We start from the raw sequence: 71,233 nt of genomic DNA, 5'->3' as shown, positions 1-71,233 counted from the left end.
ACCAAAATACAATAAATTAGTACCATATTCGATATGGAAACATTTATTCAACATAATTGTATTTATGCAATAATTTACTATGTAAGAAATTACATTTTATATTATACATATTGTATATAAACAATTATTACTATCTTTTAGGGAATTAAACTTTATAGAGTTATTTTTAAGGTTTAACCAACAATAACTGTCTTAACATCCTATGTTAAATCGTTTGAATGATATTTTACTATCAAGAATGAGTAACCGGATATGTTTTGTGGAATTTAATTTTAATAAACTTTAAAGGCATTTTATAAGCAATTTAAATATTTTTTTATTATAATGTAATTTATCAATTAATTAAATTCAAATGACATTGAATCTACCTACATTTCGAACTCAAGTCAAATTTACGAGTTACTCAAACAAAGGGAAAAAAATATTATAGTATATATGCTTCATTAGTTCATTTATTGAATGGTTCATTATTGGAAAATTGGAATTATTATTTGTTGACCAATTCAATGTACTAAATTTCAAATTTGACCCTACAAAATTAGAAGGGTCAAAATACAAATTAACTTGTCCCCCGATCACTCTTTAAATGCACATACCCGAAAGCCGATCTCTTTATTAACACCCGTTCATGTTATTTTCATTAATAAATTTTTTTCCCCGATTTCTTTACCCAAATCGGGAAAAAAGGCATTGTTTTTAGTTAGGTAATTGGTGAAGCCCAGATTGAGATTGGAATATTTTTCGTACAATTTTTTTGAGTGGTTGATGTTGATTTGGATTGGATTTGAAAGGTAATCCAAATGGTTTAAAATCGTCATTATCGTAAAAGTACCGATCTTTTGTTGGAGGATCGTATCTTTTCCATTTTCTTCATCTGTAAGCTCCTTTTCTCGCTACATATTTTCTGTTTTCCGCAGATCTGTTGAGTTTGTGCGTGTTTTTTTTTTTGTTTTTTGGTCGCATTTTTCGATTTATTGTTTGGATGCGTTTCTGCTATGATGTTTGCATTGAATTATTTGGGTTTGAAATTTTTATGCTGTACTTGATGCTAGCGATTGAAAGGTAGTGGGGGATTGCAATTTCTTGGCTTGAATTTGCATAAATTTCGGGTCTTGGATTTAGAATTTGTTGATGAGAATGATCTGTTATAATGGTTTGGGTACCCGATGTTTGGATCAGATCTTGGCATTTCGGTTCGAGAAATATTTCATCGGATGATCCCTAGGAAATATTGAATTTGCGTTAATTTTAGGTAGCGGTAAGATCTTGTCAAAGCCGATTGACTTGTGATCTTGAAATGTTTGATTTTGATATGTCAAATGTTGGATTTCTGCTAGCTAAGGGTTTCATTTTTCACATATTACCTGCCAATGTTCTTCTCAATTTTGGTTTCTTGTAACTGCTAATTTTACCTAAGCAGGTGGACTGTTGTCTCATTGCAATTCCCTTAATAATGTGACCTCTTTAGAATGACTTGTGAACTGATGATTATTGTATGATTGTTGTGTTTGTTCTTTGTGGATTTGAAGGGAAAAAAAAAACCAACGTAGTGGTAACACGACATTTAGTTGTTTGGCATGTTACTTGCCTTGCATTCTCCTTCGGGCTCAAATCCCATTGTTTTTAATAAGCGAGGGAATATAGGTTGATTTTTGGCTCTGGCAAGATTTATGCTGTTGCCTCCTGGAGATTGATATTATTCATGTTGTCTGTGCCGCCAATGCATATCTTTTCATATTATTTTCGGTTCGTTGAATGAAGATCTTAAGCTTCATATACTTGTGTGCTGCAGGGGCTTTCTTGTGTCGTTCACATAAACATGGGTCTTGACAATGTAATAACTTCTCCCCATCGGAGGACACAAGCACAGACGGCTTTTTCTCCACCGATATTGAAGAGACAATACTCCCGAGTCGAGGAGTTGGGAGGCTGTTCAACCCTTGTTCAACGACATCGATTTCTTCTAACAGCACTTATCCTCCTTACATTTCTGTGCACTGTTTATCTATACTTTGCCGTCACTCTCGGGGCTGGCGATTGTTCTGGATTGACGGGAGCTCAAAAGGCCTCGTGCCATGTGCAGCAGGCAAAAGCATCTGTGGCAAAGGGGAAACTGAAATTCCTTTAGTGTATCAAAATTCGTTCATTGGAGTTCTTGCTTTTGTTTTGTTTTGTTTTGGTTTGGTTTGGTTTGGGATTTAGAGTAGAATATTTATTAGGAAAACACATTATTTTATGCGAGTGAAGAATATTTGGAATTAATCATCAATTTTATCCCTTTTACTTTCATTTTTCCTCTCAACTACAAATATTTTTGTACCGAATCAATACTAGGTCCATAAATGAATGTATTTTGTTTTATCTTTGATCGTGCAGTGCAATTGAGAATTTTAGATAGCTTTTATCCTATTCTCAAATAAAATTTTTAAATTGTATACCATATTTTAAACAAATTTGAAGCCAACTATTTTATATCAAATGACATTCTCATTCAACCGCAACACAAATTCTTGGCCTACTCGGCTACAAAGCAAGTCTAATCAAGCTTAAATTTATAAAAGTAATATCTATTTGACTAAAATCATGTCTTGCTACAAGTAGAACTACTTTGGGTTGATAATTTAGTGAATCGACCTGCCTCATCGACTCGTTTGGACATTTTTTACGGAAATGTCGATGCCAAGGAATGACCCGTCATCCATGAGCACTATCCCATGGATTACATCGACATATCCATTTTTTTACATATGTACACGGAGCTATGTCATTTTTTTAACGAATTGAGATTTGATCATATCTATTCTCCTCAAGTAAAATATGTCATTAGTGTCAAGTAAAATTAACTCGAGTCAGGGAATCAAGACAAATAATTTTATGAGCCCCATATTTTGAAATAGACACGATCCTCGAATTCATCAAGGTAATTGGGATTGATAAATACTCTCGGTCAAACATGATAGTTTTTTGTATGGGCAGAAGCATAATACTATGGTAATCTATATATATGCCGGGGACTTCAGTTGAATCGGAAGCTGCCAAATTTCAGACAGAAGAAAGCGGGAAGCCAAGTTTTCTTTTTATCAGCATGACTAGATCTGGGTCTGCCACCAACCCACAAGAGGCTCATTTCTGCATCTAAACCATCCTCCTCTACAGTTCGAACAAAAATCGTTTTCATCCTATGATTTCAGTTCCAACCTTTTCTTTCAAACGATTTTCGCTCAGAAAGTCCACAGATTGGTTTAAAGTCGTCTGCTTTCAGTTTCATTCATTCACGTTTCCATCGCCAACCTTTCTTTGCTTGCCAAATATTCGGTCCATCCCAGCTGAAAATCTCACCAAAAACGTAAGCCAGCTCAAGAACCACGAAATCTTTTTCCAGACATCAGTTGATCCACTTTATTTATAATTTTATTGCATTCATTTAACTAAAACTTTCCAGAATCGTCGCCTGTACGGTTAAATGAAGAGTTTTTGACAATAATGGATCTGGAAGAAGAAGTCCCATTTCAAGAAAAACAGCCCCAAGTGGAGAGGGCCCGAAAAAATGGAATCTTGGGACTGATTGTTGGCCCCTTTTATTGGTTGAGAAAGCTGAGTGATGAACTGCACTGGAGCTTTGTGTTGGGGGTGGTTATTGTGTACGGAATCAACCAGGGGCTTTGTATGGGACTGAGCAAAGTGAGTACACAATATTACATGAAAGATGAGCAGAAATTGCAGCCCTCTGAAGCTCAGGTTTACTTTGGATTCATTCAAATCCCTTGGATTATTAAGCCCTTGTGGGGTCTTTTCACAGATACCGTTCCTATTGCTGGAAACAGAAGGAGGCCATACTTCATCATTGCCGGTAAATTGGAAGTCGATTGTCACAATAGTATTTTTTGTTAGAATTGATCTTCATTTAGTGGCAAAAATGCTTGTTTCTTCTTCATAGTGCACGACTTCATTTATGATTCATTTCAATGATATTGATTATGTATGCCTCCAACAATATTATTGGCAATTACTTAGAATGTCTAAGTGAAATTTTATTTTTCGAGGCAAATATATGGTCAGAAAGTGTTAAGAGAAACAAAACTTGATTGTGATTACTTGGGAGGACTTGTGGACTTATGAAAGAAGGATCAGTTAATTTGTTAACGGAAAATTTTCCGGAAGGATCTATAATTCTATAAAGTTACATGAATGATCTGAATTTGAAGCTAGTCGCTAGATTGTGGTTTTGACATGAGTTATCCATACGTTAAGAAAGTATTTCATTGCAAATATAGAGGTGATCGGAGGCCCATGGAATCTAGATAGATACGATTAAACATCTAAAAGTGTCCATTGAACTGGGAAGCAGGCTCTCTGTTAAGTGGAATACACTATTTATGCAAAGATACTCATAGAGGTAGGGATGCATAAGACTAATCAAAGCAGTTAATCAGAATACCAAATTTCACAATGATGTCATTACAAGCAAAATGTGTATCAATGAAAGACAGATCAGGAACTTTGGTGATAGAAATTTGTTCAGGAACGCACCTTTAGATTATTGAATTTTTACGAACCATCTGAATTTGATGCTTGAGTTTGGTTTTGACGTGAGTTATAATATGTTAAATAAGAAGCGTTTCTTTACATACGGAGGTGATCTGCTCTCCATGGAACCTCTATAAATATGAATAAAATCTTAAAATGTACTAGGAACTCTGAAGCTAGCTCTCTGTTAACTGGAATATACTGCTTTTGCAAAAGACAGTCATAGAGGTAGGTCGATGTATAAGAGGACTAATAAAAAAAAAGTTCATGAAAATTTCTGATGGATTTCTCAAACTTTTCAGGCTTACCATGTTAAAAACCGTTATACGTTTTGTAATTCTGGTCGATGTCTCCAATAAATCCACTGGCTACTTAAGAGAGTGGAATGAAATTTGTGTTGTATTATAGCTAATCCATGGAAGGAATAAGCAGCGGAAACACATTGTTGTTCAATTGGAGAACTTACATACTGCACTTCATTAGAAAAATTATCCTATAAGATTGATAATCTTGCCTGTGTGTAACAGCGAACAAGAAAGTGAGAATAGTACCGAGAAGGAACAACTTTTCTATAAAGTCTGCTTCGCAACTATCACTCAGTTTGTTACTACTTACTATGTATATTGAGCAGTGAGAGACAAGTGAATAAGTTGAAAACTTACACTTGAGTTGTTTTGTAGCCACTGAAAGAAGAATGAGACTGATTACTATTAGTCTTGAGTTGTTTTATCACTTTTATAGCCACTGAAAGAAGAATGAGACTGATTACTATTAGTCATTATTATTGTGTTCTTACGCCAAATTCCTCTGTAATTTTCTATCAATGAAAACATTTTGAAGTTGCGTGGAGCTTTGTTTTCGAAATAAAAGATTTAACAAGCTCCAGTCCACAACAAAATCAAAGCACAAAGTTTATCATTTTAAGAATACCGATGTTAATTGACCTATTTCATTCCAGGTGTTATCGGTGCCATGTCCATGATAATTCTATCAATTCAAACAAACCTGTACCTTGTATATGCATTGTTACTCCTAATAGGTGGGAGCCTTGGAGTGGCTGTTGCAGATGTGACCATTGATGCCTGTGTGACAGAGAATAGTATAAGTCATCCTTCTCTTGCTGGAGACATGCAGAGCTTGTGTGGATTCAGCTCCTCTGTAGGGCAACTAATTGGATTCACAATTAGTGGTTTTCTAGTTCATATTATCGGATCAAAGGTTTGTTACTATCTTATTTTCTGTAGCTACCATATTTTCTTTTGGACTAATTTTGTTGGGTTTTGACGTGAAGTGTACTAAGTACAACACGTTGATACGGAAATGGTATAAGATTCATAACTTTTAGATACTCTGTGAAATGATAGTATATCTATCTAAATTATTTGTTTTTAAATAAACTAATTCTTTGGGTAATAATCTGAATCTCTCTCGTGCAATGTGAACTCCATCATGATCCAGGTGAGGATGCCTTCTTGCTTAAAATTAATCGTGACAATTTCCTTGCAGGGGGTTTTTGGACTTCTTAGTATTCCAGCTGGATTAGTCATCTTGGTGGGAATGATAATACAAGAGCCCTTTATCCGAAGCATTTCGTATAAGCGAGTAAGAAACTATTTTCTGAGGAACGTTTTAGTCTTTTGCTCTAATGGACATGAGTTTATGAAATTTGTTTGTGAACAGGTGAATAAAAAATTTGTGGATGCTGGTAGGGTTATGTGGGCAGCACTTAAATGCCCGGTTGTTTGGCGGCCATGTTTGTACATGTACTTGTCACTGGCAGTGAGTTTGCACATACACGAGGGAATGTTTTATTGGTATACAGATGCTAAGACCGGCCCCTCGTTTTCACAAGTACTCCCTCTTTCTTTAATTATTTAACTCTCACTTGTTGACAGCTAAATGATCTAATTGGTTCGTGCAAAATTATGTATTCAAAACTTTGCATACATCCAAGGTATTCGACTGAGGTGAAACGGGTGATTCTCATTTTCTTTTTGCAGGAAGTGGTGGGATCCATATCAGCTGTTGGTGCTGTTGGCTCTCTTCTAGGCGTTTTCCTCTATCAAAATGCCTTCAGAACTCACCCTTTTCGCCGCATACTTTTCTGGGCACAGTTACTCTATGGTGCTTCAGGAATGCTAGATTTAATATTAGTTTCGCGTATAAACTTGCGATTTGGGTTGCCAGATTATACAGTAGTTGTAATCGACTCGGCAGTTTCTCACATGATTGGTCGTCTGAAGTGGATGCCTCTTCTTGTACTGAGTTCAAAGCTTTGTCCATCTGGTATCGAAGGCACATTTTTCGCCTTGCTCATGGCAATAGACCATGTAGGTTCTTTTACAGCATCTTGGGCTGGAGGCCTCCTGCTCCACTCTTTGAACGTAACAAGAACGACATTTGACAACCTTTGGCTGGCCATATTAATAAGGAGCGTTCTCCGAGTTCTTCCAATCGCAATTTTATTTTTGATACCTAGTGGTGATCCTAATGCAGCAATTCTTCCAGCTGAAATATTGAGAACAAAGAAGGGTGATGGGCCTGATGGCACATCAGATCCTAATAATACAGAAATGGACTCTCTTATCCACTCCGTCCACCAATGAGGGCAAGTCCAAGAAAATGGTTCGATACGAAAGAGAGGTTCGTTCCTCAAGTTTTCCTGGATTTTTTTTACTTTCCTGCTTTATAATCATTAATGTAATAGTGCAGATACAACAGGAGAATGATTCTTACTCTGAAAAATAGGATGGCCCTCCTATAAAATAGTGTAATTTTAGGTGAAAGAATTGATAAATGCTTCAAATTCTAAAGTTACTCCGAGCCAATAACATCAGATTTGTTCTGAATATACATAACTAATATATTTGTCCCCGTTATTTTACTCAATTTCACAGGCAAGTATAAGAATTGCTAATGGTCTCTGCTCAAGTTGATCCTAAGAGCTAAAATTTATCTGCATCCTACTATTTTAACGTAATCGTCTGTTTCTTGGTGCAGTGAAAGATAAAGCTTACATTAGAGGTGAAACTGAAATCTTCAAGCCTTTCAATAGATCTACATAATCTAATGTCCTATCTCAATTGTTGAATCCTACAAACCACTGAAGAGTTATGAATGCTCCATAAAACTTCTGTCATTGGTTGGACATTCAAAACTCCTATATATTGAAACGACCCTAACTCTCTAAATAATAAATAAATATGCGGAATTTTTTTTTTTTTTTTATATATTTACTAATTAAAAATATGTACATACATGCCCATACATATATGCACAGAATAAATAGATTTAAAAATAATAAACTAAATAAAAATGCAACCTTTAATAAATTGAATATCTGAGTCAAACATTTAATAAAATATTGACATAAGCAAAAACAAATAAAAATTTCATGCACTGAAAATATTTAAGTAAAATGTCCCATACTGTCAACCACTGAAAATAAATAAATAAATAAATGTATAACATGCTAAAATATTCAAAACATGCATAAAGACTCAGACAACTATCACGGTCACGGGGTCACTGCATGTCCGCTCATATGTCCTCGCCGACGGTGGGTACCACATCCTCCTCTACGTACTCACCTGCACCATACCAGTGTAGTGAGCCTAGAGGCCCAACATGCTAACATAACAAGGGTTTAAAATAATTTAAATCACTTTAATACTAATACATACATATACATGAATGAGCATGCTTAAAAATATCATGACATAACATAACCTAAATTAACTTAAATATCATAATCATACATAATACATAGACATTTTTGAGCAAATTATTTTCTAACATCGCATGGTTGTATCCATAGTGTAACCTTAAATCATACATTAAATACTGATCAGCGTGAAAACCAACGTACGTGGCGGTGACGAATCACCTCTTAAATTGGCAGTAAACTGCCCTTCAATAGTTCACATATGGGGACGAATCCCCCTCAAATTGTCATACTACTTCAACTTCCAACATAAAAATTATTTTTCTTTTGCTCAACTTTAAACATTATATCATGCATAAAAATTATTTCATGAATGCATGCACTTAAATAAAATGTGTGTCTTTCATATATATTTAATTTAATTTTTATACTAACATATAAATACTAAAATAACATTCATGCATAAAATAATTAAATATATATTTAGGACACATGCAATTTCTCATGGTTTGTGCTGAACTGCTGGCCCTAACACTCAAGCCCATTTTCTTAAATCTGGCCCATTAATCCTGAGACTGGCCCATTAACATACTTAAGCCCAATAATTAATTATTCTAAGCCCAAATAATTAATTAAAGCCCATTAAAACAATTCTGACCCAATAACATTCTATTCCGGCCCAATGGGCCCAAAGGCCCAAAGCCTGGCCCAATAACTTCCATGGGCCCCCAAGCCCATAAAAATTATTGGACTAACTTAATTAAATTTAAATAAGCCCAATAACAAATAAATTCAACCCAAAAGAATTTAAATGGAACCCAATTAAATTTTGGGATTTAATTAGGCCCATTAAACACCTAAACTTAATAATTAACTTAAAAATAAAATACCCGAGCCCGACTAACTTAACCCGGACCCGGACCCAATAGACTTGACCCATGACTTATTGAACCCGACCCGGATCCCCCAAACCCTCACAACCCGACGCCCCTTTCCCCTAATCTGCTCGGCCGCGAGCAGCAGCCCTTCTAGGGCTGCTGCCGCCCTGCTCCGGCCGCCCCTGGCCGGAGCTCTGCCGCCCAGACGTAGCCCACGTTTGGGCGGTCCTAACCTGACCCAGGCCCTGACCCCATGCAGCCCCACGCATAGAGGCCGAACCACTTTTCCCCAAACCCTAGACTGCGCATCCATGGGAGCCGAACGTCCATGGCTGATTTTTGGGCTCGTTTGGCTCGAGCCACTCGAGCCTAGACCCACCTTAGACCTCATACCAACCATAACCAGCAGCTAGAACAAGCCATGTCAAGGAAAAATCGTGAGATGAATGAACAACCGCATACACAAGCTTCAAACAACAAAACCGATCCTTAGTCTGAAAATTTGAAGAAAAATCGATGCTACACCCAACAGACATGATATAAAATGATTTGCGTGAAAAAGTAGAAGAAAAACCATGCCTTTCACTGATGTTTGAAGAGAAAAAGGCGAAGGGGACGATTTCGGGACGACGGGACGATGAACAACTCGAAGCTTCGAAGAAATCTCGGCTATGGAACCCTTGGAGATTGCTATCTGATGAAGAAGATGAAGAACAAGGAATGGGGGTGGCGGCTGATGCTTGGAGACGTGAGGTTTGGGGGTAGAATTAGGGTAATTTGAATAAAATAAGGTTTAGGATAATTAAAATATTAATAAGGGTTATAAATATACAATATATATAACTTAAAAAACTCTAAATAATATTTAAAATCTGATAACTTTAATAAAATCCCGAAATATATAATTAAGGGAATTTTAAAGATAGTAAAAAGTCATTATTTTGGCTAAATTTGGATAAAAATGGACTCCTAAAATTATATAAAATTAAATACTGATAATTTTGAGGAAATAAAACTCAAAATAATATTTTTGGGCTCTAAAAAAACTCATAAAATAATTTGGGTAGAAAGTTATCATCTCGTCCGTCCACGGTCTCGTCTACGCGATAAAATAATTCAAATACCAATAATTCATAAAAATCACTAATTATGGGTTAAATGCTTAAAAATAACTTAAATCATGCACAAATAATTCACATAATTATTTAACCCATAAATCTAAAATTTTAAATAAATAAATTTCCTAATTATGCATGCAGATTTACGTATTAAAAATATCGGGTGTTACAATTCTCCCCCCCTTAAATTGGATTTCGTCCTCGAAATTAAAGTACTTACCCGAACAACTCCGGGTAGCGAGTCCTCATATCTGCCTCGGTCTCCCAAGTAGCTTCCTCCTCCGAGTGATTCAGCCACTGGACTCTGACCATCGGTATGACACGCGTCCTAAGCCTCCGCTCCTCCCTAGCCAAGATCCGTATAGGCCTCTCCTCAAATGCTAACTCCGGTGTCAACTGAAGAGGCTCAAAATCCAACACATGTGACGGGTTCGAGATGTATCTCCGAAGCATGGATACATGGAATACATTGTGCACTGCCGCTAGCCCTGGTGGTAGAGCTAGACGGTAGGCCAACGTGCCAACTCTCTTCAAGATCTCGAATGACCCTATATATCTCGGATTAAGCTTGCCTCTCCGGCCAAATCGCACTACTCCCTTCATAGGTGACACCTTCAGGAATACGTGGTCACCTACAGCAAACTCCAAATCTCGTCGTCGAGTATCTGCATAACTCTTCTGACGACTCTGAGCAGTCCTCATGCGATCCCGAATCTGTGTCACAATATCAGCTGTCTGCTGCACAATCTCAGGACCAAGTAAAATCCTCTCACCGACCTCATCCCAATGCACAGGAGATCTGCACCTCCTCCCGTACAATGCTGCATAAGGAGCCATACCTATAGACGACTGAAAACTGTTGTTATAGGTAAACTCCACTAATGACAGTCTAGTCTCTCACGAGCCCTGAAAGTCGATGACACAAGCTCTCAGTAGATCCTCGAGAACCCGGATCACTCTCTCAGACTGACCATCTGTCTGGGGATGGAACGCTGTACTGAACAAAAGTCTAGTCCCCAATGCAGTGTGCAAACTCTTCCAAAACGCAGACGTAAATCTCGGATCTCTGTCTGATACTATCGACACTGGTATGCCATGCAGTCTAACAATCTCCTTGATGTAAAGCTCTGCATACTGTGTCAACGAGTAAGTAGTCCTCACCGGTAAGAAATGAGCTAATTTGGTGAGTCTATCCACAATCACCCAAATCGTTGTGCAACCTCTGGCATTCCTCGGTAAGCCAACCACGAAGTTCATCGTAATATTCTCCCATTTCCATTTCGGAATAGGAAGAGGTCTAAGAAGTCCTGCTGGACGCTGATGCTCTGCCTTGACCTGCTGACAAGTCAAGCACTCTGACACAACTCTCCCGATGTCTCTCTTCATCCCGGGCCACCAATACAATAGCTGTAAATCTCGGTACATCTTCGTACTTCCGGGGTGAATGGAGTACGGAGATGTGTGAGCCTCTGCTAAGATCTCAGCTCTCAACTGATCTACGTTCGGTACCCACATCCTACCGCGGTACTGAACAATGCCATCCACAACTGTATAAAGAAGACCACCCTTGGCCTCATCTCTCTGTCTCCAACGCTGCAACTCCTCATCAGTAGGCTGTCCCTCTCTGATCCGATCCCGTAGAATCGGCTGAACCGTCAATACTGACAAGCTCGGTGCATGACCACTCGAGTAAATCTCCAAATCAAACCTCTGAATCTCACTCTGCAGTGGTAACTGCACTGACAAACACGATACCACTGACGACTTCCGACTCAAAGCATCGGCCACTACATTAGCTTTACCCGGATGGTAGCTAATGTCACAGTCGTAATCCTTCACCAACTCCAACCATCTCCGTTGCCTCATGTTCAACTCCTTCTGAGTGAAGAAGTACTTGAGGCTCTTATGATCAGTGAAAATCTTGCACTTCTCGCCATACAGATAGTGCCTCCAGATTTTCAAAGCGAAACCACTGCCGCTAACTCCAAGTCATGTGTTGGGTAGTTCTGCTCACGAATCTTCAACTGCCTCGACACATAAGCAATAACCTTACCACACTGCATAAGTACTGCGCCTAAACCTAGCTTAGACGCATCGGTGTACACCACTAACTCCTCGTGTGGTACTGTAACCGCTAACACCGATGCAGTAGTGAGTGCTTCATTCAGCTGATCGAAGCTCCTCTGACAGTCTGAACTCCAAATAAACTTCGCGTTCTTCTTGGTTAAGGAAGACAAGGGTACTGCAATAGAGGAAAAACCCTTGATGAACTTCCTATAGTATCCTGCCAAACCCAAAAAACTGCGAATCTCCGAAGCATTCTTCGGAATACCCCATTTCTGCACTGCCTCAACCTTCGACTGATCCACTGCAATCCCATCTCTCGAAATAATGTGGCCCAGAAATGCCACCTGCTCGAGCCAAAACTCGCACTTGCTGAACTTGGCGTACAAACGATGCTCCCTCAAAGTCTGCAAGGCTGTTTGTAGATGCTGCCTATGCTCCTCAATGCTCCTAGAGTAGATCAAGATATCATCAATGAAGACTATGATGAACTGATCAAGATACGGCTGAAAGACTCGATTCATGAGATACATGAAAACCGCTGGAGCATTGGTCATCCCAAATGGCATCACTAAGAACTCGTAATGCCCATAACGTGTCCGGAAAGCAGTCTTGGACACATCTGCCTCTCTAACTCGCAGCTGATGGTAACCAGATCGCAGGTCGATCTTGGAGAACACCGAAGCTCCTTGCAACTGATCAAATAAGTCCTCTATCCTCGGCAGTGGGTACTTATTCTTCACTGTGACCCTATTGAGCTCTCGATAATCGATGCACAGTCTCATACTGCCATCCTTCTTCTTCACAAATAACACTGGAGCTCCCCATGGAGAAAAGCTAGGACGAACAAAGCCTTTCTCTAATAATTCCTATATCTGCTCCTTCAACTCTTTCATCTCGGTAGGAGCAAGTCTGTATGGTGCCTTAGAGATAGGCACGGTGTCTGGCACTAAGTCGATGCTGAACTCCACATCTCTCACTGGTGGAATTCCTGCAACATCCTCCGGAAAGACATCCGGAAAGTCACGAACCACCTCTATCTCTGATAATGATCTGCTAGATGGTTCTGAGGCCGTGACAATACTTGCTAAAAAACCCTGGCAACCCCGTCTCAACAATTTCCTCGCCTGAATAAGAGATATCACCTGAGGAATATCACTGCTCTGAGATGCATGAAAAGTAAACGGGTCGCCTCCCGACGGTTTCACTGACACTGTCCTCCGACGAAAATCAATCGAAGCTCCATTGACTGTCAACCAGTCCATACCCAAAATCAAATCAAAACCACTCAACGGCAAAACCACCACATCTGCTCGAATGGAGTGTCCCTGAAGCTCCAACTCCAGTCCTCGAATGACACTAGAGGTAGTAATAATCTGTCCTGACGGCATACTGACATCATAACCACTGTCAACAATCTCGGGTGTGATGCCTATCCGTCTGATAAACTTCAGGGAGATAAACGAATGCGTAGCCCCTGAATCTAGCAACGCAAACGTGGAGTTGCCTCCAACTAGAATTCTCCCTGCACGCAGAAGAATCCCAACAATTTCATACCACTACTAAACTTTCCCCCAACGAGTCACTAATAACCCTTAATTTTAATCACAAGTAAAACATGCTTCTTATTCTAATATGCAGATAGATAACCTAAATAACAACAATTCCACAAGAAACACGAAATTCTTAACCAAAGGAAAAATTATAAAATACTAGAGGTAAGATATACCAGTAATCAAGGAGGTGTCTGGGTCTGCCTCCTCTGCCTGCATGACGAACACTCTATCAGCAGTGTTCTTCTTCCTCGGGCAGTTAGCTATCTGATGCCCTGGCTCCCTACAGTGGAAACAAACTCCTGCTCCCAACAGACAAGGTCCCGAATGCATCTTCTGACACTTCGGGCAAGTAGGAAAACCTATAGCATTAGGGGCCCCGCCCCTCAACTGCTGTGGCCTCTGCTGCGGATTCGGGCCCTTAGACGGCCCAGTAAACTGCTTCTTCGCAGGAGGCTGCGAAGATGGTCGCTGATACCCGGACTGAATCTGTCTCTTCCCCTGCTGCTCTCGCTGTATCTCTCTCCTACCCTCCTTTGATCTCAGTGCTCTACTAACTGCCGCCTCATATGTAGCGACGTCCATCATACGTACGTCATGCTTGATATCCGCCTTCAGGCCCTCCACAAACTGCCTCATCTTCTCCGATGGACTATCTGAAATCAGGGGCACAAAGTGACAGCCCCTCTCGAACTGCCTCACATACTCCACCACTGATCTGTCCCCCTGACGGAGACTCATAAACTCTCGGATCATGCGACTGCGCACATCCTCAGTGAAATATTTGGCGTAGAAGATACGCCTAAACTCCGCCCACGTCAGTGTAGGAAGGTGTACTCCCCTGGCAGCACCCTCCCACCAAAGAGCTGCGTCTCCCCTCAGCATATACGTCGCACAGTTCACCCTGTCGGCATCTGTGATTCCCATATACGCAAAGATGGACTCCAAAGATCGAATCCACCCCTCAGCCACCAAAGGATCGGTGGTACCAGTGAACTCCTTGGGTCCCTTCTTCTGGAACCGCTCAGCTACGTCCTCCTCATGGGACATCCTAGGACGTGAAGCCTGCTGCTCCAGCAGAGCAGTAATCCCTGCCATCATATTAGCATTGGCCTGCTCCAATGCTGCAAGTGGGTTCTGCGGAGGTGGAGGTGGAGGTGGAGATTCCCCACGTCTGTTCATCGGTCTCGGAGGCATTCTGCACCATCACATATTTTTTTACGTAAATCGCCATGCATAACTAAGTGTTTTAACATTAATGCTAACTTAAATTCTTAAAAGTAAATCATGCTATAAACACTTAAAACTTACAGACCGGTAGGGTGGATTTCTGAGCTCGCATAGCAGTAATGACCCCTCCAAGGACCGTGCTTTGATACCAACTGAAACGACCCTAACTTTCTAAATAATAAATAAATATGCGGAAATTTTTTTTTTTTTTTATATACTTACTAAGTAAAAATATGTACATACGTGCCCATACATATATGCACAGAATAAATAGATTTAAAAATAATAAACTAAATAAAAATGCAACCTTTAATAAATTGAATATCTGAGTCAAACATTTAATAAAATATTGACATAAGCAAAAACAAATAAAAATTTCATGCACTGAAAATATTTAAGTAAAATGTCCCATACTGTCAACCACTGAAAATAAATAAATAAATGTATAACATGCTAAAATATTCAAAACATGCATAAAGACTCAGACAACTATCACGGTCACGGGGTCACTGCATGTCCGCTCATATGTCCTCGCCGCCGGTGGGTACCACATCCTCCTCTACGTACTCACCTGCACGATACTAGTGTAGTGAGCCTAGAGGCCCAACATGCTAACATAACAAGGGTTTAAAATAATTTAAATCACTTTAATACTAATACATACATATACATGAATGAGCATGCTTAAAAATATCATGACATAACATAACCTAAATTAACTTAAATATCATAATCATACATAATACATAGACATTTTTGAGCAAATTATTTTCTAACATCGCATGGTTGTATCCATAGTGTAACCTTAAATCATACATTAAATACTGATCAGCGTGGAAACCAACGTACGTGGCGGTGACGAATCACCTCTTAAATTGGCAGTAAACTGCCCTTCAATAGTTCACATATGGGGATGAATCCCCCTCAAATTGTCATACTACTTCAACTTCCAACATAAAAATTATTTTTCTTTTGCTCAACTTTAAACATTAAATCATGCATAAAAATTATTTCATGAATGCATGTACTTAAATAAAATGTGTGTCCTTCATATATATTTAATTTAATTTTTATACTAACATATAAATACTAAAATAACATTCATGCATAAAATAATTAAATATATATTTAGGACACATGCAATTTCTCATGGTTTGTGCTGAACTGCTGGCCCTAACACTCAAGCCCATTTTCTTAAATCTGACCCATTAATCCTGAGACTGGCCCATTAACATACTTAAGCCCAATAATTAATTATTATAAGCCCAAATAATTAATTAAAGCCCATTAAAACAATCCTGGCCCAATATCATTCTATTCCGGCCCAATGGACCCAAAGGCCCAAAGACTGGCCCAATAACTTCCATGGGCCCCCAAGCCCATAAAAATTATTGGACTAACTTAATTAAATTTAAATAAGCCCAATAACAAATAAATTCAACCCAAAAGAATTTAAATGGAACCCAATTAAATTTTGGGATTTAATTAGGCCCATTAAACACCTAAACTTAATAATTAACTTAAAAATAAAATACCCGAGCCTGACTAACTTAACCCGGACCCAGACCCGGACCCACTAGACTTGACCCATGACTTATTGAACCCGACCCGGATCCCCCAAACCCTCACAACCCGACGCCCCTTTCCCCTAATCTGCTCGGCCGCGAGCAGCAGCCCTTCTAGGGCTGTTGCCGCCCTGCTCCGGCCGCCCCTGGCCGGAGCTCCGCCGCCCAGACGTAGCCCACGTCTGGGCGGTCCTAACCTGACCCAGGCCCTGACCCCATGCAGCCCCACGCATAGAGGCCGAACCACTTTTCCCCAAACCCTAGACTGCGCATCCATGGGAGCCGAACGTCCATGGTTGATTTTTGGGCTCGTTTGGCTCGAGCCACTCGAGCCACTCGAGCCTAGACCCACCTTAGACCTCGTACCAACCATAACCAGCAGCTAGAACAAGCCATGTCAAGGAAAAATCGTGAGATGAATGAACAACCGCATACACAAGCTTCAAACAACAAAACCGATCCTTAGTCTGAAAATTTGAAGAAAAATCGATGCTACACCCAACATACATGATATAAACTGATTTGCGTGAAAAAGTAGAAGAAAAACCATGCCTTTCACCGATGTTTGAAGAGAAAAAGGCGAAGGGGACGATTCCGGGACGACGGGACGATGAACAACTCGAAGCTTCGAAGAAATCTCGGCTATGGAACCCTTGGAGATTGCTATCTGATGAAGAAGATGAAGAACAAGGAATGGGGGTGGCGGCTGATGCTTGGAGACGTGAGGTTTGGGGGTAGAATTAGGGTAATTTGAATAAAATAAGGTTTAGGATAATTAAAATATTAATAAGGGTTTTAAATATACAATATATATAACTTAAAAAACTCTAAATAATATTTAAAATCTGATAACTTTAATAAAATCCCGAAATATATAATTAAGGAAATTTTAAAGATAGTAAAAATGAACTCCTAAAATTATATATAATTAAATACTGATAATTTTGAGGAAATAAAACTCAAAATAATATTTTTGGGCTCTAAAAAGACTCATAAAAAAATTTGGGTAGAAAGTTGTCATCTCGTCCGTCCACGGTCTCGTCTACGCGATAAAATAATTCAAATACCAATAATTCATAAAAATCACTAATTATGGGTTAAATGCTTAAAAATAACTTAAATCATGCACAAATAATTCACATAATTATTTAACCCATAAATCTAAAATTTTAAATAAATAAATTTCCTAATTATGCATGCGGATTTACGTATTAAAAATACCGGGTGTTACATATATATACAAGGAACACATGAGTCTCTTAAAGTATATTTACTGCTTGAACACTGACAGAAATCAAAAAACAAGTGGTGTTCATATATTTTATATCAACCCACATTACAAAATACGAGTTTATATGCAGAATCAAACTAATAAGACAACTCTTTTGGTCCTAATCTTTTTTAAGCCCTTGAGCTTTTGTGGAAGAAAATGTATGCACTATTGTCCTGTTAACGTGCATTCAGTCTAATGTAAAAGAAGATATCACAAAATTATACGTTCGATCCAATTGAACTAACTGTAACTACAAAGCTCCCTTGCAAATCCAAGTTTCATCTGCTTAGTATCATATATAACCCTTGTATTTCTCTGCTGATAATTTCCAATAATGCCAATCTCACTTTCATATGCAAGGCTAGCAAGAGCCAAACATACCTGAGATGCATCCCTTTTGACAAAATAGAACATCCCACTAACATCCACAGTCATCTCAGAATCGCCCTCAAATATCATTTTAAGTGTAGGAATGTTCACTTCTTCATATGCTGAAAGATTGAAGCAGGTATCTAAGATTGAAAAACTTGGGGCTGGAGGATACCCTGAAAACTGTTCCAAGAACTCGAACTTAATAGCTTGATATATCGATGGAGGAAACCTTGTTATAACCGTTCCCGAATCGATAAAAATCCCACTTGTTCCGAAACCTGGAGACTCTAAACTGACCCCACCAATACTTGTTCCAGTCAAGTTCAGAATGTAGAAGCTGTTAAGAAATGGATTCATCATCAATCTTGTGTAAGAGACTGGTGTAAAATTCTTGTAAACCGAGGAATCATCTCCTAGTATTAGTGAACCTGAAGTTGCAGCATCAGTATCAGGCAAGCAATAGGAGAAAACTCCTCCAAACAAATCAGAAGTCTGAGAAACCAATGAAAGATCGCTCCTTCCCAATCCAATCAATCCCGAAGCTGCTCCAAACAGGCCCTTATTGTTCCGACCACATCCAAACACAAAGCTATCAACCTGGGTTGATCCAAGAAGTAAACGGTCCCGACCCAGCTCCCCATGAGTGTAGGATCCGTCTCCATATGTGACAAAATAGTTGCAAGTTTCTGCATTATTCCCACACATTCCTGAGTTGCCTGTAGCCAACTGTAGAGTATTGCAGGCTTGTGAATTGCAGAGAACTGATTGATACGAAGGAGATATCACAGGGTTGAAGAGAGGTTCCGGTTGAGTGTAACACAATTTGCAAGGTAAGCATTGAACCCACGTCAGCTCACTTCCAGTATCAACAATCATTGTAACATTCCGGCCTCCTAAAGTTACCGTGACAACATAGTTTAGTGTCTGTAATTTCACACCTGAGGTAAGAGGAATCTGAGTTTTCGGGGATTCTGTTTGGCTATAAAGTATACTCTTTATGTGTGTTTGTATAGACTTGACTCGAACATCGTCTGCAACTAGGCATTTTTCGAGCCTTTGGTCCAATTCCCATATCGATCTGGAGCAGTGGTCTATGTGCTTCATTTCAAGTTCAGTAGCAGCATTTTGAGTCCCTGATGATGGAATTTTAAGTTTGAACCACTATAATTAGACATAGTTATGCAGGATTCACATGTTCTATATATCTATGATATTAGTTGGCTTTAGCATCATTATTGCCGCCCAATTCTTGAACCAAAAGACACAGCCATGGTAACTACTGGCACTTTGGCATTTAAATCAAATTTCATTTATAATTTTTTTGTTTAGTTTTTTTTTAAAAAAGAAACATAAATTTACGCCTTAAAAATACACTGAGTCACCATAGTAATCAGGTTTTTGGTACGTCCCAAGATCGATCATTGTTCTTGTCTGAAAACTAGAATATGAACAAGGTGTTTCATATATGAAACAAATCAACAAGTTAATACAATTGGAAAAGCTTATTGACTTGAATCTTATCTCACAAAACAAGGAAAAAGAAGTTTGCTTTATGGTGTCTTGAATAAAGTATGTAATCAATCTTCAAGTTAAGAATAAAGCAAATGCCCGCATCTAAGCAATGTCAAAACACAGACAACAGATTTTCTGGAATAAATTTGGTGTTTCATAGAAACATTCTATGAAACACCATGTTGTCTTATCCGAACAACGTGTTCTTTCTTGATCAATATACTTACTTGATTTCCGAGAAAAGAAACTCTGTGTATCATCTCGCCATGCGGGTTGAGGCCTTCTCAATGGCAAAAGTTGCTTAGCATCACCATAACCAGCCACATTGTTGCCAGAAGAACTAATAAGAACAATTGCAAGAAACACAAAAGGCGATGGCCAAAAGGCCATTTCCAAGAAACTTGGTTTGGTTTGATTTTTCAGTATGCTAATCAGATTTAGATATTGAGATGGATTTGCAGAAGGAAAAATGGAAGAAGTGGGAGAGGGGGTGAGTGGATTCTTGAAAATTTTGGAGTTTGGCATGCGAACAAAAGAGGAGTTGGCTGGAGGCCCCACTCTTGCATGAGAAATTATTGGTATTTCACGTGGAAGTTTTCAGGTTCATCAAATAACTTATCTGAGCAAAATAAGTAGGAGTGAAATCAGAAATCTAATGATATGCAAAATTACAATTTTAAGTGTAATTCTTACATCTCCGAAAGACCCATTGTCATACTTACGTCAGTATTTGAAAAAGTTTCTTAAAAATACTTCTCAGTTTTTTCGTTAACAAATTTTGTTAACGAAAAAGCTGAGAAGCGCTTTTAAGAAACTCTCTCAAACATTACCTACTTTAGTATTTTGAGGTTGTATAAGAATCCCTTTTCTACGCACTCAGCCCACGACTTTTTTCTTTACTTTGACGTACACGTATCTCTCCCCAAAGAAGATAGGTGCATACGAATACCATTTGATTTAAACTTGAAAGTGTTTTTCACGAGACTTGAAATGTGAAAACAAAAAATTTCCAACAAGCATAATGTGGTGTAGAAGAGGTGATATTTTTGAGAGGAAAAGTTTGAGTTTTTAATTGGTCTGCGGAGGTTTGTATGGACCCTTTTCACGGGGATTCAACTGTCACAACGAACAGAGAGAAGAGATTTCTAGCAATTTGTTACTATGCTGGTCGTTTGTCCTTTTCATTCACTTGCATGTCACATGCGCAATATCAGACATAAATACCCCAACTTGGTTAAGATTCCCTATGATCATTTATCAGCTTAAACCGTACGGTGGTCTAAATATTGGTAAGTTAGAATATCCTACTTACACGGATACTGTCTTGATATATATTTAACGGTCCATGTGTATTGATAAATGATGATTTTAATTTAGGGTAGATGAGATCCTAGCATATGAGTAATACACAAACCATACATCCAACAGTTCGTATTTTTACACATAGGCGTAATTAATTATATATTGTTGACGTGGCAAATCATGAGACATTAGATCTATCATTGGGGTATTACTCGTATGCTAGGTTGAAATTTATCCTTAATTTAGATCTATCATGGAGGTAGTAGTGTCTGTAAAAATAAGTTGAAATAATCCCTGAATATCAGGTTTTGATTATTATTTTTTTATTAAGAGTGATTTCTCGAACCATCCTCTTCATAATAATGAAACAAACGTGGCACTTTGAATAGTCGAACATACAACATTTACGCTAATGCCAATTATAGCAAGATATATAATGTCCAAAACCAATGTCATAAATCATAACCATCCTACCAACTTCCAAATAAGATAGTCGAACATGTAACTTTAGCTTTGATATCCAATTATAAAACCCACTATAGGTAATAGTATTTATTCAATTCGTATATACATAGTAGTTCGAGTGTCACGTTTTAATAGCTCATATGTAATTGCTGCCCCCATGTTGAAACTGAAAAATGACTCAACATGAATAATAAGGATAAACATATCAAGGTTCCATAATCTTTCTCTCTCGTCAAGTTCAATTGGACCTATTTGGGGGACGTGACAATGAGTGCATGTTTGGCAAAAGAATAATATCAAATTTGTACAAAATTTTTGTACATTGAATAAAGAAGCTTTTCAGTGTATAACACACATATCCATTGATATGAATGTAGTGTACCCCATTTTGATGAATGAAAAAAAGAAAAGGGTCCAATTTAATTATGTAATTGTTGGGGGCAAGCAATTCACGAGTCCTTGTCGATTTGCTGGCGAGTAGGACCATCGCTTGAGCTTACTTCTCAACTGGGGCATCTCATATCCCGACAAGGGATACGAGGAACCTCTAAATATTCTTTTTTTTAACAAATAAATAAATAAATTATTTCATAATTTTTTTTTGGACAAAATTATTTAAGGGGAAAAAAGGGGAGATGTGATTTCTTGGATAAGAGCATCATAATTCTCAAGTCCGCGAGGAGTGACATATCGTTAGAGTTCAACTTGAACTTGAATTACTATTACCATATACTCGTTTTTGCATGTGATATAAATCATAGTTTATGAAATTTTAAGTTTATGTCAAATTTTTTGTCAATTTTCTTTAATTTTTTAGTTCTGTATTCTGCACCACGATTTGAACAATCAATGCACTTGAAAACTAACAATGGACCTTAAAAAAAAACTAACAATGGTCGAATGATGATGAATTTTTATTGGAGAGTTGGGAACATAAAATAATATTTTTTGGAAAAAAAAAACTAGCAAGGATCCATTCCTAAATAAGTTATTGTATTCACCTTTCCTCTATTTTATGTATTTGACATTTGTCACTTTTATCAAATACAAAAATTGTAATAAAACATACAAAAAGAGACGAGAATCAAATATACAAATTATTCCCTCCGTCCCAGTCATTTAAACTACTTTTTCTTTTTCTTCTACCCTAAATATATAGTCAATTTTTCATATTTAATTTTATATTTCATACTTTTTTTTACTAATTTATCCATTTTAAATTAATATCATTAACTACACATATAATTATTTTTATTCTATTAAAATCTTTCATTAAATAATGGTAAAAATGGATAATTGGATTCTAAAATTACAGAGTCCTAAATTTGATATTTCAAAATGTGCTTTGGGCCGTTCCACTAATTGTCAAGGTCCAAAATATTCTGGACCCAAAGAAGATGTGTTTGTTTTGGTGATAGCTAATTATTATATTCCAAGGAAAGCCCGTATTTCAAGCGCACACACTAAATTTCACACTAAAATCCACCTTTTAAATAATATATATCAAATTACTGTATTATTATTATTATTCAATGTTTTTTCAATATTATTATGAACAGTAAAATATCTTCAGAACGTGGATTTTTTTTTAGAGTAGAAGTTTTTTTACAGGAGAAGCGTGAAATTGAGAACTCATGAGATACGAATAAATCAAATAACAGGAAACACTTTAACATCGAAAACTCACGTATCTATAAACTCTTATATTCGACAATCAAATCTCGTGATATCAGAAAATCTCGTGTCGATGACGTGAGATGGATCGGAGAACAAGTCTAAGGTACTTATGAATTCATGATTCGAATTCGAGCACGTTAGTCATTCTTGAATTGAAATAAAAATATCCCCGAGCATTAATTAGTGTCTTAATTTTTTAATTTTTTCAATTTAATCAATGATTTGCAACTACAATAAACATACGAATTAAATAATGACAAAGACAAGGCGATATTTTAAGACAACAAGTTGAGTATTTGTTTAAAGAGACAAGTTGTGGTTTTAAAAGCATTCAACCATCGAAGTCCCCGAACTTCAAAAAATCCCCGAAAACAAATCATTAGTCCAAAAAAGACAGCCGCCGAAATTATTAATTTATTTTATTTAATTTTATTATTTATATTGGGAAAAATATATGCACATCCACTTTGTAGCAACGGGACAAAATTCCAATCACCGAGAATTATCCACTTCGAAATTGATTTAAATGCTTTATTTAATTTGATTTCTGACGTGTGAGCATCGGGCATCAGAATCTTACACGTGTCTACTGAGGAAATCACGGCCGTCCGATGGGGACTGCCAGAAGAAGCTTCAAGATGTAGGGCCACACTTTTATCCACTATGGCTCACGTGACGGCCAGCCCACTGAATCAAACAGCTCACCCAATGTAAGCCCAAAAGACGAAATTACCCCCACGAACCTATACAAAATTAATTGATTATTTTTTATATAACTACTTGTATGTAATACTTTTTCAGATTACTTTGACAATTTTATCCCGGGTCTATTAACTTAGGGTGTGTTTGAAGTTACACATTATTAATATACCTATAAATTATCTTATTTAGTTTCACGTTTTTTTGTTATATTATTTATTTATTTTTAATTATTTATCTTAAATCAGTCAAATCATAAATTATTTATCTTATATCAATCAAATCATTGATTTAAATTACTATATATTAACCTTTATAAATAATATTATTCATATTTTTATTAATTATTAAAAAGATAAATAGTAATTTACTATTTTCATATAATATATAATCAATCAAATCAAACAAACTATAATCTATCAATCAAATCAAATTTAATATTAACTATCATTTTTATTTATTTTTTATTACAATATATTACTTATCTCTATATTATTTATCTTATCCTCAACTTCAAACGAACCCTTAGTTTTAAAACTTGAAATTTTTTGCGAGTTTTTTGTAAATTAAATATGTTTACAAATATTCGAATTGAGCTCGAAGAAATCTCGTCTAAATTATTGTTGATCTTGTTTTTTTTGTTCTTAGTTCTCCGTAGATTTTATTGTTTATCGTATCGTTGTGTCTTATTTATTTATGGTTTCTCCAAAATGTGGGTTGCATTGGTTGATAGATTTCAATTATAATGATTTAATTTTTTCGAATTTTTGAAAATTGGAATATATTAAATTAGAATTAAACAAAAAAATATGTAAATTGGTAAATCATGAGGTGGAAAATAAGTTTTTGGGTATATGAAAGATAGCATGTAAAAATTTAAAAAATTGGAAGCCGGAAATCAAATTGGGTTATATATAATACTATTACATATATTTTATTGATAGTAAGTATATATATCTTTCCCATTAATTTCCATGAAAATATAATAAGATGGTTCAAATTCCAAAAGCTTTGTACCCAAATTCGTAATTTCAAACAAAAATGAGAGTAAAAATAAAAAATAACCCACCTCGAAGAAATGTCACGAAAAGTCGACACGTGTGAATAGCGGTCGTAATATATTAACCATTTTCAATTCGGATACGCATCCATAGTTTGTTTCGTCTTCTTCGAGTCACAGCTAAACAAATCTGCGAACTCGCCGAGTCGACGCGCCGATCCAGTGTTCCTCTCCATTTCCTGCTTATAGGGTTCCACTGTTGTTCGATCCGAGCGGTAAAAATCAGGTGGAGTGGTAGTTCGTCGGCTTTTTAATGGTTCAGTTGATGAAAAGCGATAAATCGGAATCACACGGCGAAAAGATGCCTCCGGTGAAGATGGAGGTGGAGGATCCTCTGGAAGAAGAGCACGGACCGCTCCTAAAGCGCCCCAAAGTAATTTTGTCTACTTTTTTTTCTTCGTTTTTGTGCTTGCAGCTTTTTTTAAAAATAAAAAATAATAAAATAGAAATTTAGTTATTTCTTTGGGAATGGCCAGCATAAATCATCTGAAGGAGTTTTGGTGGTATTGATTTATTGGTCGAGTTTGAATTTTTTGTTTTTTTACCTGTTGCGTTGCTTTAGATTTTTAGTCGTTGAGGTGATCCTATTTTAGGGCTTTTTATAAAAATTAATATTGATGCAAGCTATTGTTAATTTTTTTAATTGAATATGTGATTCATTGGTGATGAACTTGGATTGGTCGATATGCTATCTGATGTGTTGAGTGGTGGATGGTTTACTTGAAAGTTCTCGACTTGATAAATTTTGCGAGTGAAGAGTTTATGTACTGTATTCCTTGTGGTGTCTGTATGCAATTAAATGCGATTTTTCTTCGATTATCTAAGATTTCTTGAACCCCCAGCTACAAGCTGATCTTTGTGGATTTCAAAATAATAATGTCAATATTTGGTTATTACATTATTCATATGATATGTGGTTTCATTACTTTAACAGAGTCGGGCAACGGGAGGTTTTGAAGTTCCAGCATCACAGTATAACCCACTTGCTGAGCCGAGTCCATTGGGTTTACGGCTGAGGAAAAGTCCTTCACTCTTGGAGTTAATCCAGATGAAACTATCTCAAGCAAATAAGCCAAAAGTTGGAAGTCACGGTCATGGTAAAAAAGAACCAAAAGGTAGTGCTGCATCTGGCGATAAGCTGAAAGCTTCAAATTTTCCTGCTTCAATTCTTCGAATTGGAACCTGGGAGGTATGTTTTTGTTTGTGTATGAATTAAAATTTGTTGGGCTTCAAAATGAAATTTTTGCTGAAATCCTGGAACATTTCTTGACTATGCAGTATAAATCGAGATATGAAGGAGATTTGGTGGCGAAATGTTATTTTGCAAAGCATAAGCTGGTGTGGGAAGTTCTTGATGGTGGTCTTAAAAATAAAATTGAATTTCAGTGGTCCGATATCATGGCTCTGAAGGGAAATTACCCAGATGATGGTCCTGGAACATTAGATGTTGTGGTATAAAGCTTTGTTATCATTTTGCTGGTTTTATCGGTAGCTGGAAGTTTAACTGCTTCTCCAATTAACACTTGACCATATTATTTTCCCTTGTTGTTCTTGATCAGCTGGCGCGACAACCTCTTTTCTTCAGGGAGACTAATCCTCAACCAAGGAAGCACACCCTTTGGCAGGCGACGGCAGACTTTACTGGCGGACAAGCTAGTATACAAAGGTCAGATAGGTGTTTTCCTCGGTTTGATACGGATGGTTATGTTTCTCTGCAAGGAATCTTCCTCGTGTGTTTTAGCTTCTTTTCAAACAAGCTTCTGTATTCATGTTCAACCAAGGAAAATGTTTTTGTGTGAGATCCTAATTTGAATCCACAAGTTATGAAACAGCAAGAGTGGTTTTATATGAAGATTCTATCCTCAATTCACTTATAAAGGCTATCGTGTGCCCCGTTTTGCCTAGGCAGTGTATTTTTAAATAGATTTTGAGCATGCCATGTACGAAGAGGTGAAATGAAATTCCATATCGTGCTTTCTATCCTTCTATGGCATGTCCTGGAATTCTGTAGCATTATCATTGAATAATGATTACAATTCTCTGGCATTCTAATTTGTTGCAGGCGCCATCATTTGGAGTGCCCGCAGGGTTTGTTGGGAAAACATTTTGAAAAACTCATTCAATGTGATCCCCGATTGAACATTCTTAGTCAGCAAGGAGAGATGACATTGGATTCACCTTATTTTGAACCCAGACACTGTGTGTTTGATGATCAGAATGAAAACAACGAAATTGACTTGAACAGAGAGGGAAGTCCGTCCTTTTTCACCATACATAATACCAATTCATCATCAGGGGTTCAATCTTCTTCCTCTAAGAATGATCAAGATGCTCTAAGCAGAAACTCTGAATCTTACCCTCGTGAAACACCATCACCTAGTTCAGGTAAAATTGTCACAAATTGTGAAGGCTTGGTGGAAATCTGACTTAAGTTGCTGTTTATTAGTAGCCATAACTCGACTTTATCTATGTTTAAAGTATTGGTCCTGGGGCTTCTGTTTGGATTTTCTAGTTCAAGTTGGTGATATTCTGAATGCTTAGTTTTGTTTTATGTATACTTCTTTTATCACCAGAGTCAGCCACGAGCAATCTGCAGATTAGATCTTTCATTTAGTATAGTATCGAAATGTCTTACTTTGTAACAATACTTGCCTGCTGTATATGCTGCAGTGTATAACTCCTAAACCATAGTTTGGAAATATCCCGGTAGCACGTCCCCGAAATGCCTTTTTTACCAGGTTTGCTTATAAGCTTAGATCCCAATAGATCCAGTGAAAAACCGAGGAATCTGCAGGTCTCTATATTATAAAGAGGCAATGTATCATTCCATACCATGGTTCCCAGCTTATTGTTCTAAAGCTTACTATATTTCACTGGTGGTGTCATTCAATCATTACTATTTACATTTTATTTTTGGACATTTGCAGTTTAGATCTATATGTTTTCCGGTCTTTCATCTCCAAAATCTGAAAGTTGTAACACAAGTGATTTGCAACCGGCTCCAAATTTATTTGTAGAACAAGATTATCAAAATTTTTTTGCCACTTCTTCCTCAAAATGCTTTCAATTCTGTTATTATTATTTTTCTGGTTGCAATTTACCTTTCGGTTTCCTATAGGTTGTTAGATTACTATTGCTATAATTAATCCCACATCTATGTCCTAATCGAGTTACCGTTTAATTATTGTAATGGTTGATATTTATCTTTTATCCCTTTGTTTTCCTCCAATCACGCCTCTAGTATTCATTTTCTGTACTGACCGTATGATCGCTCAGGTAAGGAGACCATGGCTTCTGAAGATTTCAAGCATGGTGGAATGGAGCAATTCAAAGCACTCAGCAACTGGGATCAGATTAGGGCACCCGGGCTCCATTCTTCCATGTCCATGAGTGACTTAGTGAGCCATCTTGAGAACAGGATATCAGAGCACGGAACATCCAGCAATCCAGTTCTCTCCAGCGAGGATTGGCACAGCCTTGAAATTTTGGACGATATAAACCGATGCTTGTTTAGCGACCTCCAAAACATGCCAGACTCTGACGATAAGCTTCTGATGTCCCGGGTGAATTCTCTTTGCTGCCTCTTGCAGAAAGATTCTGCAGCAGTTTCAAACTCCGAATCTAAGAATGACATCAATCCCAACTTCTCCTTCGGGCAAAAGAGAACTGATGAACTCTACTCTGTTGGTGCATCAACTAGTGAAAACAAGTCTGGTGTCCTTCATGATGAGTATAATGAAATGTCCGGGTACAATCAGGCACCGGCTATGTCCAGAAAGGACTCGGTTGGCGAATTACTACTCAATCTCCCTCGGATAGCTTCTCTACCACAGTTCTTGTTCAATATCTCGGAAGATTTGGAGAGCCAAGCTAGATAACCCACCGATGCCCCTTTTGTATATAAATATGTAGTGATAGCGTTTGGGGGGGATTCAGAAATTCAGGTTGATGAAGAATCCTGTACTCTCATCTATATGCTGGCTTTGAATCTCTGTATGTGATGTATTTTACAACATAATCAGCACTGGTAAAACATGTTTGTTTTGTATGCTTAAGTTTCGGTGGTGGCATCGCCGTTTTTAAGGTGGTTCGACCCCCAGGCAGAGGATTCCACAGGAGGGTTATGAGCCATGATTAATATCAGATTGTGATGATTTTATTGTCTCAAATTTGAGATCTGTTATTTCGAAATATGGTGTTGAATTGTTAGCCTAAACCCGGTTAAGAATCGTGCCAAGTTTTTTAACTTGTAGCAAGTTCTGAAGTCTGAATTGAGAATCAAATGAACATGGTCGTACGTAGCTGAGTAAAAATGTTTTTCTATGGAAATTGAAAAAAAAAGCAGCAGCTTAATTACCACTTTAAATCGTGAATAATTTAATGTTCACGTCACAGTGAACAGTTCATGCTTATAAAGTTTTTTTTTTTTTGGTCTGATAAAAAATTTGTATTTAACAAGATAATTTCAGTGTCTATATTTTATAGAAGTGTGAGCAAATTGGTGATAAATCTTCAAATTCAAACTTGACTTTGCCCTAACTTTTTATCCATAAGATTATTTGCAATAGCTCCTTAGGACCACAAAACTTGAATATTTAATTGTTTAATTCTTGTACTGGATTTATAATTTTTTATGTTTAAAATCTAAAGACTTTATGCTAAAATCTGAAGATTTTGTGCTTATTCATGGTACAAAGAATTATTCGTAAAATTGGTATCAGAGCCTTAGGTTAATTATTCAGACATAATATTATTCGTTAATTCATGCTTTTCTTTGTTGAGGAGAAGATTTTTTTAAGATGACTTCAAACGAAGGTTTGAATCAAGAGGATTTTATTCATAAGAAATCCTATAAACAAGTTAATCTATTCACAATAGATTACTTACAACAGGTTGTGATTAATGCTCTTAATTTTGAAGAGAGAAAGAAAAATGATTTCTAACTCCCAATTTTTAGAGATTAACCCAGATTTCTCTAAACTCTCCGGAGATCTTAGAGAAATTCAAAAACGGTACAATATTACAACAATCAGCTGTATGAAATACCTCGGCAATTTGTAGAAATCCTTAAGAAACAAGAAGAAATTCTTGGAAACCTAAAGGATCTTCAAAATAAAATCATAAATCTAGAACACACTTCGGGTTCTAGAAAAAAAAATATAGGAGGAAGGTTACCACTCTCATTTGGTACCGAACTGTTACATCAGAAAGGTAAAACCAAAATGGTCCAAAAACCTTTAACCAATGATGAAATGATGATTAATCTTATAAAAGCAGTATCAGAGAAAAACACTATCTGATGACTACTTTAGAAAGATTAAATCTCGAGGATCTACAAGATCTTACGGATTCTTTTGCGAATCTCAAAGTAGTAGATCTAAAAATGAATTCTCCTGAGGGTGAACAACCCATAGAGAATCCTCCAAGATATGTGGTTAAAACAGAAGAACCACATAGTGAGTTGCAGGTTGGAGAAAATTCACATCCATCAGGAACCAGATCGAGAAGGAGTAAAATCCCACTCCATCAAACTCCTTACGGAAAAACTGTTTTAGATCCAATACATCCTTACGAGGTTATGTTAAACCTTGATGTTTTGAACTTCAAAAACAGAGAAGATCTTATAGATGATTGGACGTCAGCTATGAGAATAGCAGCAGAGACATTAGATCTCAATAAAGAAGAATTCATTAAACTTCTAGAAATAAGTCTAATGGGATCTGTTAAGATCGCATGGGAGATAACTATGCCAGAAACTAAGGAATCAATCTTAGCAGGAGAATCCCTCAGCGAGATTGGAGAAAGAATGACCACCCTATTTATAACACAATTCATAGGGGTAGACTATTTCAATAATCAAGATACAGAGAAAAAGAGAAGATATACTCAAGCTCTTTATAGCCTCGAGTTACATGATATCTGCTTAGTTGATGAATACATTATGTTATTCACTAAATACAGATGGAATTCGGGAGTCGAGGAAAATATAGCTATTCAGCTATTTTTTTGCAAAAATGCCAAGTCTCTGGAGAGAAATGCTGATTAAAGAATATGTTCCAGACAATCTTGATACATTGGCAAGACTTGCCTCCTTTTTGAAAGGAAAATTAGCAGAATGGTGCCATATGGCAGCATTACAGAAGAACTACAAGAAAATAAGGGGTATAGATAAGCGTACACCTTTGTGTTGTAGAGAAAATGATCTTCCAACGATCATTGGAAACAGATCACAGGGATTTAAAAGGAAGAAATTCAGAAATAATCCCTATAATAAAAGAATGAAAAGTTCTTGGAAACCAAGAATATTTTGGTCCAAAAAAAAGGCCAGATCCTATAGATCAGGTAGAAGAAGTGGACCTACAAGAACATCCCCAGCAACAGGCTCATCACAAAGCAGGGGAAGAACACCATCAAGAAGACCTTTCAGAAGAACTCATACAAGAGCAAGTGAAAGTTTCAAGGATTGCAACTGCTGGACATGTGGAGCAAGAGGACATTATCTACAAATTGTCCAGAAAACAAGAAAAAAAGGAGTTAAACTCTTTGAAGCAACACCAGATATGGATGATGCGGTCTTCTTTCAAGATCTAGTCCATATATATCAATTTGAGGATATCCCCTCAGATGAAAGCATATACGAAGAAGACATATTGTTTAGTCGAGAAGTTTCTGAAGATGAATCAGAATCAGAATCAGAGTAAAGAGGAAGTGTTTCGCCATGAAACACATGAAAGTTTGGCTGGGTTCTTTAGTCAAACCACGATATCTCATAATATGGTTCAAAGGATTATGAGAGAAAATCCAACATTACAGAAGTACCAAGGATTTTCGGCAGGACAAGTTGAAAGAGTCTTAGGTAACCTAGGGCTAAGACAAAGAAGACATAATTTGATTTATAAGGTATCCAGAAGGGAAATGGCGATCTCTATGGAACTAACCAATAATCAAATTGAAATGCAGTTAATTCCCTTTGAAGAAATTCGAGAAGAATTACAGAAATTAAAAGCAGAAGTAGCAAAGACAATGTCTTGGATTCATATTGGAGCAATCCAGATTATGATCAAGGCTACTTTTAAAGAGGGAATAGATTCACCCATAGATATCGTAGTATGCAATAAAAGAATGGGAAATATACAAGATGCGGTTCTAGGAACTATCTCGAGAAATTTATGTGCAGGAAAAATTATGGGAGTTATTTATCCAAGAATAGCCTACAATTTAGCTGATAGAGATTTTAGTCGAGCCTTGACTTTGCATCAAAACTTCAAGGAAAAAAGACTAATAAAGGAAGGTAATAGGCCATATTCTATTACGTATCAAATTTCATATGCTCTTTCTAATACTCACCATTCTGAATTATTTATTAAAAATGAGTTCATTGAAATTCCAGAGATATTTGGGAAAGTTGCTCAAGCAATATACCTGGAAAGAATCGAGTTTCTTTTAATTCAGGAAACAAACATTCAAATTCAAGACAGATCGGTTCTATACAGAGACCTTAAAATAGAACCCCGAAGGTTATCTTTTCAAGGAGACAGAATGACAAGCAGGAGATGAGACAAATCTCCTATTCAAGAAATTCCACCAGAAGAAAAAGAGTTTTCTATAATAGAAAAACTTAGATCTCCAGAAGGATGGAAAGAAGTAAAAATAGTATTCGAAATTACAAGTCATCGGAACTTGTTCCCTTGTAACTCGATTTACTATTTGGAACAACAGGAAAAAGGAACTTACCAAGGAGTGATAAATATTGGAGAATTGGAAGTTCAAATCTAGGGAATTCTAGGAAAAGAAATGGATCAACTCATTCTTGGTCTAGAATTCCTGGAGGACCATAAACCATGGAAACGCCTTGAAAAAGGAATAGAGTTCATGGCAAAAGAAAAGACTTGGAGAATTCAATAAGAATTCTACGAAATGGAAAACCAAGAGAATTGGATAAGGGACAATCCCTTAATCAGATTCGAGAACTCTGTTCACAGACAGAGGAAGAAGCAACAGTTGAAATTAGTAAGTCATGAACATGATTTACTAGAACGCATTGAAGAAGTAGAAAGATGTAACACCCGGTATTTTAAATACGTAAATTCGCATGCATAATTAGGAAATTTATTTATTTAGAATTTTAGATTATGGGTTAAATAATTATGTGGAATTATTTGTGCATGATTTAATTTATTTTTTTTAAGCATTTAACCCATAATTGGTGATTTTATGATTTTTAGTATTTAATTGTTTTTGATCGCGTAGACGGGACCGTGGACGGACGAAATGACAGCTTTCTATCCAAATTATTTTATGAGTCTTTTTAGAGCCCAAAAATATTATTTTGAGTTTTATTTCCTCAATATTTTTAGTATTTAATTTTATATAATTTTAGGAGTCCGTTTTTATTCAAAATAAGCCAAAATAATGACTTTTTAGTATTTTTAAAATTCCCTAAATTTTTAATTTCTGGATTTATGTTTGATAGTAGATTATTTTGTATTTTTAAGAGTTTAAAATTTTACATTTTATGTATATTACTAATCTAATTAAATGATATTATCTATCTAACTAATTTTAATTATTTTAAAAACCAAAACTTAACCTAATCTACCCAACCCCTCACCCGATTACCCTCACTCAGCCGACACACCCATCCTCCATCATCTTCTTCATCGAGCCATCAGCCAAGGAGAAAATCCATAGCAAACTTTTGAAGGTTTTTGGTCCGTTCGTCGTCCCGGAGCCCGTAAACGCATCTATATTCGTCGATTTAATTATCAAGGCATGATTCTTTCTCTTTTTTTGTACCATATCAGTTATTATGTGTGTGTGTGCGTGAGAATCAGAATTCCTTCGAAAATTTTTCAGAAACAAAATGGGATCGGTTTGGTTGTATGCATTTGTTCTTGTTTCTTGATCATGTTCACGTTTGGTTTGTCATGGTTGTGTCTAGGCTGCTGGTAAAGGTCCCTAGGTTGCCTAGGGTGAGTCTAGGTTCGAATGGCTCGAGTGGCTTGAGCCAAACGAGCCCAGACTTGGAGCCAAGAGTCGATCGGCCAAGGGGGGGGCGCAGGTTAGGGCTTCGTGGAAGGGGGCTTGGGTTCGGTGGCTCAGGGTGCATGGGGTCTGGGCATGGGCTAGGTTCGAACCGCCCAGACGTGGGCTATGTCTAGGCGGCGGGGCTCCGGCCAGGGGCGGCCGGAGCAGGGCGGCAGCAGCCCTAGAAGGGCTGCTGCTCACGGCCGCGGGCTGCAGGAGAGAAGGGGGGGGGGGGGGTTCGGGTTAAGGGTTAGAAATGGTTCCGGGTCGGGTCAAGGGCCTGGGTCGGGTTTGGATGGTAGTGGGTCAAGTCGGATTGGTCCGGGTCCGGGTTAAGTTAGTCGGGCTCGGGTATTTTTATTTTTAGGTTTTAAGTTTAATTAAGTGGTTAATGGGCCTAATTAAATCTAAAAATTTATTTGGGCTCCATTAATTATTTTGGGTTGAGTTTAAATATTTTTGGGAATTAATTAAGTGAGTCCACTAAATTTTTATGGGCCTTGGGGCCCACGAAAGTTATTGGGCCAGTCTTTGGGCTTTTGGGCCCATTGGGCCAAAATAGGTCGTTATTGGGTCAGGAATGTTTTTAATGGGCTTTAATTATTTAATTGGGCTTAGAATAATTTTTATTGGGCTTAAGTATGTTAATGGGTCAGTCTCAGTGTTAATGGGCCAGATTTAAGTAAATGAGCTTGAGTGTTAGGGCCAGCAGTTTAGTACCACCCATGAGAAATTGCATGTGTCCTGAATATATATTTAATTATTTTTATGCATGGAAGTTATTTTTATATTTATATGATAGTATGAAATTAAATTAAATATATATGAAGGACACACATTTTATTTAAGTACATGCATTCATGAAATAATTTTTATGCATGATTTAATGTTTAAGGTTGAGCAAAAGAAAATATTTTATGTTGAAATTTGAAGTAATGTGACAATTTAAGGGGGACTCGTCCCCATATGTGAACTATTTAAGGGCAGTTTACTGCCAATTTAAGAGGTGATTCGTCACCGCCACGTACGTTGGTTTTCACGCTGATCAGTATTTGATGTATGATTTAAGGTTACACTATGGATACAACCATGCGATGTTAGAAAATACTTTGCTCAACAATGTTTATGTATTATGTATGATTATGATATTTAAGTTAATTTATGTTATGATATTTAAGTTATGTGATGTCAATGATATTTTTTAAGCATGCTCATTCATGTATATGTTATGTAATAGTATTAAAGTAATTTAAATTATTTTCAACCCTTGCTATGTTAGCATGTTGGGCCTCTAGGCTCACTACACTGGTATGGTGCAGGTGAGTACGTGGAGGAGGATGTAGCTCCTACCGGCGGCGAGGACGTATGAGCAGACTGGCAGTGATCCCCGTGACCGTTGTCTGAGTCTTTATGCATGTCTCGAATTTTAGCATGTTATATTTTAATTATTTTCAGTGGTTATGATTTGGGATATTTTATTTTAAGTAATTTTCAGTGCATGCAAAACTTTAATTTATTTCATTTTTGTCAGTATTTTATTTAACGCATGACTCAGATATTTAAATTGTGAAATGTTAAGTTTTCGATTTGTTGCATTATTTTTATTCAAGTTATTTATTTTTAAATCTAATTAGTCTGTGCATATATGTATGGGCATGTATGTACATATTTTTACTTAGAAAAAAAAAAATTTCCGCATATTTATTTATTAATTATAGAGTTAGGGTCGTTTCAAAAGGAGTAACCATACTCTACCTTCTGAGGCCTTAGGAAAACTAAGGGTAAATAGTCTTAATCGGATTATTGAGTTACAACACAGTCTGTTAAAAATGGCGGGGCCATTTAGTAATCCCTTTAAAAAATGACAACAAGTCCTTTCTCCATATACATTCCGATAGGGATGTTATATGAACAATATAAGGCTGAGTATTTTGCAGCTTATATTGACTCGGGAGCAGGAATTTGTACAGCAAAAAGAGGAGTCTTCCCTGAAGAATGTGAAGAGGAATTGCCAAAAATTGCTGGACGAGATTTCTCTCGAAGAATTTTATTTCTTTGCAAAGGAATAAAACAAGCAGAGATCCTTATGGGAGGTGCAGGTCAAACACCTCGGTACAAGGTAAAAACACCATCAATCTATTTCCATGATACAGAAGCTGATATCCTGTTAGGAAATGAGTCAAGAAGACTTATGTTCACTACAATTTGTGATCATAAAATTATCGTTCAAAGACTCAAGGTTGCTTTTTATCAACAATTGTCGATAATATTTCGCAGCCAGCGTGGTGATAAAGGACAACTTTTTCACCCAAAAATGAAAGATTCAAGAAGGTTTGGAGAAACTATGTTGAAAATAACAACAGAACAAGAACTCCAAACAGAGGATATGGAGCTTCTCAAGGTAACTCTAAATCACAGAGATATAGAGTTAGTGTAGTAACCCAGATACCATTTTAAGATAATAATATGTTAAACATGATTAAGGGTTGGTATTTAATCAATTTCGGAGTGTTATTGGACTTCAGAAGTAAAATTTGGGCTTTTTAATTTTGGGCCGGATAGTAAGCTCCGATCCCAGATAGTAAGCTCCGATCCTGGATAGTAAGCTCCGATCAAAACGGAAGCTCCGATCCTGGAACGGAAGTTCCGATCCCCAGCTGCCAGAAATGATCGATGACTCAGTCGCGAGTTTTGACAAGTGTCGATCATAGAGCAGATCGGAAGTTCCGATCCTGGCGTGGCAGACATGCACGCAATGAGCTGGATCGGAAGCTCCGATTCCGAAATCGGAAGTTCCGATCCTGGCCGAGAAATTTGGCTATAAATAGGGCCGTTCAGAGTTCATTTCTGAATTACGAATTCCCGAGTTTCCTTCTTCAGTTATATAGTGTGAGATATACACTTGAGGGTCCTATTGGTTATAATAGAGGTTCTGGAATAACCAAGGTGTGGTTATAGTCATCCGGGACTAGCGACTCCAAAGGGCTAACTACGGACGAAGGTATGGTCTGGAAATCTATTTAAGTTTTGGAAGTACTTATTAGCTTAGTTAAGGCTTATAGAATTTATGTAGTGATACGGTTAACTTTTGAATATAGGCTTGGAACCTAGGATCCTATTATACTTGAACTAGCCTAGAGGTACGTACACATTGACTGAGATTGCCAGCGAGTATACATGTTTATATGTTGCATTTATTTGGCATTATTATATGGCATGATGTATGATTTACTGTTTTCTATACTCATATGTCATGTGCATATACACGTTGAGCCTATACCTTGTTATACCTGATTATAGAGCCGCTCATCTCTATACTCGATAGTCTGTCACTGAGAGTACCGCGACGGCGGGGGCATTTATGTCTGTCTACTCTGGTGTACTAGACGAGTGTGGTTGCACCCAGAGGTTGATCCGTGCGGTGGCAGCACTCATATGACGCCGGTTCTGAGCATGACTTTTCAGATGATCTTTTACCAGTCATCATGTTGCATGCATTATATACATATGTTTACTCATGTCTATGTACTGGGCATTAGAGCTCACGTCCTAGTTGTTATCTTGGACACCCTATTCCATGGGGAAGGTCGCAGGATGGACGGAGCTGGTAGTTCAAGGCAGGACTAGGGAGCAGGAGCCTTGAGGATTTTATTATACAGCAGGATTCGATATAGCTGTATAATGTTTACTGTTTAAGATTTTGATTTGGTTGTATCACTACAGATTTAAGCCTGGATTATATTACTAAGCTGATATATAAATTATGGTTAAGTTTCCGCACGTTTTTACTCTGTTAAGTATTTTGCTGTATTAAGTTTAATGCATGCTATTAGTTGCCAGTTAGTAGGTGATTCCATGCAGGGTCACTACATTTTTGGTATCAGAGCATGCATAGATTTTGGGATTAGTACTTGGGATTTAGTTTAGTCTTGAGTAATTTTTTGCGCATTTGGGATTTTAATGTGCAATTTTTTTTCAGGATATGGCTGACGAGAGTCACGGTAGTGTTGGCCAGGGAGGTGGTCATCATCATCGTCGCCATCATCATCAGGATGATCAACATCGTCCTCATGAGGGTCGACGTCGTTATACTATTAATAAGTTTATGCAGGTAGGACCGAAATCCTTAGTGGGAGGTGAGAATCCTGAACAAGCTAGAAGCTGGATGTCTAAACTTGAGAGCACGTTCCGAGCTTTCGAGTGTACTGAGGAGCAAAAACTGGAAGTTCTAGAATTTGTTCTAGAGGATAGAGCACGTTTTTGGTGGGATGCCAAGGTTGCTCAGGCACGTACTGAGAGAGGACAGGTGACTTGGGGGGATTTTTGTCGGGAGTTTCAGAAATTGTATTTTTCTTCGGCTGTTCGCCAAGCACGATCTATGGAGTTGCTTACTTTGAGGCAAGGATCAATGACTATTGATCAGTATCAGCAGCGATTTCTTGATCTGCTACCTTTCAGTCCTCATATCAATGAGAGTGATGCGTCGAAATATGATATCTTTTTACAAGGTTTGAACCAAGATATCTACTCTCAGGTTGTCGTCTGTGATGACCCGGTGTCTTATGAGACTTTGGTAAACCGTTGTCGTCTTGTGGAGACCAGCAACAGGCGTGGACAGTTGATGATGCCAGCACAGCCTAGTGGATTTGTTGAGCCTCGAGCTCAATCTGTTGTGTCATCTGTACCTACGTCTTCTTCTACTCCTACTACTTTGTCTGGTTCTCGTGGTTCACGAGGTACTTTCCGCTTTGGGAAGAAGAAGAAGAAGGAGGAGTTTTGTAGTCACTGTGGCGGGAAGCATCCTGCAGCTTCATGTCGGAAAGCTACTGGGGCGTGTTATATTTGTGGTCAGCAAGGACATCTGCGGAGAGATTGTCCTCAGCGCATGGGTTCTGCTAGTGGATCGGGATCCCAGGTTGGATCTCAGGCTTTTACTTTTCCACGTCAGCAGCCAGCACCACAGAGTTCTTCTGGTTTTCGTCCCCAGACTCAAGGGCAGGTGTTTGCTCTGTCTCAGGAGCAGGCTACTGAGGAAAGCGATCGCATGTTGGTAGGTAACTTCTTGTTATGTGGTATTCCTGCACTTGTATTAATTGATACTGGAGCATCGCATTCCTTTATTTCTAGTCGCTTCGTTAAGAGACATAGTTTACCTTACGTATCATTAGATATGGATTTAGTTGTATCTACTCCGTTGGAGCAGGAGGTAGTAACTAAGAGTCTAGTGATGGGTTGCCTTCTGGAGTTTGAGGGTAATGTGTTATCGGCCAATTTGATGATATTAGCGATGACAGATTTTGATTGTATTTTGGGAATAGATATGCTGACTTTGTATCACGCTACTGTGGATTGTTATCAGCGTCTGGTACAGTTTCATCCCGTTGAGGGTGATAGTTGGTAATTTTATGGTGAGGGTGCGCGACCTCCGATGCCACTTGTTTCGGCTCTGAAGGCATGTCATGTCTTGGAGTCAGGTGGGGAGGGCTACCTCATCTATGCAGTTGATATGTCCATGAGTAGTACGGGTATTGATAAGCTACCAGTTGTCAGCGAGTTTCCTGACGTATTCCCTGATGAGATTCCTAGTTTTCCTCCGGTTCGAGAGGTTGAATTTGGTATTGATCTAGTACCAGGAACTACGCCTATATCCCGAGCACCTTATCGTCTGGCACCGTCAGAGATGAGGGAATTGAAACAGCAGTTGCAAGATCTGCTTGATAAGGGATATATTCGTCCGAGTGTTTCTCCATGGGGAGCACCTGTTTTGTTTGTCAAGAAAAAAGATGGATCGATGCGATTATGTATTGATTACAGGCAGTTGAATCGTGTCACCATCAAGAATAAGTATCCTTTGCCGCGGATTGATGATCTGTTCGATCAACTACAGGGTACTTCTATTTATTCGAAGATAGATATGAGATCTGGATACCATCAGATGCGGGTACGAGACTCAGATATATCTACGACTGCTTTCAGGACCAGATACGGGCATTATGAATTTTTGATGATGCCATTCGGTTTGACGAATGCACCGGCAGTCTTTATGAATCTGATGAATCAGGTATTTCGAGATTATTTGGATAGATTTGTTATCGTCTTCATAGATGATATTCTTGTCTATTCTCATGACAAGGATGAGCATGCACAGCATTTGAGGATTGTTCTACAGATGTTACGAGATAAGCAGCTATATGCGAAATTGAGCAAGTGTGAATTCTGGCTTGATCGGGTAGTATTTCTCGGTCATGTGATTTCGAGTGAAGGGATATCTGTTGATCCTAGTAAGATAGAGGCAGTGCTGAACTGGTCTCGACCGACGACGGTTGCTGAGATTCGTAGTTTCTTGGGTCTAGCGGGTTATTACCGTCGATTTATCGAGAATTTTTCACAGTTGGCCAGGCCTTTGACTCATCTTACTTGGAAAGATGTTACCTTCATTTGGTCCTCGGATTGTGAGGAGTCATTTCACGAGCTGCGTAGACGTCTTACTACTGCACCTGTGCTAGCTCTACCTTCTGGATCAGGAGGTTATGTTGTTTATACTGATGCCTCTGGTCAGGGATTGGGATGTGTGTTGACACAGCATGGACATGTTATTGCCTATGCTTCTCGACAGTTGAAGACGCATGAGAATAACTATCCAGTGCATGATCTCGAGTTAGCCGCCATTGTATTTGCGCTCAAGATATGGAGACATTATCTTTATGGCGAGAAATTTGAGATATTTACGGATCACAAGAGTTTGAAGTATTTATTCACTCAGGCAGAGTTGAATATGCGACAGAGACGCTGGATGGATCTCCTGAAGGATTATGATTGTGAAATCAAATATCATCCAGGTTCTGCTAATCTTACTGCTGATGCCTTGAGTCGGCAGGTGAGACTGTCTGCACTTCAGACTAATGAAATATCTCATATGATTCAAGAGTGCTGTTCATTGAGTTTTACGCTCAAGCACAAGAAAGGGAGAAATGGGATTCGTTTGTATACTATTCTATCTGAGCCAGTATTGTATTCTCGGATCAGAGATGCTCAGATATCTGATGTTAAGACTCAGCGATTAGCACGTCTAGCCAATGGAGTTAATACATCTGGATTCCATTTTCAGGCAGATGGTTTATTGTGCCTATCCAATAGAGTGGTTGTACCTAATGTTGCGGAGCTCAGGAATGATATTCTATCTCAAGCTCACAGGAGTCGATTATCAGTTCATCCTGAAAGTATGAAAATGTATAAGGACTTGCGAACTAGATTCTGGTGGAAGGGAATGAAGCGAAGTGTTTATCAGTTTGTTTCGAGATGTTTGGTTTGTCAATAGGTCAAGGCTGAACATCGACGACCAGGTGGATTACTGCAGAATCTTGAGATTTCCGAATGGAAGTGGGAGCACGTGACTATGGATTTTGTTACCCACTTGCCTATGACTTCACGTCAGTGTGATGCTATCTGGGTTGTCGTTGACCGTTTGACAAAATCAGCACATTTCATTCCTTATAACCGGGAGTATTCTTATGATCGCATGGCACGCTTATATATCCAAGAGATTGTGCGATTACATGGGATTCCAGTGAGTATTGTCAGTGATAGAGATCCGCGATTTACTTCACGTTTTTGGGGTAGTTTTCAGCAAGCGTTGGGTACCACTCTGAGTTTGAGCACGGCATATCATCCGGAGACTGACGGGCAGTCAGAGCGCACTATTCGTACGCTGGAGGATATGCTACGTTCTTCTGTCATGGATTTTGGCTTATCTTGGCAGGATCAGTTACCTTTGATTGAATTTGCCTACAATAACAGTTATCATCGTAGTATTGATATGGCACCTTTCGAGGCATTGTATGGTCGACGGTGTCGTACTCCGTTATTCTGGGATGAAGTCGGGGAACGGCAAGTCGAGGGTCCTGAATTGGTGCAGCAGATTGTAGACAAGTTAGATTTGATCAAGCATAGGATCAAAGTTGCTCAAGATAGACAAGCCAGTTATGCGAATATTCACCGCAGGCCACTTCAGTTTGAGCCTGGTAAATATGTTTTTCTGCGAGTATCACCTTTCAGGAAGGTGATGAGATTCGGTGTGAAAGGCAAGTTGTCTCCTCGTTACATTGGGCCTTTCCAGATACTGGAGAAGATCGGAGATGTTGCTTATCGTTTGGCTTTACCGCCATCTCTTTCCAGTATACACAATGTTTTTCATGTGTCGTTGCTTCGACAGTACATAGCTGATGAATCTCATGTGATTCAGTCTACTGATATTCAGCTAGAGCCAGATCTGTCTTTTGTTGAACGACCAATCTGTATCCTAGACAGGAAGGAGAAAGTTCTTCGGAACAAGACTATACCACTTCTGATGGTACAGTGGCAGCGCCGAGGCGTTGAAGAAGCAACTTGGGAAACTGAGAGTCGTATGCGAGCAGAATATCCTGAGTTGTTTGCTTTGTATTTTTGATTACCATGTAAGATGTAATTATCGTTGTTGTAATAAGACATGGTTTGATGTTTCATATTGTTATCTTGATTTGTCTTTAGATGTTATTTCGCGGACGAAATATCTAAAGGTGGGGAGAATGTAGTAACCCAGATACCATTTTAAGATAATAATATGTTAAACATGATTAAGGGTTGGTATTTAATCAATTTCGGAGTGTTATTGGACTTCAGAAGTAAAATTTGGGTTTTTTAATTTTGAGCCGGATAGTAAGCTCCGATCCTGGATAGTAAGCTCCGATCGGAACGGAAGCTCCGATCCTGGAACGGAAGTTCCGATCCCCAGCTGCCAGAAATGATCGATGACTCAGTCGCGAGTTTTGACAAGTGTCGATCATAGAGCAGATCGGAAGCTCCGATCGTAGATCGGAAGTTCCGATCCTGGCGTGGCAGACATGCACGCAATGAGCTGGATCGGAAGCTCCGATTCCGAAATCGGAAGTTCCGATCCTGGCCGAGAAATTTGGATATAAATAGGGCCGTTCAGAGTTCATTTCTGAATTACGAATTCCCGAGTTTCCTTCTTCAGTTATATAGTGTGAGATATACACTTGAGGGCCCTATCGGTTATAATAGAGGTTCTGGAATAACCAAGGTGTGGTTATAGTCATCCGGGACTAGCGACTCCAAAGGGCTAACTACGGACGAAGGTATGGTCCGGAAATCTATTTAAGTTTTGGAAGTACTTATTAGCTTAGTTAAGGCTTATAGAATTTATGTAGTGATACGGTTAACTTTTGAATATAGGCTTGGAACCTAGGATCCTATTATACTTGAACTAACCTAAAGGTACGTACACATTGACTGAGATTGCCAGCGAGTATACATGTTTATATGTTGCATTTATTTGGCATTATTATATGGCATGATGTATGATTACCGTTTTCTATACTCATATGTCATGTGCGTATACACGTTGAGCCTATACCTTGTTATACCTGATTATAGAGCCGATCATCTCTATACTCGATAGTCTGTCACTGAGAGTACCGCGACGGCGGATGCATTTATGTCTGTCTACTCTGGTGTACTAGACGAGTGTGGTTGCACCCAGAGGTTGATCCGTGCGGTGGCAGCACTCATATGGCGCCGGTTCTGAGCATGACTTTTCAGATGATCTTTTACCAGTCATCATGTTGCATGCATTATATACATATGTTTACTCATGTCTATGTACTGGGCGTTAGCGCTCACGTCCTAGTTGTTATCTTGGACACCCTATTCCATGGGGCAGGTCGCAGGATGGACGGAGCTGGTAGTTCAAGGCAGGACTAGGGAGCAGGAGCCTTGAGGATTTTATTATACAGCAGGATTCGATATAGCTGTATAATGTTTACTGTTTAAGATTTCGATTTGGTTGTATCACTACAGATTTAAGCCTGAATTATATTGCTAAGCTGATATGTAAATTATGGTTAAGTTTCCGCACGTTTATACTCTGTTAAGTATTTTGCTGTATTAAGTTTAATGCATGCTATTAGTTGCCAGTTAGTAGGTGATTGCATGCAAGGTCACTACAGTTAGAGAATAAAGTATCCCTTAAAGATGTCAAAAAAAGGCTCAAAGAAAGTTACAACGAGCATCCTTTGGCATGGTGGGATAGAAATCAACTCAAAGTCAGTCTTACTCTAAAGGAAGGCAAAGAGTATGAATTCGTCAGATATAAGCCTATCCCGATGAACATAACAGATCAAAGGGATATGAGAATGATTATCAAGGAACATTTGGACCTTGGTTTAATCAAAGAAGGAGTTTCACCATATAGCAGCCCAGGTTTTCTGGTTAGAAATCATGGGAAAATAAAAAGAGGGAAACCCAGGCTAGTTATTAACTACCAAGGTATTAATAAAATCCTGGAGTTTGATGGGTACTTTATACCGAGTAGAGAACACCTAATTAGCTGTGTACAAAATGCTAGAGTGTTCTCAAAATTTGATTGTAAGTCTGGATTTTACCAGATTCGAATGGAAGAAGGAAGTAAGAAATTCACAGCCTTCTCTACTCCACAAGGACACTATATTTGGGAAGTTATGCCTATGAGATTAGCTAATGCACCCCAGATATTTCAAAAAAAGATGGATAACCTTTTTAAAGATTATTTCAACTTTATGTTTGTTTATATTGATGATATTCTTATAGCATCAAAAAATATAGACGAACACGTTAAACACTTAGAGATTTTCTCTAAAATTTGTAAACAAGAAGGACTGGTTTTATCTTTAAAAAAAACAGTCATAGCAACGAGGAAAATTGAATTCCTCGGTATTGAGATTGATGAAACTGGAATAATTCTACAACCCCATATTGTGGAAAAAGTAAAGAATTTTCCAGATAAACTCAAATATGTAAAACAACTCCAGAGTTTTCTTGGAGTAGTTAATTTTGCAGGGATGTTCATTAACAATCTAGCAATGTACATAAAGGTATTCAGTCCTTTGTTAAAAAAGGATGCTAGATTTATATGGACCGATGACCATACTAAAGGGGTAAACCAATTAAAAGAGATATGTAAGAATCTCCCAAAAATGGCTATACCCGTAGATGAAGATGATCTGGTATTATTTACGGATGTCAGTGACGATTGGTGGGCAGCACTCCTTACTAAGATCACTCCAGATGGGGAAATACCATGCAGATACTGTAGCGGTCTTTTTTCAGAATCTGAGGCCATTAGATGGCATATCAACGACAAGGAATTTTATGCAGTTAAAAGGGCTTTTGAAAAATGGCCATTATTTTTACTTGCTAAAAAATTCACTCTGAAGGTTGATAACACCCAGGTAAAAGCTTTCCTAAAAAATAAGATTGAATCTAAACCTGAGAAAGCTAGGTTATTAAGATGGCAAGCATTATGCCAAAATTATATTTTTGATATTGTTATTATTAAATCTCATGAAAATATTCTTGCAGATTTCTTAACAAGAGATGGAAGACAGTGACGTGGATTCCATCAAGAAAATGCAGAGGCATTTCAGGGAACACCTTGGATTGCTTCAAAACGAGTTCAACCAGTTAGCCATTAATGCTGAAATGGACGGCAGGTTACAACAAGCTGATCGGATCAAAGTATCTAATCGAATTACAGGATGTATGCAAGCTCAAACACAACTAGGGGCTGCTATTCAATGGCCAATTATGAAGGCTATAGAGAAACCATTGGTTTCTCATAAACAAGATATGATAAAACCATTGGTTTTACAAGAACAAGAAATACAACCACCGGTTGTGAAACAAGATGTTGAGAAATCTAAAACTCAAGAAACAAGTGTTAATCTATCATCAGCCTTTGATGATCTGGATGAAGCAACAATTGATAAGGATAACTCATCAAGTCAACCCTCCGCCTTTGGGGTAAAAGAGAAAGAGATCAATCTTAGGCCCAACACTGGCAAGGGCAAATCTAAGATTGATACTAATCCATCTATTATTTTTCCATTCCAGGTTTATCAACAAAGGTGAGAAAAATTAAATACAAGGAGTGAAATCAACCCGAACACTTGCAGGGTTGATGTTGCAGGAATATATCCAAGAGTTTGGCTAAAAAACAATGTCAATCCTAAAGATGTAAAACTCTGGTATGAATTTGGGGCTTTGGTCTCAGTTTATACAACATCACCAAGCTTCCCGGAGATATCACAGTTACCAAAATGGATCCAGGAAGCAGTCTAAGAAACATGGGCAAATAATGATCATTTGGCCAGAGGAGATGTGCTTGAGTTATACTTTTTCATTGCAGCTCCAGAACCAACAGTGAAAGGATCACACGAACCCTTTCATTTTATCAAGCTGAGGAGACCTGATATAAACAATCATAAATTTATCAAGGATCCTAAAACTGAAGAAATACCCTTGGTGTCCACTATCGGAGAAAATGAGATCTCAACAAGAAGGGCATGAGGTATTTGGGTCTGTCTTACTGAGATGGATAAAGTCAAGTTTCCATTCAAATTTTATAAGAATTCTGTGAATGGATCGTTCCTGTTAAACACAATGACAAGAAAAACTACAGCATTTGCGGAAGAACTCTTCGAAAAGAAGAGAAATCTTTTGTGGAACAACAAGCTGCCGGGGAGTAAAGAAACTCGCCGAAAATTCTGTAACATGACTCATATTGGACGATGGTCAGAGAATATCTGCCCAGAATGCCCAAATCAGAAGGAGCCAGAATTTGAAAAAAACTTTAGACCCCGAACGAATCGAAAAGATTTTTCCGAGACAAGCAAAGGTGGACAAGGACCACTGAAGATGCGTTTTCACAGGGGCCTACTTCAAAAGTAAAAGATGCCCCGACAACAATAAAGCAGGCATGTGAGGAGAATAAAGCCAAAAGAAAGTGGCAGACATGTGATTCCTCCACTAGTAAAAGATGCCATCAATAATGACATAAACAATTCAAGACAGTTGCCTCCTCCACTAGTAAAAGATACCATCAATAATGACATAAAGAAATACAAGACATCTGTGAGATTTCCTGAAGTTTCTCGGTGAAACGAGTGGAACTACAGCTATAAATACAGGCATTTGAGGAAGCTGAAGATATCGATCATTCCCTTCAGTTTTCTTACAAATAAATTGTTGTAATATTTCTCTCTCTTTGTATTAAGTTTTTTTTTTATGTATTTCAAGAATAAGGATATTATGAGTAGCTAAACAAGTTGTCTTCTCCTCTTTAAAGAAGTTGATTTATGTAATAATATTATGTCTGAATAAATTTTCTAAATCTCTCGTTCTTTCATGTTCATATTTTATAATTAAATTTATATACCATACGCCTTAAGGTAGAAAACGAATTAACGTTGTGCTGGGTGTCGTTGAAGGAGCTTGTGCAGAAACCATCTGTTGCGACTGCGTGGTTGGAGTGTGAGGAGCACTTCGTAAAACTCGGCAGGTATGACCCGACGACATTATGGTCAAAAATGTATTTAAATTTAATTCATCTTACGGAAGCATGTTGGACTCTAATCTGGAGTATATCGGCTAGAAACCTTGCGTAACTAATAGTCTTGCATGGCCGGGACTGGTTCGATAGGTATAACAAAACCACGTACAAAGGATTAGTTTTAATTATATTTTAATTCAAATATGGGGACCACTAGGGAGTAAAAATAAAGAAAGGGGTGAGTAGGGAGTTAAGTTAAAGAGAAGTTTGGTAGTGGGGAGTTTAAAATAATTTGCCCAATTGAGGTAGTATGATATTTCTTGGTATTGACAAAAATTATAGGGAAAATTAGCATTTTGGTCCTGTGTGTTGGCTTCTTTTTTGTTTTAGTCCTGTATGTTGATTTGTTTTGGAAAAGATCCTGTAACTCGATTTTATTTTTGGATTTAGTCCTATATGTTGGCTTATTTTGGTTTTGGTCCTGTAATTTGGTTTGTTTTTTGGTTTTCGTCCTATATGTTATCATGTTTTGGAATTTAGAAGTTGATCTCTAATTATTTTTGTAATAAATATCTTTTATTCTTTCATGTTTTATCTGCTTATTGGTTTGAGATAATTACAACTAACTAATAGAAAAATATTTTTTTACGCTTAAATTTTTTTTAATCTAAATAATTTAATAAAATCTAAAATATGTTAATTTAATGTAACATACTTTTGTTCTTTTAAAAAGTAACAAACAAACATTCATTTATATCGTTCTCAATTGTAATTCGATTTTTTTAATTTATTTGGCACTAAGTGTTCGCCCACTTAGCACCTATTAATGATCATATAAATAAGTTCCAACCTAAATTAACAAAATTAGCTAAAAAACTAAAAATATATTTAAAACATATTTTCGTTCTTTTAAAAAGTAACACTCTAATATATTTTTTTATCGTTCTCAATTATGGTTGAATTTTTTTGTTCCGCTTTTCTCGAAAGCAGAGCTTTTTAGGTATGTTTCACTTTTATCACGCTTAATCGTCGCTTAAGCGTGCTTTTTAGAACACTGCAAATAAGCAAAATTTTGCTGCTCCTTCCAGTTTCGGCGACGGAGGAAAAATACAAAAAAAAAAAAAAAACAAACCAAGTTATTGTACCTTTTAGAACATAATTATTATTTTAAAAAATAATTAGAAGGTCAACATCTAAATTTTAAACCTAATTTATTTAATTATAAAATCATAAAAAAATATTTATTATAAAAGTTTAAGCGGTGAAGTTGGAAAATCAACTTTTAAATTTTAAATTTAATTTATTATTTTAAAATAAAAAATATAGGCGTTTATTCTAACTTAACCGAACTTAATTTGGTCAAAACCGTATCTTTTCCATGACCAAAATAAAAAAACTAGTCAACTAATAGGACCAAATCCAAAAAAAATCCAAAGTCCTGTACTTTTTTTCAAAACATAACTTTGTATAGGACCAAAATCAAAAAGTAAGTCAAATTGTAGAACCAAAACCAAAACAATCAACATGTAGGACTAAATCCAAAATAAAAACAAAGTTACAGGATCTTTTCCAAAACAAGCCAATATACAGGACCAAAATCAAAATAAAGCCAACATACATGACGAAAATGCTAATTTTTCCAAAATTATATGATAATTTAACAATTGGCCAAAGTAATATTAGAATTATCAAAATTTGATGGGACCAAATGATAAATAAATTTGACAAATATAATGGTCTTTGGTCAATAAGATACTGACATTAATCTCAGCGCAACTGACATGGTCTTTTATATAATGAATTAATATGAACGATCATTTAATTTTCGAATAATTCTGAAACTGATTTTATATTTCAAGTCTTTAAAATGAATTAGGTAGGTAATTGTTTATATATATTTGTTAAACAGAAATTACATTATCTTCAGTACAATATTATTTATTTATTTGTTTATAATATATATATTTGTTATATATATGTGTGTGTTTTAATTCTCCGCAGTTAATCTTTGAATTTTTTTTAAGAAAAATGCGAGCTATATTAGTTTAAAACCCACGCAATTAAGTTCACACGAGCATTTGATAATCTATGTTTAAAATATTAAATGGTGTTCAAACACATATATTTGACTAAATCAAATAAACTCAACATAATACCGATTCCAACACTGAAATATATAGTAAAATAAATTTTTTTTTAAAAAAAATCCACAGTCTGTCCAGTCTTATTATTATAAATAAACCAAACCATTCTTCAAAATTACTCATCATCTCTTAACTAAAAGCTCCTCAAGAAAGATATGAATTCTAAAAAAACCCCACTCATTATTATAATTATCATAACATTAACAATTTTGTCTCTTTCAGGGATTCATGAAGCAAGAATTTTGAATCGTATTCTCTTGGCAGATCATGCAAATAGCAAGGATAAAGTACTGTTGGCAGCAGCTGGTTCGAGTTTTCGGGTTCCGAGTTTTTGGACTCGTGTAGAAGATAATCTGTGCAAATGGCTGGTGATTAGAGGGGGTTTCGTCGGAAGACCACCGCTGCACTCGCCGCCGCCGCCAAGGCCACCGTCAGGCCCTCGGCCGCTGGCTTATACGGAACATCCTCCCATTTTGCTGTAGCATGCATGGTGATCATAGCAGCTTGCATTACGTAGTTGTTTACGATAAATATATAAATAAAAACATCTAATTAATTAGTTTTTTTACGTAGGACGACTTTAAGCACAATATAAATTTTGCTTCGGAGGATTTTATGATTTGTTTCAGATATAAATAAATTCTATGTGTTAATTGAAGAAAATGTACTTATCAAGTGTATGATCATATGATATATTTAATTTCTGCACAGACGATTATATGTTAGATATGAAATTACAAATTAAACTATTACCGTATAATTATGTACAAGATATCTTTATTTGGATGGTTTCATAATTTCAAATATAATAGAAATGTAACTGAGTCTTGTATATAACTTTCATAGTACATATATATATAACAATTTTAGGACCAATCTTGGCGTTGGAAACTTGGAAGAGCTTAATTATACTAATTAAGTATAATGATAAAACTTTAGGACCAAATGCTTAATTAACACTATACCAAACATCATATGTGGCCGGTGATGTAATTAAATCTTTTAAATCTAGTGACAGCCCAAACGTTAAACATCAATCACTCTTTGGTTAGAATATTATTGCACCTAACATTTTATTCAGATACTTCAATAATTAGCTAAATATGCAATGGCCTAAACTGCGTCAAGAATCTTCTCCAAGTCAACTTGCCATCATGGAGGCCGTTTGTACTCGGTCGTCGTAGCTCAATCAACATTCAACATGCATGTAATTTGTTTTTGGGATATTCTATGTTACACCGAGAGATACACCCCTTAGTGTTTTTTTTAGATGTTCGTGCGAACATCACACTAAATGTTCGTGTGAACATCTTACTGAAAAAAAAACATGTGAACCTCATCAATAACTTTTTTGATTTTTTAACATGATGTTCGTGCGAACATCTAGAGAAAAATGGAGTGTACATTTTTCGGTGTAGCATAGACCAACCTTTTGTTTTCTAAGTTTTTTTTTTTGAAAAAAAACATAGAAACCCTTTATATATATAACCACTCATTATTTAAATCATCCTGAAACATGCATCGTGTTAGTCATATAACTATATTCTCGATGCCACATAAATAAATATGTATATCGAGATATCGTTTGGTTCGTCTAGTGTGACATAAAAGATATCAATGTATATTGAACATACATATTGAATTGTATATGACGCTAATTATGTGTGAAATTAATTGAGTTAAACTTTAGACGGAAGAAAGATTTATAATCATTTAATAACCTATAATATATATACTTCACACTTCACACGAAAACATTACCATATATTATATAAAGAAGTGGCTGAATAATTAATTTTCTTCTCTCCACAGTCAATTTTCTTTGTTTTCTTTGTTTCTTTTCCAAATGCATGCAAGGACACATAAAATATTTTGACTCTGGCGGATTTTCAAGCCCACAAAAGTTCACACGTGAATTTTATAATCCAAATTGATTTTGGTTGGCCATATTATATATTCATATATATACAAGTTGGTCTCAGAGAATCATAGAGCAGGTAAATTTTTTTTTTAAAAAAGTTTAATTTATAATAATAATATTAATAACATTTTGAAATATTTAGAAAGTTGTTGGTCTTATTATATCGAAACCTAAAATGTTTTTATTTCAAACTAACATCAGATTTTTTGGACATATGATAGAAAAAAGTAATATTATTCTTATATATACAAATAAGTATAGAATTTGGATCTAAATTTTATGATGAAATAACTCATAAAACTTGGTTATAAAATTTTTTAGGAAGCCTTAATTATATATCTTTATATATTAAATGGTTATATCGTTTGTTTGAATGCACATATATATTTGACTAAGCGAGTTTTTAATAATCTCCCTGCAGATATTGATCATGCAAATGGAAATAGTAGAAAACATGTTGTTAGCGAGTTCGAATTTCCGAGTTTCGGGTTTTTTGAGTCGTGTAAAGAGAGTGTGCAAATGGATGATCACAACGGTCACCGATGGTGATTGTGTCGGGATCGATTTGAGTGAAGGTTTTGTCGAGAAAACCGTCAAACCGGTGCCACCGCCGCCAAAGTCGCAACGGGACTCCGTCCACTCTCATATATGTAATATGTACGTAGTTGTGTACGTATGATTTATTTAGACAGATATATGGGAGCTAACTAAGGGCCTACGGCCATCGGTGTAGCTTTAAATTTTGTATTCCATGGCTAGTCTCCCCCTAAAAAAAATTAAAAAAATGAAGTTTCGATTTTGCGATAATTTTATTACAATCTAATTTGAATTCTCACGGTTTTACGATTTTTGGTTGTTAAAAATTGATATATATGTGTGTATGTATATATCTCCAATGAAACTTTGAGTGATATAATTGCTTATATATATATATATATATATTTTTTTTTTTTTTATAAAATTCACATCAATCCTCAATTAATATCATATATATATATATATTTGTAATTGTATTACATTTAAACTCCCATACAAACAATGTTTTATGGTAAAAAAAAACTATAAAATTCGTCACATTTTTCACCAAACGTAAGAACCATACCATGCTAAAAAAAAAAAATAAGAACCATACTACGTATTAAAGTTTAGTTACTATTAATTTTTTTTATCCTGTTTTTCGAAATATTATAATCCCTTAAAACAATTTGGACCAAAAAGAATGGGCTTCCAGCCCAAAAAATTGAAGCTTCGCAGAATAAGAAAAGCCCAGACATCTACGTCTCGTATCATCTTCAACTCTTCGTACAGTGCGGCGGCCGGCTTGGCTGGAGATTCCATTTCTTTCCGGTTCGTGGCCTCTCGCTCGCTCTCTCTCTTTCTCGGCTCGGCGCAGGCATTAAGCGTATCGGCTCTCTATTTCTCTTGGCTCGGCGCTGCTCTCTCGGTTTCGAACATCGAAATCGCGTTGATTTTTGTTTTTTTTTTTATTGGAAATCGACATCGTGAATCAGTTGGAGTTACCTTCAATGGCAGCTTGAAGGTAATCTTGCGTCTGCTCCCGTTTTCATTGTGATTTTCCTGTGTGATCGCACGAGTAAAGATGCTACTTGTTAAGCTATTGTATGTATCTCGGTTTTTTGGTTTTTTCTGTTGTGCGTTTTACTTGTGTACGCAAAGTGCTATGGAATTTCTATGTGTTATTCACAGTTTAATTTTCCTGGTGACCATTTTTTCTTCAATTCCTCGATAGAAGAAATTAAATTTTACATCAATATAGCAGTAGATTTTAGTCCGTCTGTTTGTAATTAATTGGCAAGATCCAATAATAATTATTTTACAATGCAAAATTAAAATAATTATGTCATTAATTGTGTTAAAAATATGTATTATTAAATATCAGTTTATAGACGATATGAAAATGCATTAAATCGAACACACCCAAACCCGGATCAAGATTTAACCCTAGATAAATAAAAAGAGTACACAAAATAACCATAGTTCCTCCGTCGGTAGCCGGTTTTCGAAAATAATAATAGTTTCGGAATCCTCGCGACGAGAGCTATCTTTCGGTACCTATATTTTATATTTTTATTGAGATTCCCGGAAACCCATCGCTCCTGGCCGCCGTGCTTCGCCGCGGTATGTTGCCGGAAATCTGAAATTGATGGATGGGTTCTGTTCCTCATGACTCGAGCTTTCCATTGATACCAATATTGAGGTATTAATCGGGATTTAGAGCTGAACCCGAAAGCTAGCTTGCGATTTTCCTTATGTCGATTGTGGTTCAATTTTCTTGGCTTAGTCTACTGATTTTGGTTTATAGGTTGATTAGTATTGAGCTTAGAATTGTTTTGCAGCAAGACAACTTGGTTTTCCGGTGTATTCAGCTGCCTTTAGTCATTTTATTTTCCTTTTCTTGGCCGACCGCTGCCGGCAAAATTTTAAGTTCTTGAAGAAAGGGGCTGCCGGTTAAGGAGTTTTCATTGCTTGGTTTAGTCCAACTTATTAGTTCGATTATTGATCAATTATGGGTATTTGTTATATATTTGATTATAAATACGAACTTTGAGACGATTGGAGGCTTTACTCGTTGAAACATTGGCTTAGCAATACGAAAGCTAAAAATAGTATTTTGCGATGAATTAAAGTAGAATCATTTGAGTTTAGGCATTTTCATGAATATTGAGATTTTAGGAATTGTAAGTGCCTAAATAGTTCAAGTTGGTATTTTAGTTAAATATAATGGTTATGAGATGTTTATATGATTATGAAATCATTTAAATTTAATATTTAGGTGAATTGTCTGAGTTGACATTTCCACGCATTTCTTGAGGATTTATATGCTTGGTTGAGGTACGTGGATATCGATTATTTTCACGACAGAGATTTCTGATGATCTCATGTATGATTTATGTGCTATTTGTTGATATATGTGATATTATATGCTGACTCGCATATTTTCAGTTGGAAATTGATGTGCAAAATAAAATAAAATATTCTTTTGTCAACATATAGTTTGATTTTAGCGAGACACATCAATACTATTGAGTCTTTCCGCCATTGAGATCCGATATATTTCGGTTGAGATCCGTTATATATATATATATATGATATGAGATGATATTGTGTCGTGGAGATTTTGGACGCCTCGACCGGTCCGGTTTAGGTAGTTGTTGGCTTCGAGAGTGAAACCATATCTTCAGACACAGTCCGCTGAGTCGTGGACGGTCCGCTGAGTCGTGGACCAGCTCGAGCATATTATGTATGATTTTGATATCGATCATTTGATTCCTGAGATCCTGATATCTTGCACCTGTTCATGCATTGCATTCATGCATGACATAATTGCATTTCTATGTCATATGTCGTGTGTTTCTTGATGTCTCGTGCTTGGGGTTCTGACCCCCGAGAGGGGGCTGTCGTGTCTTTTGTGTGTGGACATGAGAGGTAGCACAGGTTGTTTGACTTTGGTTGCTTGAGAGGAAGCATTAGGAAGTATCAGAGCTTCTTGAGAGTGAGCTCAATATTTTCTAGGTGTTGTATCGTGTCGTTGTCACCCGTATATTATTTATGTATGAAGTTCGAAGTTCGACATTTACCGGGGAATGCCCCGAGTAGTTGTATGTTGTGTTTTGAGTATTCTGAGGATTTTATTATTTATTTATCGAGTCTTGCCGGCTCTAGTATATTTTTAGTTTGGGTATGTTGTGATGGTGTCTGGCCGGCACTAGTTTATGTTTGTTATGTTGTTGAAAATATTGTTGAGTTATTTTGAGTATTTGATTTATCCAGGTATGTCCTATTTACGGAAAGGTTATGCCGAAATTTTTATAGGCCCAAACGAAAATTTTTAACTCACTTTTTCCCTGTTTAGTATTTAACAATGATTGCATGTTAATTAATTGTGATTAAGATAACGGGCCCTCACACCGTCTAGCTGGATATGCCGTCTAGTCTGGATATGTTTTTGTTCCCAGAATAGTTTTGAATTTTGATCAGGTTAATTTAAAGCTGAGAAATTTAGCTGAATAAATGAGTTTTCACGTTCAAAGATGGTGATTCTTGTGGAGATGTACAGCTGTTTCAGACAATCTCAGCTTCTCTTTTTCTTGATTTTTTCGGCAAATTATAATATTCTAGAAGTTTTCTTCGGTAATTAGCTTACCGACTGAACAGTTATGATGCTTCTTTTTTGTATTTTGCAATATGGATTTCTCCATCAGTTTTGAACGCTATATGAGCAAGCAAATTCCAGTGTGCGATGATGGCAGAAGTCATTGATTAACGATTGAAGTAATAAATCATGTTTCAAACTTCAGGAAAAAATTACTGTCTGATTCTTGATTCAAGTTTGATCGGTCCCAACCATTTTTGTCTTCCATTTCCGTTTGTGTGCTTTAATTTATACATGCAAACTAACTTTTTAATCCTCTTTTAAATTTCGACATGCATTTTGTGCACTATAGACGTACCCAAAGTTGTCCACATATATTAATCACTAATGCTTTCTTTGGTACAGGTAGACTGATTCGTTCCAACTCCCTGGGCAACCTGCATTTTCCCGCAAAGAGCTATCTTGTTCACACTGGTACTCTGACAAGTCATATTATTTTATGCAGTACTTTGTTTATTACAAATGAAATTTGTGCAACAACATATTACACCTGAAAGAAGTGAATATGTGTGGGACAACATGCTCTGATGCAGTGGCTGCTTGTTTTGTGATTGTTAAACCACTTAAACTCTCTGAATCCTCAAAATCGCCCAAACCACCCGTCGAGCCACTCAACACTTTCACTTCTCTTCCACAGCAACCACAGCAAATGAAGTTGCAGGAGAGTGCAAACCCTGCTATTTTATATGAATTTCCATTGAAGGTGCTGCTGTTGCATCTCATATGTGGGCTAGGCCTAGTGTCAGCCTTCTGGGTGGCTCGCAATTTTTGTTCCCTTACACTTACTGAAAGTCCAGCTGAAACCCTTCGTGTAGTCTGGGTATGGGCATTGTCTTCACGTTTATGCATCGTATCTGATTATTAAGTGCTACTGTCATCAACAATTGATCTAGTGTCATCTTCATTTTCAGGCCATTGAAGCTTCAATTGTTATTTTAGTCTATAGTCTTTTGCGGCATAATCCAGATCAAAACTCTGTAATTTTTTGCATTTCTCAATGATGATGCTTTTTATTGTAATTTTTTGTTCCATTTGTAATTACTGTTTCCCTTCTTTTGACCCTGCAGTATTTGAAAGCTATCGCGAAGGGTTTTTTGGGGCTTCCTGCAGGTTACTGCTAGAACTGTCAATTTTGATTTTCCTTTTTCTTTCTTAATTCTCAGTGTAATGTTTCCATTCCCATTATGGAATCTCCCTAACATAATGCTGTCCATATTCATCAGTAATTATACAAAGGGAATCCTATTTGTGCTGATTTTTGGCTATTATGCTGTTAGTTAGCTCTCTGGTTGAAGTTAAGACTTTCAAACTCTCGAGATTACCATCCAGTTTACTGGTGCCCTGTCAGTTTCATATGACTACAAAAATACTTGACTACCTAGGACAAGACTAAACCTCACCTTTCATTGTTTTACATGTTACTTTAATTGTGAGAGCAAATACCAGTGTTTAATCTAAAATGTAAGACAATCTATGAATTTATGACTCGGATGATTCACAAAATGATTCTTACCTTTCAGTAACTTAAAATGTTAAATCTGCTTTTATATCGATTCTAATGATTTGTAGGCGCTGTGGTGAATGCACTTGGAGCAATAGTTTTGGGGGCACCTGTTAGCATTCAGTATGTGATGGTTATGTGCATCAGATTTTTATCCATTCTGTTAACCCAAGTTTAGATTGTGAATTTATAAAATGCATAACATTTCTTATTCTTACCGTTTGTAACCAAGTAAATGCAGGCACTTTAAAAAGACAGTTCATTGGTCTCTTTTAATGTCCGCATTTACGGTGTGTATGCCTCTGTAAGATATTTACTTTTGCAAGCTTCGTTTACTTTTATTGCACTTGATGACTCCTCCTTCACATAGAGGAATCATCAAATTTTCCACATCAAGTTCCAGTTAATGCTTATCTATCTATAGTTTGTTGATTTGCAACTTTCGTTAGTTTCTGTTTTGTTTTGTGTATCACATGCATGATATGATGCATGCTTGGTAGAACGATAAATATGTTCTCCACATATAAGCCTATGATATCTCACGTGTTTCACCATGTTTGCTATCTGGCAGTTTGCCCCAGCGGCTTCTGTTTTTGGTCAATCTTGGAATGATTGGCATCGCATATTTGCTCACACTGCGTAAGTTACTTACCTCATTGGAAGCAACTTGTCCTTTCAAATGGAATCTTGTTATCCTTGGATGGTATTTGCTTCGATTTTATTTCTTTGAAATTCTCAATTGCAGACCAATTGGATCTACTGATTTTATGATCTGTGTACCTGCACATGGAGCTGTTATTGGAGCTTGGTTCGGTGCATGGCCCATGCCTCTGGACTGGGAAAGACCCTGGCAGGTATCTATCCTTATATTCCCAACCTGAAATGATATTTGAGGCTGCCCTTTTCGTTCTCTACCCTTTTCGTTCTCTACTTACGATTAAGGCAGTTTTTAGAGTTGACCATTTGATCATATTTTACTTGGATTGAGCACGAGATTCGTGCAAATCTTTTGTTAGCATGACACGGGAAGATATTGACATTATATGCAGGATTGGCCAATCTGTGTGACTTATGGAGCTATTTCAGGTTACATCTTTGGAATGATAGTATCCTCCGGGTTCGCCATCTTTCACAGTCGACGAAGCCGGGTGAAATCCGACTAATATTGGTATATATATATATCAAAGCATAATATCAATCTCCGAGTAATGTTGATTTAGGATCATCAGTCAAATGTTTTGTGGACATTTTTTTCGACATGCACGAAAGCATTAGCTGGACGTTTTTTTGTTAAATCTTGAATTTTGCCCCACTGGTGCCTGTTGTCTTAACAAATGATATTTTGAACAGCTTTTAAGTGTATTAGCTTATATTATTACATTGCTTTATTAAACCAAATTATCATGGTAATCTCTTCATTGAAGTTATCCCTTGCCTCATCACATACAGATGCAGAAAAGAAAAGAAAGAAAGAAAGAAATTAAAGAAAGATGCAAAGACTACAGAATGTGTATAGATCATGTTCACATATGTTAGCACATGACTTCGCTAAATTATCGGATTAATTCAACCAATCTCCAATATTTTTTAAATATGAGTGACTTTTTGCACAAGTTTTTTTTTAAAAATAATTTATATATTGTAATCTGTATATCTTTAAAGCAAGTGATACAGTCCATAATTTTGATTAGGTGATGACATTTCAAAAGTTAGATGGGATAAAATATATTGAAATAGGAAGACAAGCATTTCTATCTTGTGGACATGGAAACAAATATTATCTTTTTGCCACCTTGGTTGACGAAATGTAAAATGATAATAAAATCTATGGATTTTCTTCTTGAATACTAATTAAATATTAATTCCTAATTATTATTATATAGATCACCTCACATATAATCTAAAGTTTTTGAAAATGAAGTCAACGCTTCCAATGCTCGTCTTTAAATATTTCTAGCGCTGACCCGTGTGATACAAAATTCAAGATACATTGTCTTTTATGTAATTTTGGTGAGATTAATTAATTTCCATGTACTTTATTTTATGGACAGACCATTAAATCAATAATCTTGCTTTGTCCTTTTCTATCGCTCATGAAATCAGTCACATTATGAATCCATTAATTTCTGAAAACGCGCATGTTTTTCTTGGTTTTCACAACATTTATTGTAAAAATTTTGAACCTAAAGAATTTATCTTTTATTTAATTTTAAGAATAATATTTTTTTATTCTAAAATGTCTGAAAAGTAAGTAATTACATATACGGTTAAAATAATAATATTTTAGGGTAATGAACTCAACACTCGCATGGACAAAACTCCTCACCCATAAATTTGATTTTTATTTTATTTGACTAAAGAAATTTGTTAGGTATGTATTATAATGCCACCCATTGAATAAATTAACGAAAGTGTGGAATGAGAGGGCAGTTAATGAGTCAATTTAATGTGTCTAAGAATTTTTTTTTCGACATCCTACAAAGTTTGACCCCCTCAATGCCTTTCAAAAATTAATCTTTCTAATATTGAAGATTCAATTTTTGAACCGAGGGATCTCTTTGATGATGAGTATACTTACTATTTAAAAAATTACGCCTTTTAAAAATTAATTAATTTGGTGAAGATCATAAAATTGCAGTAATATCCATTATTTCTTTTTTGCACAAAAAAATGATAATTATAAGTAATTTCACCTTTGTTATCCTAAAATACTTATTATTTTCAAATTTTCAATCTTATCTCTATTCATAATATTTTATATGGCGAAATAGAGTCATATATTTATTTATAATTACATTTACATGAAAATTTAAAATATACAAATATTTTGAATATTTATCATCATAAAATAACCTTGTCTTTGCTGTCCAAAACTGTGGCTAAATTATATTGGTTGGCATTTGGCATGTGGGATTATGACTTGTAAAGCCGACGCAGGCCAACTGCGACCACTTGCTAACATCTGACCAAATTCTTATAAATATTTCTTTAAATAATACTCTTTTTCCTTTTTTAAAATCGTACTTTATATTTGCTAACAAATATATGTAAAATATGAATTCACCTCATAAAAATCTTATCGATCCTTGTACTAGCTCTTTGATCCCTCTCGACAAACCAAAGCAAAATTACACATATCTCTATAGAACTTTGACGAAAAAATGTAACAAAAATGTTTGTTTAATAACATAGAAAATTATATGACATATCTTGCATTATTTATTTATGAATTTATCAATTTTTGTAACTTATCAATACATAATGTAAAACAAAATATGTATCACGAATAATTTCATATAATATTCATATATTATGTTATATATGCAATGTATGTGTATGTTCCGTTGGTTTATATAAAACAAGAAATAGAATATATGAGCATATCATTTGAAATTACATTTCATGCCATTTTTTTTATTTGAATTTATAGTTAATAAATAGTGGAATAAAATAGGATGATTTGCAAGATAAAATGTGTAAAGATGGAGTGAAAGATCTATTTTTTCTTATTAAATTTTTTTTTTTTGTTAAGACTTATTCTTACAAAAACTCGAAATAATATTGTAATTGGTGAATAACATAAAAAGACTGATGGCCGTTATTCTTGTTATATATAATATTGGTTACTACTGTTAACCACTCTTTTGTGCAAATTGTATTATTATTTCTTCAAGAAAACGCGGCTCGTTGATTCTTTGCAATCCCACATAAGGAACCGCAAGCTACCCTCTTACCACTTGTTATCAATATTGCTTCTTTGAACCCTAATTTGGTTTGTGTAGGATTGTAAGAGCAGATATAGGAATCGAGTTATTAAACTAGATTGCGTTCCCCTTTTCCTCTTAGATACCATTAATTCGATTCCACTACTTGTTAAAGTTGGTTTCTTTTGGTTTTGTGTTTGCTGGTTGAGTTTGAAGGAATCACGTATTGTATGTCGTGGGAGCCAAGATGCTGGAGAGAAAGGGGGGAGACGTGGTTTGTGTGAAGGGTGTGAATGAATATGGTGATGGGGTTGCATGGGTTAGGGGGTCGGTGATTGGGAAAGGGGGTTTCGGGAGTGTTTATTTGGCTACTCTGAAGAAACCCAGATCAAAGCATAGCTATTATCCGTCAATGATGGCGGTGAAATCGGCGGAGGTTTCGGTTTCGGGTTCAATTCAGAAGGAGAGGGAGGTTTTGAGTAATGTCAAGGGATGTCCGAATGTAATCAAGTGTTTTGGGGATGAGACGACGATGGGGGATAATGGTATGATGGTGTATAATCTGTTGTTGGAGTATGGTTCTGGTGGAACCTTGGGACAGAGGATTAAGAAATCGGGTAGCTGTGGATTGCCTGAGTTTGAGGCTAGGGTGTATGCAAGGTGCATTCTTAGAGGTTTGAAGCATGTTCATGGCATTGGGTATGTTCATTGTGATTTGAAGCCGGATAATATTTTGCTTTTGCCTAGTTCTCGAAGAGAAGGAAATTCTGCCTTGCGTGCTAAGATTGGAGATTTTGGACTGGCGAAGAGGGTAAAACAGAGTAAGAAGAGGAAGTTGGGTCCTTATTGGAGGGGTACTCCTATGTATTTGTCGCCCGAGGCTGTGATGGATAACGTGCAAGAAGCTCCAAGTGATATTTGGGCGGTTGGGTGCATTGTGCTGGAGATGTTAACTGGGAAGAATCCGTGGCAGGGAGAAAAAGAGTTGAAGGCAGAGGACATTCTTGCGAAGATTGGTGCGAGGCAGGAATCACCGAAAATTCCAAATGATGTATCGAATGATGCTAGGGATTTTCTGAAGGGTTGTTTTGTGAGGAAGTCCAGGTTTAGAATGACTGCTGAAATGCTGTTGAATCATCCGTTTGTTAGAGGCTTGGAAGAAGATGAAGCAACTGAAGACGTGGAGGAGCCAGAAGGTTTGAATGAGATTGAGACTATATTGGTGGTATCTGAGAGCGACTATGAGTTGAGTCAGGGATCGTATTCAGACGGGTGGGGCTATACTTCTGAGGGGGATTCATTTTCTTATTGGACTGATGAGGATGTCAGCTATTGTGAGAATAAAGTCATATCCGATTTTGCTGAAGAAGTTGAGGTTGAGAAACTTGAAATCATCACAAACTCTAGCATTGATGCTGGTCTCAGTCAATCAACAGAGGTTTCATCAGAAGTTTCAACAAGAAAAGAAATGCAGTTTCCTGTTAGTTTTACCATTTCTACGGGCGTCTAGCTCTAACTATATGTTTAGATAAGGAGTCAATTTTGCTGGTGAGAGAGGAAGTTATTCTTGCTTTTCTTCGGTAGGTTCGGTTGATTATTGATGGTCTATAGTATATTCATTTATGTAGTAGGAAATTCATTGCAGATTGTTATGTCGATTGATTCTTTTTGTTTTTGTTTTTGGTTGATAATATATATATCTACTAAAGATTTAGTTTCCTTTTCTATATCCATCATCCTACATATCATACATTCTTACTCTGAAACTGGTTCTGACTAGTTATTTGGATCTCTCGTCCTTGTTGCACAGTACACTCACTAACTTCTCTTGTATTTTTTTTAAGGAAACGCGCAAAGGCCTATTTCCTGTATAAGTTGAGCCCAAACCGCTTGAAGCAATCATCGTAAGAGAGGAACACATCAATGCATAAAAAGTTAAAATGTATTCTTAGTGGACACACATTGCCCCCTTAATTAAAAGGGAACGCCCATGCTGTTTTCATCTCTTTATGTTTCAGAAAATTGCAGCAAGTTTTCCACTTTCCTAACATAAGAGCACGGTGATGAATCTTGCTTATGCGTCCATCTTCTTGCAAAACTTGAAGATATTCCATTATGCATTTAACTAGCATGCTTTGTGGTGAGAAATTTATTGACTGGTCTGTCTATATATCGTGCTTTGTGAGGGATTGAAGATCAGGATTGCAGTAAGAAGATATGCAAACAGAAAAGGTAATCGCAAACTACTGCAGTAAGCCATTCAAATTTCTGTAATGACATGATGCCCACCAGTTTGGTCTAGAAAGGCATAAATCATCAGCCTGTAATTTATGTCTCGGCTGGCATATCAAGACTATCTATAGGTGATATAAACTAAAGATTCAAGGAGAATCTCCGGATTGACATAAACTGCTGGAATGGAAGGCATCGTTAAGATCACTCCAAGAGTTTGACTGTATTTATTGTTCTACGTGCTTGTGTTGATGTGTTACAATAATATAGTGTAAGAATAATCTGTTTAGCACTTCTTAGTAACATAACAAGTGACAAATAAGATACTAATCAACAAAATATAGTCGCTCATTATGATCCTTACTGCCCTTTTCAAGATGGGATTTTCTCGAGTGAATGTAGAAGTTGGATTCCTATCAAAGTGTCCATACAAGAAGATCGCCATCCCGAATGAAGAACATTGCTTAGAGTGGCAATTAGTAGGATACCCTTAATAAAGTTTGAAAGAACACAAGAGTACTTGCTGAGAGAGTAAACTGATACGTTAGAATCAAATCATAAAATTAAGAAAAGGTCAGAATCTGAGGATTAATTAATATTATGGTTACGAGTGACTAGATTTAATGGATTAATTTTCTTACTAAATACTCATACCAAGTTAACAATTGATTTATTATGTAAAACCTTGTGTAAGCATTTGTCAAGTAAGGAAATAAAGAAACCAGACTGGAGATGTCTCAACTGCATTCCGAATAAAATTTCGAAAATGAAAGGAAAATGATTTGGTTCTGTGGTCTAAACTACTGGTTTAATAATTAATCTTCGTCAAGTACGGTAAATTATTTACATATACATATTTTATTACTCATCATAATGAACTATGAAACAGAACCGGAATGATCACATCAAAATAATCCAATCTTCCACATCTCTCTGATTTCCAGAAAATATTACTAAAATAACATGACAAAAGATTATTTTTTATAAATCAGTCGCCGATTAGAACCAAATAATGCAGCCTACAATTCAATTTCCCAAAGCCTTAATTAAGGCAGTGTCTCCACACTATTCATATCACGCCAATAACCAAAATAAACATTTTTTTTAGGGTTTTCAAAGCAATTATAATGTGGAAAAATGACAAAAGGGGACTTAGAGGGTGTTTGGCAGAACTTAAAAGCTCTTTCAAACAGCTTATAAGCTGTTTGAGAGCTTTTAAGCTCTCAAAATGTGTTTGATAAAATTTTTTAAAAACAGCTTATAAGCTGTCAAAATAAGCTGTTTGACAGCTTATAAGCTGTTTTTAAAAAAGTAAGGGGATGTATTTTTTTAAAAAAGATCTTATTTTAATATTTCATATCTCTAAAATATCCTTGAATATTTTAATAAATCTCTATATTATCTTCCACTTATTAAATATTAAATATTATTTTAAAAAAAATTACAAATCACATAAATTTTTTTAAAAATAAAATATTAAAACAATTTTATTTTTTTAATATAGGTTTATTCTAAAACTATTTTCGTATGTGTATAACTCAAAATATTATTTTCATAGAATTATACCCTTTTTGGTAATTTTGACAATAAAAGATCTTATAATACCAAACATATCAACATCTTTAAGTTATTTAAAATAAGTTTATCCAAACACTTTAACAACTTATTTTTAAAATAAGTTCTAACAGCAACTTATAAACTCGTAAAACAGCTTATAAACTCTAAGAACTTATAAACTCTTTTTAATAACCTTAGCCAAACACCCTCTTAATCCAATAATTAACTACTCTTAACTTTGTTACAGCCACACTAATCCTATCCAGATCTTGATGCTGTGTTCTCTAAAATTTATCTGCAGAAGCCAAATTCACTAAGCTTCAATTATGGCGGCGGCTTATGCAGCTCTAATGTCTCTTCTGAATACTTCAGAGCTCATCTTCCACCCTTCCCAGCAATGGCTACGTATAAACATAACACAGATTGAGTCCCTGCTGCAAAAGGTTCATCTCCTTCGAGAATTTCTCGAAGATTATTCACACAGAGCCCACGAAGAGATGGCTGAAGTGGAGAGTCAAATCGCAGATGCAGCTTGTGTAGCAGAGAAAATCATTGAGTTCCATGTATTGGCTCAGATTCCAGCACGATCTACGGGTAGCGAGGCGAATAGCTCGACCGGCTTCGCTGATTGTATCCATATAGTTATAGAAGAGATGGAGGATCTGATCCAGAACAAGCTGTTGAGGATAAAAGAGACAATTGGGAAGTTTGAGGAAGATCCGACTTTCATAGATTTATCGCCTGCTGTGGCGTCAAGATCAGCTTCCAAGGAGCAAAATACTATGGTGGGTTCTGATGAGAAGTTGAATGAAATATTGGATATACTCACTGGTCAACAATCAAATCGTCAAATGGTAGCAATTGTTGGAATGGGAGGTATAGGTAAGACTACTCTTGCTAACCATGTCTACGAACATCCATATATTAATATTCACTTTGATATTTGTGCTTGGGCTACAATATCTCAAGAATATAGTGCACGAAATATTATTTATGAAATGCTATCAGAAATTGGACGAAGTGGGTCAGAGAGTCGTTTAAGTGATGATCAGTTGGGCCAAGCCAAGTGTCATACTGGTGATGAACAATTGGGTGAACTATTGTACAAAAAGTTATTTGGTAGAAGATATTTGATCGTGCTGGATGATTTATGGAGCATTGAGGCTTGGGACAAGATAAAACAATTCTTTCCAGATCATTGCGACAATGGAAATCGAATCATGATAACGACGAGGGTAAAGAAGGTGGCAGAGCAATTGAGCTCATGTCCGCTTTTTGAACTGGATTTGATAGATGACAACAGGAGCTGGGAATTGATGAGGGAAAAAGTTTTCGGACATCAACAAGGTTGTCCTCCTGAACTGGAAGAATTAGGGAAGGACATTGCGAAAAATTGCGAAGGACTTCCTTTGGCAATTGTGGTGATTGGCGGACTGCTCGCCAAGTCTGATAAGACGATGGATTCATGGAAGCATGTAGCAGGAAATATGAACTCGATCATAAATTCAGAGGACGACGAGAAATGCCAAAAGATATTATATTTGAGTTACAATAACTTACCTACTCATTTGAAATCATGCTTTCTCTACTTGGCTGTGGCTCGAATACCATATAATATTGATATCCCTACGCTCATCAAGGTATGGGTTTCTGAAGGATTTCTAAAACCGATGAGCGGTAAAAGCTTGGAAGAGGCAGCATATGAGTACATAACAGACCTTGTTGATAGAAACCTTATTTTCCGTGGTAGACGAGACGTCCTTGGTAAGTTACTACGTTGTGGTGTGCATGATCTCTTGATAGACCTATGCTGGAGGGAGGTGAAAAAAATAAACCTGTTTTGTGTGATATGTGATGCGAGCTCAAATTTCATCTCTAGCTTCCGCATTCGTCCATCTATCTTGGAACCAGAATTAGGATTCGTCCCACTTGCCCTTGATATATTGGGACCGGCATCACTATCTTGGTCTGTTACTAGTGGGTCGGAGAGCACTTCATTGTTGGCTGGTCATTTACAATTGTTGAGGGTGTTGACAATGAATGATTCAATTCTACCAGATGAAAACTCGCAGCTAATGAACCTGCGGTTCTTGTCTTTCCATGGTCATTTGGATGGGAATTCGATTCAGAGGTTTTATTCTTTGATGTCCTTATTTTGGAATCTACAGACTTTGCAAATTGATAATTCCTTATCTGAAATTTTATATCTGCCACCGGAAATTTGGTGTTTGCCACACCTTAGGCATCTCGAAATTCAGAGATGTGTTTTACCTGATCCTCCCATTGACAAACATGATTCTCATATTTTGGAAAATCTGCGGACTCTCGTCATGGTTGTACATTTTAGGTGCACCGAGGAGGTTTATAGAAGACTTCCAAATCTTAAGGAATTAGCAGTTGAGTATAATGATGTATCCCCAGGAGTGGAATGGCCCTTGTTCCGCCTTCAAAATCTCGTCCACTTGCAGAAGCTCGAATCACTACTATTCAACATATCTTCGAAAAATAGCCCGATATCTTGGAAATATCTCAGCTTCCCACACTCTCTCAAAGAGTTGACTTTAATTTACTGCATGTTACCTTGGGAAGATATGAGCATTATGGGTTCACTGTCTAATCTTGAGCTACTTAGGCTCTGCTTCGACGCGTGTAAAGGGCAGACATGGTGTCCAATAGAAGGGCATTTTGTTAGATTGAAAGTGTTGGACATTCGAAAGACTGATTTGGTACATTGGAGAGCAGACAAGACACACTTCCCAGTCCTGGAGCACTTGATTCTTGGATATTTAGATTTGGAGGAATTTCCTCAAGACTTTGGTGAACACCAAACACTCACAAAAATTGAAGTGATTTCTTGTGGCGATTCTACCAAGGGTTGGGCAAAGGAAGTAGGTGAGGAACAAAAGAACTTTGGAAATGAAGGCTTTCGAGTCATAATACCTCAAACAAAGGAAGACAACACCACCATAATTACGAGCATCGACGGTCACACCCTTTCACGAGGTATTGCCTTTTTCTCTTCTTAATGTTAATTTCTTTGACAACAAATTGTATGTATTCAATCACGAGGTATTTTTTTTAAAACAAGAATGAGTGAGTGGTTATGAGGATGAAGACGAAGGAAGAGAGTACATAAATAATACTGAAGTGGATAAAGATGAACTTGTTAATGTAATTGAGCCTTCTAACGAAAGGATTACTTTTAGAAATAATCTTGCCGTTAATATGTTCGGCACTTGGACTGCTCAAAGAAATCCTACATGATTTGATGTTTTCTAAAGCAAAAATAATACATTGCATTTAGTGGTGTTGAATTATCTATTGAATCATATTAATTTTTTTTATTGGTGTTGATTTATTTATTTTTACGTCATTAGTTTTTATATGTATATATGGTTCATATTGTTTAGTGATTTGTAAATATTTTTCTTGTTTTCATTTGCTATCATTTTTCTTAATTATTATAAAGAATGGACACTCAAGACATGAGAGGTCGTGGCAAGTACAAAAGAATATGGAAGTATGAAGAAGATTTCAAGCTCATTGAAGTACTTCTTGAAATGGTAAATCATGGAACGTATAAAGTAGATAATGAGTTCAAATCAGAATATCTGAATTATATTGAGGAGAAGATGCATGTTTCTTTGCCTAACTCAGTTTTGAAGGCCGAATCTCATATCGGGTCAAGAATTAATATCCAAAAGAGGAATTTTCATATTGTCTATGACATGTAAAATGGCTCCAATACAAGTGGTTCTAGTATTGATCCGATCAAAAAATGTCTTACAACAGAAAAAACTATATGGGATTCATATCTTCAGGTTTTCATATGCGACTGATAATATCAATCCATTTTTTATTTATTATTTTGGATTAAAACTTAACTCTACATTAATTGATTTATTTCAGCACCGATGTGTGTGTGTGTGTATGTATGTGTGTGTGTGTGTATATATATATATATATATATATATATATTAGATAACGTTTAAAAATATGATATTTTGTTATATTTATGAACTCATGATATAATTGTTTAGTTCAATAGGTCCTTATATAAATTAAAATAAATAAGATTTTTTGCTGAAAATATATGTCATTCCATCTACAAATAAATAAAAACTAAAGTATTTTGGTGTTTTAATATTTTAAGAAACTGGATAAGTATTTAATTTAATTAAATTTTTTGTGTTAAAAATATGTTCACTTTATATAAAAAAAAAATAAAAACTAAAGTATTTTGATACTTTAATTTTTTTGGAAACTGAAACATTGTCTAATATGCATACATTGTCAATTTTGACTTTATCATAATAATTGATCACACTTTTATAATTGATATAGATAAATAATAAAATATATTATTTTTATGTCATAGACAATATTTAACTTTTACATTTAATCTTTATATGCATATATTTATTTTTACATAAATTTATGTATAGTTAGTAAAAATACAAAGTTGTAGTTTCACAATTGTAAAACTTTAACATTTTATTCATACTTTTAGATAGGTAATAAATAATTAAATATACATGATTTTCTTTTAATAATTTCAGTGAAAATAACTTTTGTTTGTCAAACATATATTCACTTTATATATCAATTTTTAGATTTTTAAAATATTATGTAGAACCAATGACGTCGATTAAAGTGATATTGAAAAGTAATATATTGTTCTACTCATACATATTTCACTTGGTTTAATTTATTATTTATTTTTTCAAGTTTTAGTTTGTTTACAAATATACTATGTTAGTTAATAAAATTTGGTAAAAACTAACTATTTAATTATAAATTATTAGTAACTATTAATTAAGATGCTAATTTTAATTATATTAATTATCATATTAAATTTTTATTATATCCTCATTCAAAATTTTATCATTTAAAAAAAATTGTTTGATTGTTTTACCAATTAAAAAATTTATGTATCAAATTAAATGTAATAATGATAACTAATAATCACTTTAAAGTTACAGAGATTCATTATTACTCTTGTCTCTATTTTTTTATAAGTTCATAACTTGAAATTATCATTAGTATTTAAATTGTAATGAAAAAGTTAGTGTAAAAAATAGATTTTTTGGTCATGTAAGTTTGTCACTTTGCGATTTTGGTTTTTTATATTTTCAGATATTAGTTTTAGTCTGCTATCTTTATTTTTTTGACAATTTTAATTTTTTTTCGATGCGGCACTGATGTGGCTCCAATGCAATACTGATATAAAGATGACATGTATAGTGTTACGTAATTATTTCGAAGAAAAATAACTGAAATTGCTAAAAATAAGAACATGCAGGATTAAAAATAAAATATGAAAATATAGATGATCGAAATTGCAAAGTGACAAATATACAAAACTAAAATTACATTTTTTTCAAAATAATTTTCCACATATCTCCTTACCATGTTATCTTTACTATATTATAATATTTGAGAGACACATAAAAACTATATTTGATATGACAAAAAGACATCATCTTTTCTTTCCCATTTTACACCTTGCAACTGTCTTTTCATGTCATATCTATGCAGGTTCAATGCTGATTTTATTCTCGGGCTTAGTGGCTAGGACCTAAATGTCTTGGGAGAGGTCATAAACCATTTACAATTCACCATTTTGTATTTCCATAATTTAATTTTCTGGTTTAATGTTTTTTTTCTTCTATATCCAATTCTATGTACTTAGTTGTTGAAGATTAGAATGATTTTATATGATTTGTTATTAGATATTTAATTTTCTTTATCGTGTTCTTATCAAGTTTTTATGAGTTTTTTTCAAGAAAATTTTATTTATTTTTAACGTATTCAGTTTTCTTTATCATGGTTTTTTTAATTTATTATGTGGTCAAATTTGATTTGAAAGTAAATAGCTTGGAGGTAGATTTAAGGATAAATTGCTTATAAATCCCTAAACCTATAATCAACTTAATTTATAAATCCTTATCTAATTAAAACTTAGTTTCCACTCACTGGAGAGAGAAATTTTTTCCACAAATCCCCAATATACCCTTATTTTTTAAAATATATATATATATATATATATATATATATATATATATATATATATATATATATGAGAAATGAATAATAAAAACAAAACTAATAAAAACAAAACTAATCCAAATAGTATATATATATAAATTCAAATTAAAATCAAAGAACATAAACCATATCATATACATGCTTATGTTGATACAAGAACAAGTATGTGTTTAGGAAGCAAACATATACTTTTAAATCATTATTGGAAGAAATATGATAAATGATTAAAAGTTCGAATAGGAGATGGATCAATAATCATGCTTGATACAGTAGCAGAAAAATTAAAAATAGAAATTGAGGAAACAAAATTTGTAATACCCATTATATACCAAATAGAATCAGTAATGGACATTATAATAGGAAATAACTTTTTAAGAGAATATATCTCTTTTACATAATTTGAAAATCACATAACTTTAAACAAAGAATCATCAATGATTTACATTCCTAAAATACGAACAGCATTTCGTGTAGGAAATGAAGGATTTACAAAGAATTTTCATAAACGAAATACAAATTCAATAGAACTAAAAATAGAAAATATTTTAACAATTAATCCTGAAAAATAAATAATGAAGAAATTTCATGATATTTGTTCTGAAA

General features: G+C 36.0%; 7 protein-coding genes across 15 annotated transcripts; 6 read left to right on the top strand and 1 right to left on the bottom strand.

Annotated features, from left to right (window-relative positions):
• Nucleotides 1–596: 596 nt before the first annotated feature.
• Nucleotides 597–2,368, top strand: LOC140866062 (uncharacterized). Of its 2 annotated transcripts, none has more exons than XM_073270931.1 (2): nt 597–791; nt 1,793–2,368. In XM_073270931.1, the coding sequence occupies exon 2, from the start codon at nt 1,820–1,822 to the stop codon at nt 2,126–2,128; it is 309 nt and encodes a 102-aa protein (XP_073127032.1). In that variant the 5' UTR covers nt 597–791; nt 1,793–1,819; the 3' UTR covers nt 2,129–2,368. The 2 variants fall into 2 exon arrangements, with proteins under 2 accessions (XP_073127032.1, XP_073127031.1); XM_073270930.1 differs by having other exon boundaries at nt 601–876.
• A 625-nt stretch (nt 2,369–2,993) lies between these two features.
• Nucleotides 2,994–7,551, top strand: LOC140864291 (probable folate-biopterin transporter 3). Of its 2 annotated transcripts, none has more exons than XM_073268381.1 (6): nt 2,994–3,850; nt 5,486–5,745; nt 6,034–6,129; nt 6,208–6,378; nt 6,528–7,170; nt 7,528–7,551. In XM_073268381.1, exons 1-5 carry the CDS (start codon nt 3,484–3,486, stop codon nt 7,131–7,133), a joined length of 1,500 nt encoding a protein of 499 aa, XP_073124482.1. In that variant the 5' UTR covers nt 2,994–3,483; the 3' UTR covers nt 7,134–7,170; nt 7,528–7,551. The 2 variants fall into 2 exon arrangements, with proteins under 2 accessions (XP_073124482.1, XP_073124483.1); XM_073268382.1 differs by lacking the exon at nt 7,528–7,551 and having other exon boundaries at nt 2,994–3,346; nt 3,443–3,850; nt 6,528–7,391.
• Nucleotides 7,552–15,548: 7,997 nt separating this feature from the next.
• LOC140866098 (aspartyl protease family protein At5g10770) lies at nt 15,549–20,263 on the bottom strand. 2 transcript variants are annotated; one of them, XM_073270993.1, is made up of 3 exons: nt 19,984–20,263; nt 18,254–19,377; nt 15,549–15,605 (listed from the first exon to the last, which is right to left on the bottom strand). In XM_073270993.1, exons 1-3 carry the CDS (start codon nt 20,144–20,146, stop codon nt 15,594–15,596), a joined length of 1,299 nt encoding a protein of 432 aa, XP_073127094.1. In that variant the 5' UTR covers nt 20,147–20,263; the 3' UTR covers nt 15,549–15,593. The 2 variants fall into 2 exon arrangements, with proteins under 2 accessions (XP_073127094.1, XP_073127093.1); XM_073270992.1 differs by lacking the exon at nt 15,549–15,605 and having other exon boundaries at nt 17,892–19,377.
• Nucleotides 20,264–25,053: 4,790 nt separating this feature from the next.
• LOC140863769 (uncharacterized) lies at nt 25,054–29,205 on the top strand. The gene is made up of 6 exons (XM_073267410.1): nt 25,054–25,332; nt 25,894–26,148; nt 26,238–26,411; nt 26,519–26,625; nt 27,022–27,344; nt 28,236–29,205. Exons 1-6 carry the CDS (start codon nt 25,213–25,215, stop codon nt 28,835–28,837), a joined length of 1,581 nt encoding a protein of 526 aa, XP_073123511.1. The 5' UTR covers nt 25,054–25,212; the 3' UTR covers nt 28,838–29,205.
• A 23,495-nt stretch (nt 29,206–52,700) lies between these two features.
• Nucleotides 52,701–58,467, top strand: LOC140864332 (uncharacterized). Of its 6 annotated transcripts, XM_073268457.1 has the most exons (11): nt 52,701–52,954; nt 54,209–54,267; nt 55,934–56,002; nt 56,226–56,408; nt 56,500–56,565; nt 56,656–56,698; nt 57,158–57,212; nt 57,322–57,379; nt 57,661–57,728; nt 57,835–57,943; nt 58,139–58,467. In XM_073268457.1, the coding sequence occupies exons 4-11, from the start codon at nt 56,238–56,240 to the stop codon at nt 58,250–58,252; spliced, it is 684 nt and encodes a 227-aa protein (XP_073124558.1). In that variant the 5' UTR covers nt 52,701–52,954; nt 54,209–54,267; nt 55,934–56,002; nt 56,226–56,237; the 3' UTR covers nt 58,253–58,467. The 6 variants fall into 6 exon arrangements, with proteins under 6 accessions (XP_073124558.1, XP_073124559.1, XP_073124557.1 ...); XM_073268458.1 differs by lacking the exon at nt 54,209–54,267; XM_073268456.1 differs by having other exon boundaries at nt 55,934–56,408; nt 57,331–57,379.
• A 2,291-nt stretch (nt 58,468–60,758) lies between these two features.
• On the top strand, nt 60,759–62,520 carry LOC140864698 (mitogen-activated protein kinase kinase kinase 20-like). The gene has a single exon (XM_073268998.1). The coding sequence runs from the start codon at nt 61,041–61,043 to the stop codon at nt 62,301–62,303; it is 1,263 nt and encodes a 420-aa protein (XP_073125099.1). The 5' UTR covers nt 60,759–61,040; the 3' UTR covers nt 62,304–62,520.
• Nucleotides 62,521–64,786: 2,266 nt separating this feature from the next.
• On the top strand, nt 64,787–68,408 carry LOC140863833 (putative late blight resistance protein homolog R1A-3). The gene is made up of 2 exons (XM_073267556.1): nt 64,787–67,585; nt 68,052–68,408. Exons 1-2 carry the CDS (start codon nt 64,909–64,911, stop codon nt 68,069–68,071), a joined length of 2,697 nt encoding a protein of 898 aa, XP_073123657.1. The 5' UTR covers nt 64,787–64,908; the 3' UTR covers nt 68,072–68,408.
• The last annotated feature ends 2,825 nt before the right edge of the window (nt 68,409–71,233 follow it).

Source organism: Henckelia pumila, chromosome 4 (assembly GCF_033568475.1).
Source record: "Henckelia pumila isolate YLH828 chromosome 4, ASM3356847v2, whole genome shotgun sequence".
In the NCBI taxonomy this organism is placed as follows: domain Eukaryota; kingdom Viridiplantae; phylum Streptophyta; class Magnoliopsida; order Lamiales; family Gesneriaceae; genus Henckelia; species Henckelia pumila.
Note: the sequence above shows the minus strand (reverse complement) of the source record. Positions and strands in the feature narration are given on the sequence as shown.

Coding starts and splice junctions, on each gene's coding strand:
- LOC140864698 (XM_073268998.1), top strand. CDS start 61,041: ATGCTGGAGAGAAAGGGGGGAGACGTGGTTTGTGTGAAGGGTGTGAAT.
- LOC140863769 (XM_073267410.1), top strand. CDS start 25,213: ATGGTTCAGTTGATGAAAAGCGATAAATCGGAATCACACGGCGAAAAG. Junction 25,333..25,893: donor CGCTCCTAAAGCGCCCCAAA/GTAATTTTGTCT, acceptor TTACTTTAACAG/AGTCGGGCAACGGGAGGTTT. Junction 27,345..28,235: donor AACACCATCACCTAGTTCAG/GTAAAATTGTCA, acceptor ATGATCGCTCAG/GTAAGGAGACCATGGCTTCT.
- LOC140864291 (XM_073268381.1), top strand. CDS start 3,484: ATGGATCTGGAAGAAGAAGTCCCATTTCAAGAAAAACAGCCCCAAGTG. Junction 5,746..6,033: donor TTCATATTATCGGATCAAAG/GTTTGTTACTAT, acceptor ATTTCCTTGCAG/GGGGTTTTTGGACTTCTTAG. Junction 6,379..6,527: donor CCGGCCCCTCGTTTTCACAA/GTACTCCCTCTT, acceptor TTCTTTTTGCAG/GAAGTGGTGGGATCCATATC.
- LOC140866062 (XM_073270931.1), top strand. CDS start 1,820: ATGGGTCTTGACAATGTAATAACTTCTCCCCATCGGAGGACACAAGCA.
- LOC140863833 (XM_073267556.1), top strand. CDS start 64,909: ATGGCGGCGGCTTATGCAGCTCTAATGTCTCTTCTGAATACTTCAGAG. Junction 67,586..68,051: donor CGGTCACACCCTTTCACGAG/GTATTGCCTTTT, acceptor ATTATTATAAAG/AATGGACACTCAAGACATGA.
- LOC140864332 (XM_073268454.1), top strand. CDS start 56,094: ATGTGTGGGACAACATGCTCTGATGCAGTGGCTGCTTGTTTTGTGATT. Junction 56,409..56,499: donor AAACCCTTCGTGTAGTCTGG/GTATGGGCATTG, acceptor CTTCATTTTCAG/GCCATTGAAGCTTCAATTGT. Junction 56,566..56,655: donor ATAATCCAGATCAAAACTCT/GTAATTTTTTGC, acceptor TTGACCCTGCAG/TATTTGAAAGCTATCGCGAA.
- LOC140866098 (XM_073270992.1), bottom strand. CDS start 20,146: ATGGCCTTTTGGCCATCGCCTTTTGTGTTTCTTGCAATTGTTCTTATT. Junction 19,378..19,983: donor TTTCTTTTCTCGGAAATCAA/GTAAGTATATTG, acceptor TTCCATCATCAG/GGACTCAAAATGCTGCTACT.